This window comes from Impatiens glandulifera, chromosome 8 (assembly GCF_907164915.1).
Source record: "Impatiens glandulifera chromosome 8, dImpGla2.1, whole genome shotgun sequence".
NCBI lineage: Eukaryota > Viridiplantae > Streptophyta > Magnoliopsida > Ericales > Balsaminaceae > Impatiens > Impatiens glandulifera.
In genome coordinates, this window is record NC_061869.1 from 46,879,032 (window position 1) to 46,951,120 (window position 72,089).

General features: G+C 32.4%; 4 protein-coding genes across 8 annotated transcripts; 2 read left to right on the plus strand and 2 right to left on the minus strand.

Moving 5' to 3' along the window:
- Nucleotides 1-12,807: 12,807 nt before the first annotated feature.
- LOC124913399 (auxin-responsive protein SAUR76-like) lies at nucleotides 12,808-13,221 on the plus strand. The gene has a single exon (XM_047453981.1). It carries the CDS (start codon nucleotides 12,808-12,810, stop codon nucleotides 13,219-13,221), a length of 414 nt encoding a protein of 137 aa, XP_047309937.1.
- Nucleotides 13,222-23,479: 10,258 nt separating this feature from the next.
- On the minus strand, nucleotides 23,480-27,385 carry LOC124912167 (alpha-ketoglutarate-dependent dioxygenase abh1-like). The gene is made up of 3 exons (XM_047452728.1): nucleotides 26,961-27,385; nucleotides 26,266-26,607; nucleotides 23,480-23,853 (listed from the first exon to the last, which is right to left on the minus strand). Exons 1-3 carry the CDS (start codon nucleotides 27,246-27,248, stop codon nucleotides 23,581-23,583), a joined length of 903 nt encoding a protein of 300 aa, XP_047308684.1. The 5' UTR covers nucleotides 27,249-27,385; the 3' UTR covers nucleotides 23,480-23,580.
- Nucleotides 27,386-42,574: 15,189 nt separating this feature from the next.
- On the minus strand, nucleotides 42,575-56,830 carry LOC124912500 (flap endonuclease 1-like). Of its 5 annotated transcripts, none has more exons than XM_047453134.1 (17): nucleotides 56,739-56,830; nucleotides 56,413-56,529; nucleotides 56,268-56,326; nucleotides 55,339-55,398; nucleotides 55,201-55,254; nucleotides 55,082-55,130; nucleotides 54,316-54,363; nucleotides 53,659-53,724; nucleotides 53,510-53,560; nucleotides 50,295-50,414; nucleotides 50,110-50,194; nucleotides 49,677-49,758; nucleotides 44,069-44,183; nucleotides 43,932-43,988; nucleotides 43,678-43,721; nucleotides 43,528-43,582; nucleotides 42,575-42,975 (listed from the first exon to the last, which is right to left on the minus strand). In XM_047453134.1, exons 1-17 carry the CDS (start codon nucleotides 56,748-56,750, stop codon nucleotides 42,820-42,822), a joined length of 1,230 nt encoding a protein of 409 aa, XP_047309090.1. In that variant the 5' UTR covers nucleotides 56,751-56,830; the 3' UTR covers nucleotides 42,575-42,819. The 5 variants fall into 5 exon arrangements, with proteins under 5 accessions (XP_047309090.1, XP_047309089.1, XP_047309091.1 ...); XM_047453133.1 differs by having other exon boundaries at nucleotides 43,528-43,585; XM_047453135.1 differs by having other exon boundaries at nucleotides 42,838-42,975; nucleotides 43,482-43,585.
- A 7,100-nt stretch (nucleotides 56,831-63,930) lies between these two features.
- Nucleotides 63,931-64,728, plus strand: LOC124913400 (agamous-like MADS-box protein AGL80). Its single transcript, XM_047453982.1, has one exon. It carries the CDS (start codon nucleotides 63,931-63,933, stop codon nucleotides 64,726-64,728), a length of 798 nt encoding a protein of 265 aa, XP_047309938.1.
- Nucleotides 64,729-72,089: the final 7,361 nt, after the last annotated feature.

Here is a 72,089-nt window from a genome sequence, read left to right on the forward strand (position 1 = left end):
CTTTCCCCTAGGGTCTAACAGTTCACAGGTTACTTTGAGCACTAGGTCACCTTCTTTTAGGCTTCTGGGTTTGACCATTCTATTAAAGGTATCGACCATTCGTTTCTGGTAAGCCTGGGTTTTGCTTAACATAACCAACCTATGGTCTTCCATCAATGTAAACTGGTCGTATGGAGCTTTTACCCAATCTTCTTCAACAACGTGAGATTCCAACAAGATTCTTAGTGTGGGGATTTCAATCTCGATGGGTTGTACGGCGTCCATGCTGTAAACTAGAGAATAGGGAGTCTCGTTTGTCGATGCTCGAGTAGTCGTACGATATCCACATAAGGCGAATGGCAGTTTTTCATGCCAATCCTTTTATGTGTTGGTCATCTTCTTGAAAATCCTAATGACATTCTTGTTTGCCGCTTTGACTCCACCATTGGTTTGGGGTCGATAGGGTGAAGATTTGTGATGTTCGATCTTGAATTCTTTGAGAAGGGATAAAACCTTTCCTTGGAAGTGTCTTCCATTATCCGAGATAATAGCATGAGGTACTCTGTACCTAGCTATGATGTTAACACGGAAGAATTTTACTACTTGAGTAGACTTGAGGATCTTATAAGACGATGTCTCGACCCATTTAGAGAAATAGTCGATGTTTACGAGTATGAACTCATGTCCATTGGAAGCATGGGGATAGATTTTCCCAATGACATCAATGCACAAATAGTCTTCTCGTTGGATTTGGATTGAAAACTTCATTCCAGCTGATCATGTTAACCGGTTGATCAGTTCAACCGGACAGTTTCCGGTTTTGGATCTGTCACTTGCTTCTTCTGGCCGGTTTGATTACTTGACCGCTTGTAGTTCTTGACCGTTCCTGCACAATAAGTTTATTTTGTTAAGTTCTTATTAACCGGTCAGTTTTATCTAACAAACAATATTAATGTATGGACTATGAAGAGATATGTACTTTTGTGTCAAAACTTACTAATATTTGTGTAATTCTTTCTTTAGACAACATCTCATCACATCTTTCTTTTGGTAATATCTCATCACTCTTTGAATCTTCTTTTTAATATTAAAAAAACCTGATATTAACATTCTTTCAAACTCTACAAGAGAAAATCTAAATGGCACCACCATTCGGTTTGGTCCATCTAGACATTCTTAATCGTGTATGCAAACTTCACAAGGCAATTTATGATCTTAATTAATAGTCTCATCACATACTTAGTAGGCCACTTTTTAGAATCTCTTGGTTTCACATAATTGAAATCTCATACGACTCTCTTCAAATATCATGTGCCTCAAATACCGAATGATTTTAATATTCTCACAATCCAAGTATGTGGATGATATTCGTGTTGATATGCTCCAAAAAAAGTCATTACACACCTCCGCAAATACTACTTTTTCTTTTTCTAAACATAACCACGATCCTTTGCATGATTTGTTACTCTATCGAAGTTTATGCGAGCTCTACAACATTTCACACTTATTTAACTTTGTTAGTATTTAATGTCATCTGAGCTTGTTAATTAATGCAAAATTCCACCACCTCTCAATGGGGGAACAATTAAACGTATTTTTTAATATCTTCATCATATCTCTCGTCCTGAGATCTTCCTCCATCCAACTTCTTAATTATTTTCGTTGCATACTCTAAGTATTGACTAAGTAGGATGTACTCATGATCGTCGCTTAACATTTAGATTCTTTATTTTTCTAGGTGACAAACTATTTTTTGGAACTCTAGAACAACAAATAGTTGCTCTATTACTGAATCTAAATTTTATAGTTTTGCATATTCAATGATTGATCTTTAATGGATTCAATCTTCACTTAGTGAGCTTTGAGTTTCTCTTTCTCTCTTTAGTGTGATAGTATTAGTGTTGTATTTTATCAGTCAATATAATATTTTATGTTCGTCAAAACATAAGAAAATCAACATTATCAAAGTTTATGCGAGCTCTACAATATTTCACACTCATTTAATTTTGTTAGTATTTAATGTCAATAGAGCTTGTCAATTAATGCAAAACTCCCACTACCTCTCATTGGGGAACAATTAAATGTATTTTTCAATATCTTCGTCATATCTCTCGTCCTGAGATCTTCCTCCATCCAAATTCTTAGTTATTTCGTTGCATACTCTAAGTATTGACTAGGAAGGATGCCCTCATGATCGTCGCTTAACATTTAGATTCTTTATTTTTCTAGGTGACAAACTATTTTTTGGAACTCTAAAACAACAAATAGTTGATCGCTCTATTACTGAATCTAAATTTTATAGTTTTGCATATTCAATGGTTGATCTTTAATGGATTCAATCTTCACTTAGTGAGCTTTGAGTTTTGCTTTCTCTCTTTAGTGTGATAATATTAGTGTCGTATTTTATCAGTCAATCTAATATTTCATGTTCGTCAAAAAATAAGAAAATCAACATTCACTTTATTTAAAAAAATTGTTCGAAAACAACTACTAACTTCGTACATTTTACTAAGATGAAATACTTAATATCTGTTGGGAAAAACCACTTAATAACAATTGTGGAATAATTATTTTTCCTTGTTTGTATGTCACAATGCGATAATCAAGAAACCAAACCAAATAACAAGCAATAAAATCAAACACATATAGACACATAAATTTAGTGTGGAAAATCCAATAAAGATAAAAAAACACGAGACCTTTAGGTCTAAAGGTCTCTTAAAAACATCTTCACTATATTGTAGTGAGTTGCACCAAAATATTCTCTAGCATCCAAAAGGTTAATGAATACAAAGTCTTCACCGTTAATGGTGGATTACAGGAAAAAGAAGAATAACAAGAAAATATCTCAATGAAGTGGAATACTCAAACAAGTATCTGAGAGAAGTCCAAACAAAGATCTAGACTATTCAGATTGTAGAGAACACCGCGATGATTCACCACTTTTAATTCGAGCCAAAATCGATATCGTTAAGCTGCCCGATCGTCTCACCAAAACTCTTAATATCTAACCATTATTTTTGTTTATGTTATCTCTATTTCTCTCTCTTTTATTATATCTTCTTTACTTTATTATTCTTTAAGCAAAGAGTTACTTAAAAAAAATTACTTTGGACTTTCAACCCATATTGTCCAAGCCTATCACATTAGTTGTACCTAACAAACACTTTTTTAGATCACTGAGTGTGTTCTAACCAGTCCGCTCTTCACCGATAAGTTTCAAACTTCTCATTTGATAAATATTTGGTCATCATACCCTATTCATTCTCATTGGTATAAACTTTCTCTAAGTTCAATTACTTTGTCTCGAGCACATCTCGAATCTAGTGTTATCTCACTTAAATATGTTTTGATCTCGAATGGAATGTGGAGTTTTTGGAGAGATGAATAACGTTATAACTATCACTATACACGATATACTTTTCTTGTTTCAGACCCAAGTCTTGTAAGAACTTTCTCATCCACAACATTTCATTACAACCCTTAGTGATTGCGATATACTCTATCTCCGTAGTAGACAGATTAACACACTTATGCAATTTAGAGTTTCAAGAGATAACTCCTCCTATGAAGGTCATCAAAAACCATGAAACGAACTTTTTGGAATCAACGTCACCGACCATATCTGAGGTAGTGTACCCAATTAGAAAATGCTTGTAAACGCAAAATCATAAGCATACCTTTGCAGTGTCTTTTAGATAATTCAATGTCCACTTGACTGCTTCATAATGCTCTTTTTCTAGATTTGAGAGAAATCTACTAACAATGACAACTACATAAGCGATGTTTGTCCTGGTGTAGACTATAACATACATTAAGCCCCAACTACAGATGCGTATGAAACGTTCCTAATCTCCGCCACGTCTTTTTCACTTGTCAGTCATTGCTCTGTAGATAACTTGAAGTGACCCGCAAGTAGAGAGTTTATTGCTCTCACTTTACTCATGTTAAACCATTCAAGAACCTTCTCGATGTAACTTTCTTGAGATATCCATAACTTCCCATTTTTCTATCACGCGAGATCTCCATTCAACATATCTTCTTCGCTGACCCTAAGTCTTTTATTGCACAATACTTTCATAACTCTACTTTTAGTTTGTAAATCTTGGAAACATCACGACCAATGATCAACATATCGTCGACGTACAACAAAGAATGATGAAGTTGTCATCTAAGTACTTTTTAATTAATACAAAATGATCTAATTTAGTCCTACTATATACATGACTCATCATTAACAAGGAAAATTTCTAGTGTCACTGTCTTAGAGCTTGTTTGAGTCTATACAAACTCTTTTTCAACTTACACACAAGTTGCTCCTTACCTCTGACTTTGAATCCCTTGGGTTGCTCCATATAAAACTTGTATTCTAATTCACCATGAATAAAAATAGTTTTCACGTCAAGTTGTTCCACCTCTAGGTTCAGGCGTGCATCCAACCCTATTGCAACTCGGATTGAACAATTTTTTTTATCACTAGAGAATATTTCTTCAAAGTTGACCTCTTTTTTTTTTACCAAAATCCTTCACAACTATCTAAGGCTTATAGTTAAGTTGTGAGTTCTTATTTTTGGTCTTCAACATGTAAACTCACTTATTCTTGTGTGCTTTCTTTCCTTTAAATAGCTTTACCAAGCCATACGTGTGGTTATCATGTAAAAATTACATTTCTTCTTGCAAGGCTTTCAACCACTTGTTTTTATCATCAACTTCGACTGCTCATTGGTAAGTTTGTAGTTCTTCTCCATCCGTGAGCAATAGATACTAATTGGAAGGATATCTAATAGAGGGTTGATATAGGGACATATCTTTAGCCCACCCAAAAAAAATAATCATGGTAGAAATGTGACATCACCCCCATAGTTTCTTAAAAAATGTCAATATAATTCACTGTTCGTTTATATAATTATTAAAAAAAATAGTAAAATTTATTTTTATCCAAAATTTTCTCGTTATTTTTTTAAGCCCGTCGCAAATTTTTTCAAGCCCACCCTAACTCGAAATTTTGGATTCGTCCCTGGGTTGATGCTCTCTATTAGATATTCTCAAGGGTTGTTCCACTAGTGTCGGTATGGGTGTAAATAAGCTAAGTTAGTCATGAGCCGCTCGGTAAAGTTCGAGTCGAGCTTGAGCTCATATAATATTTGTTCGATGACTTGTCAAGTTTTTTTCAGGTTGATAATACATAATATATTTTTATTTTTTAGATTAAAACCTAAAATTTAAAACAAATATTTTTTATTCTCTCTATTTAAAGTCAACGTGTCAGGCCACGTTATTATATCATATTGGCCTAAAAAGTAGAAACCCTAATTCTCTAATTCGTCATCGTTAGTTAGAATATATTATATTATATTATTGTTATAATATAATATATATTCGGTAGATATATTTTCGTAGATATATTTCACAAATATATTTACAGAATATATTATAATATAACAAATAATATATTTTAACAATCATATGACATATTTTTATGTATTCTTTTTTTTTCCACAATTTCTCTCACTTATTCACAAGTATACTTTCATTTTTAAATTTTCTCTCACTTATTCATAAGTATTTTTTTATTATCATAATTTCTCTTACTTATTCACAAACACTCTTCTATCTTTATCATTTCTCTCACTTATTCATAAACATTCTTCCTTATTTCGTTGTTTCATTTTTTTCATATTATTTCATTCGAGAATTAGTAAACTCAAGTTACTCAACAATTTTTTCGTCAAATAAGTATGGAAGTTTTAATATTTTAATATTGAATAAAAAATTGGGTTGATATCGAATTTGAAAATTTAATTTTAGTTCAAGATTTTCGAGTCGATCTGAGCTTGTAGGTAAATAGTCAAGCTTTTAGTTCGAACTCAAATTTATAAATTCGTTCGAGCTCGATCCGAGCTAATAAATACTTAATTGAGTCAAATTCGAGCTCAAGCTAGTTTGAGATCGACTCGGATCATTTGCAGCCCTAAGTGTCGGTGTAGTTTCTTTCTCAATGTGTTCAATTGGCTCATCACCGTTAACACCGTCACATTCACCTTCATTAGTATCCCCCATGATCAAAACTCATGGCAGATGGAGTTGCATCCAAACAAACATGAATTTTAGTAGAGGAACTAGCTTCTTCAATCTTATCACTATTACATATAACTTGGTCGTCAAGAAACACAACATTTCTACTTATCACGATTTTCTCCGTCATTGGATCCCATAACTTGTTCTAAAATATTTGTGATCGTACCCCATGAAGACACATGGTTTCCCATGATTGTCAAGTTTCGATATTTCATCTTCGGAATATGAACGAACGACCTACAACCAAATACTCGTAAATGCTTGTAAGAGACATCTTTTCCAATTCAAATCCTGTTCTAACATGTCTTTTCAACGTTTTTACATGATAAAGGTTTATCAAGTCAATTACGGTTCTCGCTACCTCCCCTTAAAAGGACTTGGGTAACTTTAAATGAGACAACATACACCGCAATTTTTCTTCAATTGGTCGGTTCATTCTTTCAGTCATACTATTGTGTTGATGTGTCTTTAAAATTGTTTTCTCCAATCGCATGTCGTGATCTTTACATTATAGTTCAAATGGCCCCTATATTTATTGTCGTTGTTTGACTTCACGAATCACAATTTCCTACATGTTTCTTTCTTAATTCTAGTATGAAGATCTTTAAAGACCTTTATAACATAATATTTAGTTTTTAGAGTATAAAACAAAATCTTTCTAGAGTGATTATCAATAAAGGTTGCGAAATAATATACTTTATCTAGAGATTTTTCTTACATAGAACAAATTAAATCAAGAACATTTGGTTTTCTATGTAGAGGAGTGTATGAAATTCAACCCTATGTGTTTCTCTAACTAAGCAAACATCACAGGTTCTTAAAGACATACATTGCAATCCGGGAAGGAATTATTTCCTAACGAGAGTTTGAAGTCCCTTCTCACTAACATGGTGGAGCCTCTTGTACAAAAAATCAATATCCACATCTTTTCGTATTAAATTAATCTCTCATTTGTACAATTGGCTTACATTACATATAACGGGCCCGTCTTTATTTCTCTAGCCATTACGAGTGAACCATTAGAGAACTTCCACTTACCTTCACCAAAATAATTCCCAAACCCCTCATCATCGAGTTCTAAAATAATATTTGGAACTTGCCTCACATCTTTGGGTATCAATTTGTAGAAGACGGTAGTCTCTAATAAAATGTCGATGATACCCACTATCTTTGATGAACCACTATTACTCATTTGAAGATTGCCAAAATCTCCTCGAAAATATGTAGAGAAAAAATCACCATGAGAAATAACCTGAAAAGAAGCACCGTAATCATTCACTCAGTCACCACATTGACTTATGAGGTTAACGCAATCATCCTTGCACACGACGATATCGTCGCCCTCTATAACCACATTGGTTTCTTTTTCAACCTACTGCCCTTTATTTATTCTCTCGTTTTCATATTCATAATTCTTTTTTTCACGTGTTCCTAATTTGTTACTGTGATATTATGTATGACCACCAAGAGATTTTGATCTTCTTTAATTTGAATCATTATTTTCCTTTCTTCCATGTAGAGATCTGTTCTATTTTCTTCCACACGACCTTGAATTTTCACCTACTAGAGTTTTTGGAGTTGATTCACTTTTTTCTCGTCTTTTAGCATATTCGTTGAAAACACTATCTTTAACCATGTCCATAGTTTGAACATCATATGTTACTGAAGTGCTTTAAAAATCACCAATATTTCACATTTGTTCGGTAACGAGCTAAGAAACAATAGAGCATATAGCTCATCAATGGGAGTAGTCTACACTGATGTCATATGATTCAACAAGCCAATGAACTTACTAGTGTGCTCTATCATACTACTATTGTCTTTGTACTTTAAGTTCACAAGTCGTCGAATTATCATCGCCTTGTTTGAAGAACCCTTCTCGAACATCCACTCCAACTTCTTCCAAAGTGATTGCGCGTCGTTCTCTTCTAGAATGTGGTGGAAAATATTTTGATCAACCCCACTGTTTGATCGTAGAAGTTTCTTTATAATTCAGAATTTTCTAATTTTAATTGATCATCGTGTCTAGCTTTGTCATGCCTTGTATAGGACTAAAAAAATCTCTAAAAATTAGCAAATCAAGCATATTGCGATTTCAGACCGAAAAGTTTTTGATGTTAGCTTAATCATTCTGATCGAATTTTACTCCTCCATTTGACACACAAGAAATTTAATTAGTTCAACCAAATGCTCTGATATTACTTGTTGGAAAAAAACATTTAATAACAATTACAGAATAATTGTTCTTCTCTCTTTGTATGTCTTAATAAGATAATTAAGAAAACTAAACCAAATAGAAACAAAATAAAATCAAGCACACAAATATACATTAATTTTAGCGTATAAAATTTAACAAGGATAAAAAATAACAGCATAGGCCTCTTAAAACATTTTCATTATATTGTAGTGAGTTACACCAAAGTCTTCTCTAGTACCCTAGATGTTCACTAATACAAAGTTTTCACCGTTAATGTTGGACAAGAACAAGAACAATAACAATAACAAAAAAAAAAGATTTCACCAAAGTGAAATACTCAAACGAGTATCTAAGAGAAGTCTAAACCAATATCTAGACTGGTCAGATTGTAAATTACACTACGAAGATTCACCACATGTGATTCAAGCCAAAATTGATATTGTTCGATTTTCCAATCATTTCGCCAAATATTTGAATATTTATCCTTTATTTTTGTTTATGTTATCTCCTATTTTATAATTATTATAGTTTCAACTCTCATGAATCACTCCCCTCGGTAGCTTAGCATGTGTCGTGGACACGTGGCAATATGAGAGAATATTGCGGAGTGACTCGAAGTTCGATGCGTTTTAACCTTAGTTTGCGTGTAAAACTTCTTTTAAAAGAAACATTATTATAAAATATTTTTAGAATAATGCCTGGGAACTTTGGAAATTAATTATGTAAAAATAATTAAGTTTATTCAAATTTTTAATAATCTAGGGGCCAAATAATAATTTGATTGAACCCAGTTTAAATTAATTAAACATAACTTAATTTAAAAGATTATTTATTTGAAATCAGAGTCGATAAGTGATTTTATGAAAATCAATAAAATGATACGTGTAAAAACGTATTTATACCAGAATTTCTGTAAGTGGTTCGTTTTTTATTACGCTCAGAAAAGGTCTTTCATGCAATGTCCTTCACGCCCGACAAATGACGGTTTTAAAATTTTAAAATAAACAAAGTCGGACTATTTAAAATTATTTATAACATTTATTTTATTTAAGTAGTAGTCCGAGGGTCCTAAACAATGATAAGTTTAGATTGCGTAAATAATTGTACAAAATTATTTAAATGGGCATACTCGCGATTGCGTTGATATAATACTAAGTAATAATCCTAAAAAATATCAAAAAAGTGTTAGAATTTACAAATAAATTCCAAATAGAGCGGAAATATCCTGAAAATATTAAAATATCATTTTCTTACTTTCGGGATTATTTGAAAATGGATTCAGGTTCCAAAATTATGAAAATAATTTTGGATTTTGAAAAGTGGAACCAAACAGGCTTTAAGACTAGAGTCCAAAGGTTTAGATTCGGTTTTAGGGATCTGGGCTCGGACAGGCTCGGTCTAAACAGGGGTGGTCTGGACTAAGGCTCAGGATCATGGGTCCATGGATCCGGAGGGCTCGATCCTGGGTTCGGGAGGCTCAGTCCCGAACTCGAACTACTCAGTCCTAGGCCTATAAGGCTTGGTCCTAGGCTTGGGAGGCTCAGTCCTAGGTCAATTTCATCCGTCTAGGTCCTCGATCCTAGGGTTAGGTATTTCTCTGTCCTAGGTCTTGGGTATCGATCTTGGGTCTTGGTCCTTCCTCAAGAATATCGGTCCTAATCATCGGTCCTATTCAAGAACACCGGTCCTCGGTCTCAGTCCTAACTCAAGAACGCCGATTCTTGGTCTCAATCCAAACCAAAGATTCTCGGTCAAGTTTCTCAGTCCAGATCCTACAGAACTCAGTCCTAGGATTAGGTGTTCTTCATATGGTATGAAGAAATTGTAGGTCTCATAACTTTTGATACAAATCATGAAATCATGATCGGTAAGTTACAATTTGTCCATATGATTAGAAAGAATAAAAGCCCTAATATAAATCACGATTATTGGTTCTTTACAAAGATCAATATCTAAAAATCATTTTTATGTCAAAATTTGGGATATTTTAAATTAGGTCATTTCAAGGCCTGATTTTTGTTCCATTAGCTTTGAAGTGATGCATATAGTTGAACACAATCAAAACAAGAACATCATTCATCATTATAATGATTTTTGAAGATGAAACTTAAACTCAAAAATTTCAAAAACACGATTAGATCAAACATGATGAAAATGATGTTGCAATGATTGAGAACTCATTCCAACATGTTTAGCAGCTATTTGAATAAAAAAATCATGAATAAAACTCAAGAACATGAAATTTTAAAAATCCAAATTTCAAACTGATTTTTAGAAATCTTTGATTTAGTTTGATTTGATTCGATTTCTTTCAACAAGAAGTTCAAACATGATATATGGAATTATTCTAAACAAAGAAATCACATAATCAAGCCCTAAAATAAATCAAACTGATTAAACTTGAAATTTTTTAAAAAAATTCAAATCTTCAATCACAAATTGAATTACATAAGTTCTGGATTCACACCAACAACTAGGGAACACTCCTTAGATGTGTTGGAAGCTTTCTAAAAGCCTAGATCAGAATTGTAATGGCTGAAGAAAGTTTTTACAAAAAATTGTTTTTGGTCAGAATTTGAATTCCTTTATTCAGTCTGTAATTTGATGTGATTGTTTGATGATCTTGTAGAGAAACCCTTAGAGACTATTTATAGTGGCTTTAGGTCGGTTGAGGAGGTCAATTCAAGTCCAATTTGATCTTCGGCAAGCTCATCCCTAAATTTATCCAAAACGTGGCAGCCTAGTTCTAGGTCGAGGTGTTCAACCTAGCTATAGGGCTATTTTAGGCGATGATAAGGGCGAATGAATCATCGGATAAGGTGGAGAAATGACCATGCTAGCCCTTCTGTAAGAATCGCCGATGAGCGTCGTGATTTCGGCGAGCGGCCTGCATCGGCGAAGAAGATGACTTCAAACAATGTCGTTTCGTGACGTCGTTAGGCGTTACGTCTGCTCCATCAGCGTTTGGGCTAACGGGATTAGCCTGTCTCGTTAGTTGATTTAATCTTAGTGGGCGCACGCTTGCTCCATTATAGTGGGTTGTGTGGGGCGCTCTTAGGCGTTGGATGATGCCCGGGTGCTCATCTGATGGCCACGAATGCTGCTCAAAAAAATTAAACATAATTCTTGTTGCACTAGATTATCAAATTTATTTTTTATAAAAGGGGTTATTTGAAATCGATTTTTATTCCCTTTTTGAGTTTTTCTTCACCAAAAACTTCTTAAAAAATATTTCTAGAAATATAATAAAAATTATGTTCATATTTTAATTTTGGGTATTTATTTAATTGTTTTAAAACATAAATTAAACATAATTTATATTTTAAATCCTAATTAAATAATTTTAACCCCTTCTTGGGTTTAGTTTAGGTAAAACAAATTCAATATTTTAACCTCAAATTATTTTTAGATTTTTATTTAATTTTTGTAATTAGGGTTTAATTAATTAGACAATAATTAATCCTAACTTTGGTTTTAATTCTTTCTTTGGGTTATTTTGAATTTAAAAATTCAAAATATTATTTTAATATTATTAAATATAATAATATTTATATAAAATAGGGTAGGTCAAATTTTTATGTGTACAACTGTACTCTCGTCTAAGCAAAGAGTTACTTAAAAAGACCTATAATTAATTTTGAATTATGAACTCATTTCTCATTAAATGAGCTTATGACGTACACATATTAAAGGATCTGAGTTGAAGTGAATTTGAAAAAAAAATAGAGTGGACTTTAGATAAATAACGATAACATTATGAATAAAATGTGTAAATAATTGTAAATTTTGTCATTTTTTAAGAATTATATAAATAAATAGTGAATTAAATTAAAAATATTTTAAAAATTATGAAATAATGTCACATTCTACCATAAAGAATTATTAATAAAATTATAATTTTTAATATTTTATTATTATCTTAAAGTAAAATAATTAAGTTAAAAAATTAAATATACTTAATAATCACACATTTTATAAGGTATTAAAATCGCAATCGCTAGTTTAAAATGTGTTATCTCAAAAAAAACATACTCTATTTAAAATAAAAATACGTTAATAATGGTAGACCATACATAAAGTTACGTTGTTTCAAAATTATGTGAAAATTAAATACAAAATTTAGCTTTTTTTTAATTTTTTCAAATCTTTTATGAGATTCACACGTGTTTTACCATGTAAACCACCTCAACAAATTAGAAAAAATAAATGATTAATTTTAAATAAATACATCCAAAACTTATATAAATACTATTCATTTAGAAAATGACAAATTAATTAAAAAAATCAAAAATAAATTAAAATTAGAAGACAATATATTTTTGTCTACTAAAATTGTGATAATTGAAATTTAAAATTCAATTTTGAAATATAAATTGATCAATAATAATTATTTGGTATTCTTGTGCAAGTTTAATACTATTATATAAATAAAATTTAAAATTCTATATATGAGAAAAATATAAATAGGCACTTCCCTTTATATCCCCTCTCTTTGTAATTCCCTAAAAGGAAAGATATATATTAATCTCTCCTCACTCTCTCTCTATAGAAAAATGAAAAAAGGAAAGTTAAGAAAACTCCTTAAGAATTGGTCATTCTTGAGCAAAAGAATCTCCAAGGAAAGGAGACCAAATGCTACCGGCGCTGACGTCACGCCTGTCGGAAATGTTGATGATGATGCTGCGGTCAACATCGTTTTCTCCTCCTCCGGCACTGAAAATCTTCAAGCTGTCTATGTAGGAAGGTCTCGTCGACAGTATTTCGTGACCTCCGAGGTTATAAACCAGCCGTTGTTTCAAGCCCTGGTCGATAAATCCGAGGTCTCCGGCGAGGCGTCGTCGACCATCGTCGTCTCATGTGAAGTGGTTCTGTTTGAACATTTCTTGTGGATGTTGAAGAATACTGATTCATCAACTTATTTCGATTCAAACTCCATGGATGAGCTTGTTGAATTCTACACTTGCTAATTAATTCATGGAATCTCTCTCTATATATCTCTCTCTAATAAGAATAATAATCTAAGGTATATATATATATATATATATATATATATATATATATATATATATATATATATATATATATATATATGTTTGAAGATCTCAGTTGGGCTTGTTGAAGTGGTGAAAAAATGTCATCTTCAATTAAGTGCTTGTTTTCAAAAAATGGTATGTGGTTATTGTCTTACATTTCAATTGAGGTGATAGATATGTTAATATAACTCTTTATTAGTTCAAGTTTCTTATCATATAAGCTATGGTAACAATTTAATTTGGTAGGATTCATGTCTAAACGATCGCATTCGACTCGGACAAGTCGTGTTACACTCTTAATCATGTCGTGTCTAAATTTTATGCGTTTCGTATCGTGTCTTGACCCACTTAAAATATTATGATCAATGAGCTCTTTAGTTACGTATTAAATCGTGTCCACGAGTTTAATTTGTCGTGCTAATTATTGTTTAAATTTGTGTTTAATGTTATTCCGACTAGAGTTTTGACCCAATCGTATCGTGACGTCGATGATCGTTTTCATGTATGTAATGTTGTATTTTGACATACTCATATTAATTAATTATTTATTTATATATTGAATTATATTTTAGTAAAATTATAAAATATAATTATTAATTTATTTATTTTAATTTATAAAATTTAAATTAATTTAATAACTTAAATTTGTTATTTAAAAAATTTATTAATATGTTAAATAGGTAAGACGTGTAGATATAAAATTTAACATATAATTTCATAAATAATAATTCGAATGTCAATTATTTAAAATATGTTTTAAAACTTAAAAATAATTATTCAAATAAATTTAGTTGAATGTAAATAAATTTAATTTGAGAATGTTAATGTAAATGTGGGTAGATTAGAAAAAAAATGAAAAATGTGTTGATAGTTTGGAGAAGGAAATGTGAAATATGGGTAGAAATTTTATGAATTTGTAGTTAACATATTTATAAATATATATTATTATAGTATATAATTTAATAGAGATGTGAGTAGAAATTATAAATATATTATTATATTATTAAAATTAAATTATTATAATATATTTATTATTGAATGTATTAATAATAATTAAAATAATAAAATAATTTTAAATTTTAAAAATAAATAAATAAATTAATTAATAAAAGTATTATTTGGAGACACATATTTCTATACATATAATTCATTTTTTATATTTATATTTTATTTTAATTTATATTATTTAAGTTAATATTTTATTTTAAATATTTTAATTTAATATGTTTAGTTTTAATTATAAATATTATATTTATAAAATTAAATAATTTATTAATTGAATAAGAATATAAATAAATTTAGAGAAAATGTTAATGTAAAGTTGAGTAGCTTAGTCAGAGTCGGCCCCGAAGTTTGAACTCCTAACCAAATGAAAATTCTAAGTTTCTAACATGAACCACTAAGCTACATCATGGTACATTGAAAAAACTCATAAAGTTATTTAAATATCTTATATATTTTATTAAATGGGCTGTCCTGGGGAGTGGGCTTCCCTAGCCCGGGGACTTGTCGGGCTTACCCCAAGGCCGGCCCTGAGCTTAGTCATGTGACTAATTGTGTTTATATTGTTTCGTGTGTATACTCGTGTTGTGTCTGTGTTAAATCATGATCGTGTTACAATCGTATAAACTCATAATCGTGTCGTCTCGAGCTTGTGTCGTGTCCAACCCACGATCCATGTGAGATAATATTGTATCGTGTCGTTTCGTATTAATATCATGTAATTGTATCATTTCGATTTGTGTTGATCTAACCCATTTCTCAACTCTAGTGTTTTCTACCGATCGGTAGAACCGAGCAAAATAAGAAGATTAATTCATGCTCAAGATGATCTTCATGTTTTCTTTCATTGAATATTCTACTATTTGATGAAATTGGATCCTAATTATGCACCTTCATTCGACAACAAAAGGACTATTTGAGTGTATTCCAAGATTTCTAGTATAGAGAGGTGTTGAGATCGATAATTGTATCGAGGATTCGGTTAAGACATATATATTTTTTATTTAGACGATTCTCTCATAGTGAAATGAGTGTAAAAGTAAATCACAACGTCTTGCTATATATAACGATTTGAAATTCCTGTGAATAGGGGCATGTTTGATTTAGCGTTTATAAACTGAGTATGGGCGTTTGCATAATAAGCTCACGCAAAAAATTATAATCAAACACACTTTTGCGTTTAAACTCAATTTTCTCTCTATCTCCATCCTCAACGTTTAAGATTATAATCTCAGCGTTTAATATTATAATCTCAACGTTTTTCTCTTTCATCAATTTTAAATATTTTTTTATTCATTCTCTCTCATCTATTTTATTCATTTTTAATAATTTTATTCATTATCTCTCATTAATTTAATCTCTCTAGTCATTTTTATTCATTCTCTCTCATCTATTCCATATATTTATAATATTTTTATATATTTATATAAAATTATTATAATAAAAAACATAAATTTAAATATATTATTATTTTAATATATGTATCTTAATATATAAAATAGTTAAGCAAAATATATTTTTTTTTATTTATAATTATAATTTATAAATTAAACTAGCCTTAAATATTTAAAATTATCGAATTACAATTAAAATGAATGATAATACGAAATTACGAATAAAGTGAGAGCGCAAAAATAAATGAAAAAGATTAGATCAAAGAGGTCGAGTGTGAAAATGTGAAAAATATATAAAATAATAATAAATTATTTTTTTATTCATATCATTTATTTTAGAATATATTATTTTTTTAATTTAAGTCATTTATTAATATTTAAAATTATATATTAAAAATAATTTATAAAAATAATATATTAATATAATTTATATTGAAATATATATTATTTTTTAATTTAAATCATTTATTAATATTTAAAATTAAATTAATAAATATATATAACATTATATATATATATATATATATATATATATATAATATTAATTATTAAATAATATTATAAATATAAAAAAATAAATAAGCTTAGCTTATAAGCTGAATCAAACATACTCAAATACCCAAGCTTAACAATTAAATAAGATAAAATCATATAACAATAAAGCTGACTCAAACTAGCCCTATATTACATCTTCTAGAGCTAATGAACAAGGACTACGTTTAGTACTATTGCCCATTAATCATATCTCACAAATAAAAATACACTAAAATATTTGAAAATAAACAAGAATAATTTGCTTCCATCCAATAATAGCATGGATTGAATAAGAATAAGAATATTAAGATTAATTATTATGTTTTAATAATTATTTGAATAACTTACAAATTAATACAATTTATAATCATTATTATTATTTTTTAAATAGTTTTAAACTTCCAATTAAAATTTATGTTGGATCCAGCTTTCTTAGTCAATTGATTCTTCTCTTTATTTTAATAATAATAAAAAAGTATAGTATCCAAATCTAATATAATTCAATTTTAGAATTATTATTATTTTCTACTCACATCATAATAAAGTTTTGTATGTGCATTTATTGCTGCACTTTTTAAAGAATATCTTTCTAATATTATTATATGAAAATGTGACTTATAATTAAGTGGTGGGGGAATGGGGGCAAAGATAATAAGCTAGGTTAATTAGATAGGATGACCAGCTCATTGATTAAATATACTTTTTTTCCTTATTTGATAAGTATGCCCCCTCACCAATATTAACTAGCATGCAAAAAAAAGCTCATTTCCAATTACTTAATAATTAATAATTAATAATTAATAATTAATAATAATAATAATATAACAAATTATAACAATAATAATGTCACTGGACTGCGTATGTCTTAAGTAGTCTCATTAATTATCAATCAACTACTCCCATCATTAGTCGACATTTTTGCATCAATTCATCATCTTACTTTAAATTGTGAGTTTATTCAAATCAATCATTTTTATTTTTATTATACAAATGGAGTCCTCAAATTGTGAGAGATGATTTCAAGACCCAATTTGTTCTTGGGCTATTTAAATTTCTTATTATTTTTTTATATATATAATTTGTTTGATAAAAGAAAGAAAAAAAAGTAGGTTAAAGTTTTAATTAATTGAATTATTATAATATTTTTATATTTAAATTTATAAAAACAATATACGAATTAAATGATTGAAATAAATAAAACGTGATGTACAAAGTTTAGTATAATTTTTTTTTAAAAAATCAAGCATCAAACCAGCTCAATTTTAAATAAGAATGTATTAAACAAACATTATAATGTAAATATTAGAACATAAATTTATAATAAAAATGGCAAAAGAAAAACAGTAGATGATTATGTTCTCATTTAAACTGCGTTTCTTAAGAGCTAATTGAGATTCAAATTATCTGATAATTAACATAAACAAAATGGTTAATTTAAACATCTCGCAATCAAAAGTATGGCTTTCTATTATATTGTTTTTTAGTGTAAAATTTTGTATAATAGTCATCCTACAACTTCTATTCATAAAAATAATATTGGATACTAAAAATAATTATGATGGTTTATATTTATCAATTAAAAAAATCTAAGTTCTTCTTATCCAAAATAAATACAAATTTACAGGGAAAAAGGTAAAAAGGTGGAATTGTAAATGGTGTTAAATAAAAGAGAGATTAATTAGGACAAATGCATATAACCACCGCTAAAGGCCGGTAAACCCTCGAGTTAGGGCAGCCCACCCCCGGAAGATATTTAAATAAGTTTATGAGTTTTTAAACATGACATGTTTAGCTTAGTCGTTCAAGGTTATGAGTTCAAACTTTATCAAAAAAAAATATATATATATATATATATATATATATATATATATATATATATATATATATATCTTTTTATCAATTTTTAATACTAGACCTAGAGAAATAATAAAAATTAAACTTTTATTTTCATCGGGGACTAGGGCAATCCAAAACTCGGGGTCGGCTCTAAGAATGACGGTAATCAATTATTGTGGTAACATTTTCTAAGGGCTATTTCAGCCACACAAAAACTGGTTTGGACACACTAAACAAAATTAAAATAAAATAGAAAAGAAGTCGAATAATCTTTAACAAATATGTTGATAAATAACACGTGATTAGAACCATTTTTGTGACAAAAAGTATAGGAGACTATGATGTTAGAGATCGTTACGTTAGCCATGATAATAATACAAAATTTCAAATAAAATTATGAATATACATTGATAAGTTTAATGAGTTAATTAAAAAATGAGTGGGACTATTTGAATTATTTGGTTTCTCACTTTCTAATAACGTTAAACAACATTAATTTAACACATTTGATATCCTTAAAACATTTCCCAATCCATATGATCAAACATTACACAAATACATAGGATAATACTACATAAACATTCATATACACTTCTCTATATGATCAAATACATTCATGAACATTTTAACATTAAACACAATATAAATTTTTAAAATAAAACACACACTTGATAATATTAGTTAGGAGTCTAGATTGAAAGTAGAAAACCAATTAATTTAACAAATTGTGAACTAGTAATTCCGAGAGTATATAGTAAAACTTTCGGTTTTTATATGTATTTCCGAAAGTTTTACTCTTAACTCTCGGAATTACCATTTCACAAATTGTTAAATTAATTGATTATTAATCTTCTAATGACCTTGAACAAAATTAATTTAACACATTTGATAACCTTAAAACATTACATAATCCATATGATCAAACTTCATACACATTCATGTGATCATCAAACACAAACATATATATACACTTCTTTATATAATCAAACACAATCATAAACATTTTAACATTAAACACAATCTTAATTTTTAAAAAATAACACACACTTGATTAGATTATTTTGGAGTCCAGATTAGTAGGTGAAAAACCAATTAATTTTTCAAATTATGAAGTGGTAACACCGAAAGTTAATAGTAGTACTTTCGATTTTGATGGGTTTCCCCGAAAGTTTTAAATAAACCACTCGGTCCTAACCTTAAACAGAATGTTTTTGGGAAGGGTAAAACCCGAAGGTTCATTTGAAAACCTTCGGTTTTGACCCTTCCCAACATTTAGAAAATTTTCTGTTTTTTTAAACAAGGGTCAAAACCGAAGGTTTTCAAATAAACCTTCGGTCTTGACCCTTCCCAACACTTAGAAAATTCTCTGTTTTTTTAATAAGGGTAAAAAACTGAAGGTTTTCAAATAAACCTTCGGTTTTGTCCCTTCCCAACACTTAGAAAATTTTCTGTTTTTTTAACAAAGGTAAAAATCGAAGGTTTTCAAATAAACTTTCGGTTTTGTCCCTTCCCAACACTTAGAAAACTTTCTGTTTTTTGAACAAAGGTAAAAACCGAAGGTTTTCAAATAAACCTTCGGTTTTGTCCTTCCCAATACTTAGAAAATTTTCTGTTTTTTTAACAAATGTAAAAACCGAAAGTTTTCAAATACACCTTCGGTTTTGTCCCTTCCTAACACTTAGAAAATTATCTGTTTTTTTTAAACAAGGGTCAAAACCGAAGGTTTTCAAATAAACCTTCGGTTTTGTCCCTTCCCAACAATTAGAAAATTCTCTGTTTTTTTTAAACAAGGGTCAAAACCGAAGGTTTTCAAATAAACCTTCGGTTTTGTCCCTTCCCAACACTTAAAAAATTCTCTGTTTTTTTAAACAAGGGTCAAAACCGCAGGTTTTCAAATAAATATTCGGTTTTGTCCCTTCCCAACACTTAAAAAACTCTATGTTTTTTTTAACAAAGGTAAAAACCGAACGTTTTCAAATAAACCTTCGGTTTTGTCCCTTCCCAACACTTAGAAAATTCTCTGTTTTTTTAAACAAGGGTCAAAACCGAAGGTTTTCAAATAAACCTTCGGTTTTGTCCCTTTCCAACACTTAAAAAATTCTCTTTTTTTTAAACAAGGGTCAAAACCGAAGGTTTTCAAATAAACCTTCGGTTTTGTCCCTTCCTAACACTTAGAAAATTCTCTGTTTTTTTAAATAAGGGTCAAACCGAAGGTTTTCAAATAAATCTTCGGTTTTGTCACTTCCCAACACTTAGAAAAATTCTCTATTTTTTTAAACAAGGGTCAAAACCGAAGGTTTTCAAATAAACCTTCGGTTTTCAAATTCTCTAGTTTTTCCGGTGTACGCCGAAGACTATGCCATGACTCACCCATCCTAAATGCATTTCATATATATATATATATATATTAATCAAACAAAATAACCGTAACCTAAATCTAATATAACTTAAATCAAACACATACAATAACAAATCTAACAAAATCATATATATTTAACAAACTAACCTAAATCTAATCTAAACAATAACAAATCTAAATCAAACTACCAAACAAATAATCTAAACTAGCCTAAATCTAGATAATATAAACTACATGATAAGAAATCTAAATCTAATAATAAACAACAAAAAAAACAAATCAATCTAACCTTAACGCAAGAAGACAAAGAAGAGATCCGGCGATGGAGGAGGCGGCTGCGGCGCGGAAGAGAGAGAAAGGAGAGAGTCGAATGAAAAAGAGAAGGTTAGTGTTTGTATTTATAGAGGTAGTTATCGAAGGTTTTCATATTACTTTCGGTTTTGATATTAGTCAAAACCGAAGGTTTATTAAAAACCCTTCGGAAATAACCATCACCAAACTTAGAATTATTTTTAATTGTTTTGGGATGAGTCAAAACCGAAGGTTTATTGAAAAACCTTCGCAAACAAGAATTTCACAAAAGGTAAAACCGAAGGATTTTTTCAAACCTTCGCAATTAACCCACATCCAACACTTAGAATTATTTTTGATTTTTTGGGATGGCAAAAACCGAAAGTTTAGTAAAACCGAAGGTTATACACTCCTCTCGGAATCTATTTTCAATACCGAAAGATTTGTTCCTCTCGGAAGTATTTAGGAGAATTTTATAAAACCTTCGATAAAGGTCGATTTTATTAGTGATATTACAATTATGATTTTATGACGTGGTTGAATTCAAATAATGGAGAAGAAGTTACTTTTATTTAATCATATAACTTGATGAGTTCAATCTTATCATAATTATTAAAATTAAAAGTGATAAAAAAATATATTATTATTATATTTAGTTTGAGAGTGTGCGTGACAGACGTGAGGAAAAAAATGATACTTTAATTTTTATTTAAAAATAATAATATCAAAAGACAGATCCTACAGCATAGTGCTTAAATAAATAGCACCTAATGAATTTATTTGGGAATAGTTTATTAAAATCCACTTATAAAATTAATTTATAAACAATTAATTTCATTGGACTTCTTAACGATGAACAAATAAATATTCTATAAGAATTAGGATTTGTTTTATTTGGGTTATTTAAAAAATTCATGCAAAATGATTTTTCAATCAATCACTTCTTACCAATAAAATTACTCATATCATTAACCAAAATATAAAAATACCCTTTATTTTAAATTATTATTTTTTATTTTATTTATATATATCAATAACTTTTAAATCTTTTTAACAAAACTAATCATTACTTTCTCAAAATCATCACCCATTATCCAATCTTTCTCTCTCTTGATTTTTTAAAAAACTCACAACCGAACAAGGCCTATGTTATCATGAATATGGAAGCATTGGCCCTCTTACTAATATTTTAACTTAAAATTAACTCTCCGTGATGGGAATGGTCAAAGAACTCCTACTTCACCGGAGTCTATCTTTGTTCTCCACCATGCTTATTATATTTTGTGCTATAATTAGCACTCCAAAAAGAAGAGTCATCATTTTGTCTATCTATTAATGTATTTTAGTTATTATAATTTTTATCTATTTTAAAGTGTTTCAAACATTACACTTTAAATTAATTAATAAAGTTAAATAAAAAAGTATGTTAAAAGAAAAGAGAGATTTTTTTTTGACAATTAAATTGTCATTCCTCTAAAATTCCCTTGCTCTATCATTTTCATTTTCATTTAAAGATTCATATATATATATATATATATATATATATATATATATATATATATATATATATATAGAAATAAATAAATAATAGGACTAATTTGTTAATTTGTATATAAGAACAACTCTTCATTTTTACAAGTAAAGGCCATGTATATCTAACAATTGATATTTAATTCCTAACATTATAATAATAATTTTGTTCATCTCAATCTAAATTCTTCAATCTCCCACACTCAAATTTCACAGGTATCTTTCATCCAACATGGGATTACATTTGAAAGATGAATTAGTGAGACATATATTTATAAACTTATTTCTCATCTCTATCCGGAACTAAATACAAAAACATAAATTTCTCCAAATAGGTCTAGCGAGATGATTGGGAAAATGGAAATGAAGTTGAAAGATTTAATAATAATAGAGAGAAACAAAGATGGCAATGCATATTGGACCATAGTCCCATTTGGGGTTGTCTTCCCCTACTGTTGAACAACACGGGGCATGGTGGGGTTCTCTTTTGCCTAAATAACTTCCTTAATTAAAGAAAAAAACATATACTGATTGTCACCTCCCTCATTGTCCACAATTCCGTAAATCATCTTTTGTTTGCTTTTGTGGTGGTGGTTGGCCAATCAGATGAGACCGACCTCACACATCTTTTCTTGCAAGTGTCCATTTCCAAAGGCTAATCTCGATTCGATCTTCAAGGACCCTCCAAATGGACCAGATCTCGACCCGTGGATACTGCCTTTGCTTAAATGTCGTGGTGTCATTAAGGCAACAAACATCATCATCAGTTGAAAAACACTTTTTTCCAAATACAATACTGTGGCTCATTTGGAATTACTTTTTTTTTTTTCTATCAGATGTACAAGAAGAGATGGGAAAGTAATGGCCTAAGTCTTAGATGAGAAGTTTGGAAAAAACATCCATAACCGATAGTTGCCTTTCAGATTACAAATTCAACATAAGAATCTAACATAGTAAGACTAGGTCATATCACGTTTAGAAACAGAACTTAGCAAGACTAAAAACTTTATTGGCAATTTCTCATGGTTCCGGATTCAGGTTGCTCCAACACAATTTGAGCCAACTCGCATTCTCGACTTTTCGGGTAGAAATCAAAAGTTCAAGGGACAAAATTCAATGAGAAATGAAATTGAAAGAAAGTTGGGGGCTTTGTCAAACCTCATTCTTGAAGTTATATATTTCCAAAGAAGTAAAAAAAATAAGACACATCAATAAAGATAGCTAGATGGGTGTTGACACTTTTAGAAACACAAAAGTCAATTTCCATGTTTACACACCTTAAGATCTATGGATTACTCAAAGCATATAACTCACATACCTGGATGTATTACATACAAACAGTTGTCACTAGAACTTCCTAAAAGTGAGGTTGATACGTCCAGGTCGCAAATTAGTTTCTTCAAGCAAGGCCTTGGAAGTAGAATCGGAGATGATGCTTGAAACACCATGAAACACCTTACGAGATTTTCCACCAAATATCAGGACATCTCCTGATTTAAGCTCTACTTTGTCTGGATTGTTGTCAGGATAGTCACTGTATAGGAACTCAGCCGAGTCACCTATAGAAAAGGAGACTACAGGTAGTCCTCGATTAATACTTTCTAAGCATTCATCTTTATCCTGCAACAAACCGAAACATGTCACTCAAAGTACGATAAGTTTCCACACAGTAAAAACTTTGCTAAGAAATTGACACTTGATTATAATTGAAGACATATCTTATCTAAACACTTGGTTAGTGTTAAGATCGGAGAACAAGGAGCCATATAGAAATATCAAGACCCATTTGGAAACAATTATTGTTTCTGTATCTGGATCCGTTTCCAGATACGAAAACATAAATAAATTATGAATCTGTTTCTGACTAAATTTATTTTCCAAATGTTTGAGTATCTGAAATCGGATCCGGAGAAACAAAAACAATTAGTGTTTCCAAATAGGGATATAACACAAGTAAATACAAGAAAAAAATGCAGGTAATCTTCTTAGTATGATTTAGATCAAGATAGATGTGCCTTCGTCTAGGTTAGCTTGTGATAGTTGTTATAATTCCTAGATGTGACAAGGATATCGTTGATGGGTTGGTGCATGATGATCTTGATGAACTTGCCACATCCGAGTTTGTTCTTAAGGGCGGACATTCATTCATTGCCATGCATTAAAGGAAGTCTTAGTGTTCAAGAAAGTTTGTTTGCGGGTAGGGGCAGTTCTAAATGGAAACGAAAAAGAGGGATTGAAAGCGTCCATAGAATCTTTTGCCGATTTGCGAAAAAAGATTCAAATGTGGAAAATCTTATCAAAGTTGGATAGAGAACATAGAAGAATAGAGTGTCATGTTAACTATGATTCCAGGAAAATGGGGTAGATCAGTGACAAGGCTATTGAGATCAGTGTGGGTGATGATGAGAATGTGAATAGTGCACTACAACAAAAATGACTTTCGGCGACGCTTAAAAAGACTTATGCCAACCTTTAAAAGCGTCGCAAAAAACATTACCGACACTTATTCTTGCGTCGCCAGAAGCAGGGTGGGCGCAAGTTTTTACCACGCTTATTTAAGCGTCGGTACAAGCGTTGCTGAAAGGCGAAAGTTTTAACGACACTTATTTAAGCGTTGTCAAAATTAAAAACGTCGCTAAAAGTCTATTTTATTTTTAAAATTTGTTTTTTTCTATTTTCATTTTAGATGTTATTTTTTTTATCTCTACTATTATCACATTTCCCTTCATCTCTCAAGTACCTGATGAACATAACCCTAAACCCTTAGGGTGAACCCATATTCCAGCACATTATAATCTTAAAAACACTTCAGAAACTAATGAACTCTCTCATATTTTACTTTTAATTAAATTTAAATAATAATTAAATAAAAGACATATATTAATAATACTATAAAAAGTTTAAAAATTATGTTACAAAAAATATTAATTAAATTTTAATGTTAACAAAATTTTAAGTCAAATTTAATTTTAAAAAAATTAAAAAAAAATATTTACAAAATTTAAAAATAAAACATAAAAATTATTAAAATTTAGAATATTTAAATTATAAGGTTTTAACAAAGTTACAAAGTTGGTATATAAAAAAAAATAAAGGTGGTGGTATAGATATAAAGGTTGGCAAAAGTTTTTTTCTTTAAATTTTTACTCATGCTTAATATGGGTTGGCATATAAGGGTCGCTGAAAGTATGTTTTGTTGTAGTGGCGCCTCATGGAAGGATTCGACTAATAATGGTTCTTCTCGTATGCATGATCTTGTTTTGTGGGGGGATTTGATGGATCATTGTGTTGCAGTGTGATTTCTTTAGTTGCTCTTTTGTCTTTTGATTGTATCATATCCTTTTTGTTAATGGCCTATGTTCAAACCTTCCTCCCTTCTCCTCATCTCTTTACTCCCCCTCCTCTTGTGTATTTTTTTATTTGTTTCTTTACTCCCCCTCCTCTTGTGTATTTTTTTATTTGTTACTTCAATTTCGTTTGTATTATATTGTATGAAGAAGCAATTCGTGAAAAATATACTTCTTACAAACTACATTTTCAAAAACATAATAATGAAATAAGATAAACCAAGCATTTTGAAAAGAAATAAATCTGTGTAGCACCAAGCTTTCTTTCTATGAAACACCTAGGCTTGTTTGATGTGGTTTAATACAAAATAAACTTTTATCCCATCCCATCCCATCCCATCATATAATCACGTATTCCAGGAAATTATAAACAAAATACTAAAATATCTTTATCTTATTCTTTGTAACATTTTAAAATATAAAATAGGATATTTAGATATTAACCAAATAATAAACCACTTTTTACACGAAGCAATTTCATTTTTGGAATAAATAGTTTTTTTGGAAAAATAGAAAGAAAAGTAAAAACAATATCAAACATGCTCCTACAAGATGAGCAAATTTCAGACACTCCAAAATCATAATCATAGAGAAACAAGAAGCAGCACACCAAAACTATAATATCAATATTCAAAAGAGGGAAAAAAAGAAAAATCCTTTACCAAAAGGAAAATATTCTACATACCTGATGGAGACCAAGCCGACCAGTTTTCGTATAAAAATTGACAATACAAATGTCTGGCGACATCAGTGGAAGTTCCTGGGAGGCGTTGTGTACTTTGTGGAACTCTTTCAAAAAGGTGTGACTTTTAAGTAGCACATATTCCACCAGTTTCTTAAGTTCAATAGGAATTGGAGGTGGTCTAGCTCCATCACATCGTACTTCCCCATACTTGCTTGTCTCGGGGTCCCAGTTCTTACCAAGACACATCATTTTCAAATGTAACTTTGATCCATCTTTGTAACCTGGTTGGTAGAAACCTCCATGACCCAACCCCAGATCCCGGCATAACTTCACTATCCTAATCTGCACATGACATTGAGTTTTTTTATTTCATTTGAAGGTTCAAATTGAAAGCATTAAAGTATGAAAGAACACATAAGAGAGCATATTTTATGTTTTAGCTACAAAGAAATAATGAAATTGATAGGAAACATGAATATTGAGACAATTAATGGAATCAATGTCCAATGGACTTCAAAAACATTTGAATGGAGAATCTCAATAAGAACAAAAAAAAATGTTATTTCAAATTGAATCTCATAGAAAGGGGTTGATATTGTTTTGGATAGAGAGTTGTTATAAGTGCTGTCTTTTAGCCTTCGATGAGAGATAAAAAAGCTGTAAAATCTAAAGAAGATAAACCACAAGTTGAGCACCTGATCACTGAAACTTAGGAATCCTTTAAGAAGAAGCATCCCAGGCCTCAAATAGCTTGTGCTCTGACCTTCTGCAGACAGTTTGTCTTCTTTTCGCTTCATTCTGTTCTTTTCAATCAAAGCAGGTTTCAAATTGATGCCCGCCTTAACAGGGCAAATATCAAATGGATCATCAGAAGACACGCGAACAACATTTTCAGTAGCGCCAAAGCTTGGCATTAACTTATCATTTATTTTCTTGTCATCGAATTCCTCTTTGGAAAGCGCAGTTTGTGTTTTTCCTTCCATAATGAGAGCACGCTCATCAGGTTTCAAATCACATTTAGCAGATGATCACGACGACGATGTAGATACCTCGTTCTTTAGACCTGGTTCAGAGTTAGAAAACAAATTCTCTTCTTTAGAACTTTTAATTCCTTCTTCGGGAGATGGTGGTTCGTTGTCTGTTTACGCTCGCCTAAGGACGGTTTTCAAAATCCTTCTAAAATAGACAAAGTCTGGTTTCTATAAATCTAATTATAACATTCCTTATCTTTAATTAGTAGTCCAGGGGTCCTAAATGATGACAGGCTTTAAATAATTGTACAAAATTATTTAAAGAAGGCGTGTACTTGTTGCGTTGACGTTCAGATTTAACAAAACCTGGAAATATCATAAAAAGATATTAGAGAGTATAATCAAACAAGACCTTAGCAAAATATTTGCTTTGAGAAATATACTAGAGAATCTTGAGAGTTACTTTTTGACCTTGAGAATATCATTTTTAGAAAATGGGGGCTTGGTTCCAGAATAGTTTTGGATTTTTGAAAATTGGAACCAAACGGGCCTCAGGATTAAACCCTAGGTTCGAGTCCGATCTTGTCAATTTGGGCTTAGTAAGGTTGAAGAGGTTCAATTTTGAGTGAGAGTTCGGACTTAGGCCTAGAGCTATAACGGTTTTAGGTTAAATGGGGGTTTGATCCTAGGCTAGGGCTAGGGTTTGGCCTAGGCTAAGATGTGGCTAGGCTTAATTGTTGGTCCTAGGTTAGGTGTCAAGGTCAATCCTAGGTCAAATGGAAAGGTTTGTCCTAGGTTAATTTGGTCTAGGCTAGTTTTGTCGGCCCTTAGACAACTCTCTCGGTCGGGTGGCACGATCCTGGGCGGTTTCCTCGGTCGCGCGGCTCGGTCCTGGCATGTTTTTCTCGGTCCTAAGACAAAATTTCAGGGCCTGGTGTTCTTGTTATGGTCCGAAACTTCAGAAGGCCATAACTTTTTATTGGATGTCCAAATCACAATCCGTAAGTTTCAGTAGGTTCATATGATCATGAAGAATAAAAGCCCTAACATAAATCACGATTTTGAAAATCATAAAATGATCAATTTTAAAACACCATTTCTAGGTCAAATTTTAGGATCTTTTAAATTAGGTCATTTCAAGGCCTGATTTTTGTTTCATTAGCTTTGAAATGATGAATATAGTTAATCCATACCAAAATAAGAACATCATTACATCATTAAAATGTTTTTGAAGATTGAATCAAAATCTAACTTTTTTTCAAAAACCAAATTTGATCAAACATGATCAAAAGGTGAAATAGTTACTTGGAATTCATCCATACATGTTAAGAATCATGTATAGCTACTAATTGAATCAACAAATCCAACTTAGAATCAAGAACATGAAATTTCAAAAATCAAGATTTTTAACCTCATGAACATTATTACAGTTACTTAGAAATCATCCAATTATGTATACAAACATGTAATACGACTAATTGAACCAACAAAATCATATTAAAAACAAGAACACGAAGTTTTAAAATTCAAATTTTCAAGCTTTTTTCTCAAATTTCAATTTTGATCAAACATGATCAAAACTTGATTACAGTTGTATGAAAATGATTCAAACATGTTTATAAACATATATAACAACAATCTGGATCAACAAATTCAGATTTAAACCAAGAACACAACATTTCAAAAAATCCAATTTTTAAACTGATTTTGCAAAATTCTGTTCTAGGTTGATTTGATCGGTTTTCTTTCAACAAAAAGCTTACACGTGATATATATAATGATTCTCTACAAAGAAATCACACAATCAAACATAAGAACACGACCAAAGTGATCAAACAATAAATTTTGAAGAAATTCAAAATTTTCAATTACAAATCAAGATTCAAGGCTTTTGGAATCATACCAACAACTGGAAATCATTCCTGGGAGTTACTGGAAATGATCCAGAAGCCTGGATCGAAGCTTGGCTCGCTGGAGAAAGTTTTGAAAAAAACTGTTCTTTGCCAGAATCTGCAGGTCTTCAATCGGATTGAATTGATGTGTAATTCTTGATTATTGTTTGATGGATTGGTATTAGTATGGTAGGGGAGTATTTATAGGGTGGAAATGTCATTTGTAGAAGGCCAATTCGACTTGATTTTGATCGTCGGCATTCTTATCCCTAAAATGTTATCCGGTAGGTGGAAGCCTTATCCCGGGGAAGACAAGGCATCTAGATAAGGGGGATACGTAGGCGCTGACGAGGGGATCACGTGGGCGAAAAAATCAACGGATTTGATCGCCTGTAGCCGAAGTTAGAGCTTCTGGAAGGTTGGATGCTAGCGACGATCGCGAATCCGGCGACCCCTGCATCCCAGCGAAGAAGATGAACAAAACGGCGTCGTTTTGAGTAACGGAACGCCGAGTTCCATCTGGTTCCGTCAGCGGTCAGCTTGGTTGACTAATAGGGTCAGTCTGTCCTGTTAGTTGATCCGGTGCGGGCGCGCGTGTGTGGTTCCGCTACAGCTGGATTTCTAGCGTGCTCTGGGCTATAGGATGAGATCTGGGCGCTCATCTGATGGTCCAGGATCGTGCTGCAAAGTTTAAACATAAAATCAGCCACACAGGATTATGCAATTTTAATTTTATTTAAAATGTTATTAAAAATCGAATTTAATTCCTTTTAAATAAAATTTTTCACCAAAAATTTCACAAAATTATTTCCAGATTTATTATAACAATTATGATCATATTTTATTTTTTGGGATTTTTTGGGAATTTTGGGGTATTTTATTTAATTGGTTTAAGTCATAAATTAAACATAAATCATGAATAAATCCTAATTAAATATTTTTAACCCCTTCCTTGGTCTAATTTTAATAAAATATATATAAATATTTTATTCTCAAATTATTTTTGGAATTTTGGAAAGTTTCCTTAATTAATACATAGTTGTTCCAACTTCAGCCATAACCCAACATCACTCGTCTCGTTCATAACATCTTGTATAATATTATTCGATCAATGTAGATGTATATGAGATAATGTCTTATGATCCTTTCTCTTTTTCTCTTCTACTGTCCTTGAACTGGGCATCTTATCAAACCCAAGTAGAGTTTCATCCAAATTCATCTGAGTGAGAAAACCTCGCATCTTTATCTAGTATAAAAAAAATCTGGTGTTGTGATCCAATAATGGAATGTCGTACTTCTTACCTACCTGACATCTCCAAAAATAGATATAGTCTTAGAATTAAAAAAAGCTCAAGGCTTTGATACCAATTATTGAAAAACAAGATATGAATCTGAGACTAATAAGATAAAGAAGAGATGAAATATCAACCAAGAAAGAACAATAAATAACACAAAATTTACGTGAAAACTAAGACAGAAAAAACCAAGGGCAGATGAGGAAAAATTCACTATGGTTAAAGTAGAAGATTAAAACTTACAAAGAGAAAAGAATAATTATGGCAAATATTTTGTGTGAATACTGTAAATAAAACTCTAACTAAAACCATATATTTATAGTCACATAATTGTGTCTGGTGGGCCCTATATCAGACTATTAAGATTTTATTTTATATTATTTTATTATATCGCGGGCCTAGGCCCAAACCCCGATCAAAACCCATCTGGGTCACCATAATATGACATCGACTTTTGTCTTGATAGCTAAAAGAAAGAACTCAAGTGTACCGATTATATGAGATGCATTCATAGTTTAATAAAGCCCTTCCTCAAAACCAAAAAGTTATAAACCATTCTCTAAAAAAATGAAGATGAGGTAAACTTTAAAAAAACGTGACATGAAGTGGAAACTTAAGATGAAACATCGAAGTTTTGATGCTTGATGAAACTCTTTGAGAGATTATAAATTCAAAATAATTGCACAACTCCTAAATTAAAAAACCGAAAGAAAAATAGTAATAAAATTCCTAGTCAATACAAAGTGTTAAGCAAATCCTAGGATTTTAGTTGGAAAACTACATCGCCATTAAAATAAAATTCCTACATCAATTCTTAGGGAATTTAAAAAATATTTAAAAATGCTACAAATGATCAACCATAAAATAGAAACAAAAAAATAGGAAAAGAAAAAAGAAAAAAAGAGATGATGTTAACGAAAACCATTTCTAGCAAACTCGATAGTTTGAAAACTAATTGAGAATCGGACTATGAGTCCAAATATTTGTCTTAAGGGATGACAAAGTTTGCATGACCAACTACATTGACAAATACAGAATCTTGAGATGTACCCTCTAAAATTTGAAAAAGGCAAGGACGTAAAGGGAGTGATTGAGTACTAGATAAATCAATTATGAAAAAAAAATTATGAGGTGTAAGACATCTATCTTTAATACCACATTACAATCTTTCTAAAAAATAATAAATAAACTTAATTATCAATATAAGATGTCTATCTACAATAAGGCAATGCAAAATTAAACCCAAGATGGACTAAAATGTTATAAAAAAGATAACATTGCTTGCACGACTAACTCTTAATCTTCAGGTGGAGCCCTCACACTACAAAAAAGATAAAAATCAACAAGGAGTATTTATCTTTTAGATACAAATTACTTCAAACTCAACAAAAGAAAAGATATTAAGAACTAAAAGTCTGCTAACTTCGGATTGTTTTTTAGGGCGATAAGTCAATAGTCAGATTACACAACTCTTAAGATGATAATTTTTTTTGGACTTTCAGTCGACAATCAATGGATTACGCAATGTTGATGCCAAAGACATATTTGTTTGAGTGATAAGTCGACTATCCTCGGATTACGCAACTCCTAAGATGAGACAAATGTTGTTTGGAGTTTGAGTCTAGAATCTACAAATACGTAACTTTGACGCCAAAGAGAGATCTTTTTGAGTGATAAGTCTATTATCTTCAGATTACGCAACTTCTAAGACGAGAAAAAATGATGTTTGAAATTTGAGTCGACAATCTACAGATTACACAACTTCAATGCCTCATAGAGTTATTATGGGAGTGAGAAGTCGACAATCTTCAGATTATGCAACTCATAAAATTGGAGAAATTTTGTTTGGAGTTTGATTCAATAATATATAGATTACGCAATTTCAACGCCACAGAGAGGTCTTATTGGGTGATAAGTCAACTATCTTCGGATTATGCAACTCCTAAGACGAGAGAAAGTTTGATTGGAGTTTGAGTCGAGAATCTACGGATTACACAACTTCAATGCCAAAAAGAGATCTTATGTAGTATGAGTCAAATATCTTCGGATTAAACAACTCTTACGATGAGAGAAATGATGTTTGGAGTTTGAGTCGACAATCTACGGATTACGCAACTTCACCTTTTGATGTGCATTAGTTTTATTCATGGGCACATATCTTATTGTCTTGAGATAATATACGATGTATGTTCTGCAACGTCATTTATACACCTATTGATATAAATATTGGGATCGATCAAGGAGGAATGATGATCAATTCTCAAATGAGCGATGTTATAAGAGTTTGAACTAAGAGCATTATGATCGATATTTTCCATCGCTAGTGAGCTTTCTTTAAAAGAGAGGATCATGAATGCAGTAGAGAGAAATTCTTGATTAAGATGATAATCCCTTATGATAGTGGTTGAAATGGCTTGTCGGCGATATGATTCTCTCTTACCCATGGAACCCTACAGATACAACACCCAAATTTTATTCCCATGACTTATTGATTGTCATGCCAAAATAATAGAACCACATCAAAAGTTTTTTTATAACTATAAATACTTGTATGCACTATAATGAAAGTGAACACCTCATAGTACCTTTTGATTTAAAAAAAGAGTGTGTATGTTTGTTGGTCATTGATGTTTATTTTAAAGGAATGTCTAGGCAAAACATAGTTTATGGGTAAACCATCGTGAGAAAATACACTCTTTCACGTCATACACTTCATGTCAACTTCATTACGTGGACCACCTTTCAGACTTCGTCATTGAGAATTCCACAATTACGACATTATGTCAACTTCACGCCATACACAAACATGACATTCTCAATTACAATGTGTGAAAGATCAAACATGTAATGTCGTGAGCGCAATATTCTCAATGACGATGTTTGAAGGATCGTTCATGTAATGTCACCAACGTGACATTTTCCTGTACGATGTATAAAAGAGTGTACACATACCATCATATGCATGAAAATCTCAATAACGATATTAAAAGATCGTACACGTAATGTAGTAAGTGTGACATTCTCAATGATGATATCTGAAAGGTTGTACAAGTACCATCATAGGAATGAAAATCATGATAACGATGTTGAAATATCTTACATGTAATGTCGTAAGTCCGAAATTCTCAATGAATGTGAAGGATCGTCCACGTAATGTCACATGCAAGAAACTCTCAATGACGAAATCCGAAGGATCGTCGACTTAGTAACATAAATATGACACTCTCAATAAAGATGTATAAAGAATCGTACATGTAATGTGTCGCGGGCTCAGTCTTTTCACTAACGATCTGTGCGGCACTAGTTACGATCTTCGCAAGAACGAGTAACTAGTCAGCCTTACTCAATATAACACTCGACGTTTAATAGAATTGACACAAGAATTCTAGAGAGAGTGTAACTTTTACAAAGAATAGTATTATATTACTCAAATACTTGGTGATTTACAATGTAATACCTCAAAGGTATTTATAGGACTAATTTTAGCTATTACATTAATGACACACTAATTTAGGACATTCCTTATAAGTGTCAATCAGTGATGCACTAATTTAGGGATTCCTTCTAATTGCCAATCAGTGATGGACTAATCAAGAACATTCCTTTTAAATATCAATTAGTGATGCGCTGATCAAGGACATGCCTTTCAACTCTCAATTAGTGATGCGTCAATCAAGCACCTGCCTTCCAGCTAGAATATTCCTTGCGTTGGGCTTAAGCGGGCTTAAGCCTCCTCCTCTTCTTGGGCCAAGAATATTGGGTCGTGACATTCTCCTTAAGCCTCTTCTTCCTGGGCCAGGAAGATTGGGCTGTGACATTCTTCCCCACTCAATCTGGCGACGTCCTCGTCGCTTCCTCCTTGTAGGCCTGGATGATGTATCCACACAAGATAAGAGTTTTGAGCGACATTCTGGCTTTCTAACCCGTTTCTTCTCTAAGAAAGGGCCTTCGTATTGCCTCACAATCCCCTTATAAACTTTGGAAAATTGTCTCTCTTGATGGAGGAGAAGTTTTACTATCACTCGATTTCCTCTGAACTCCAAGTGTCTTCTCTTCTTGTCCTCCCATTTCTTCATTCTTTTGGCGGTCTTGGCTATTTCGCACTTCTCTTTCTTGAATAGAAACTCCTCCGATTGCCTCTTCAATTCCTCCAATTTGGGAGGTTTAATGCGATAAAGAACCGCCGCCGATGGTTTAGTGCATTTGACTAACTCTTCTTTGTGATCCACCTCTCTCTTATGGTGGAGTTTCTCTGATAATCCAGCGGGCATTACATCGTGACCTTTCTCTAGGACAATTGTAACTTCTGGAGGTATCTTCTCTTTAGACGCATTTTTCTCATCTTCTTTCACATTGACAAAAGATGATGGGTAGGTCTTCTCCGCACCTTTTGAGAGTTGCATGGCAGATAGATACCTTGTTTCTCTTTTGCCTTCTCTTGTTAAAGGTAATGTGCGAGTATTACCTTGCTCTATAATGTACATCATATTGGAAGAAGGGAGTAGGATGACATTTACCTTGTCTAGGAACTCTATGCCTAGAACCATTTTGTAGTCGTCCATGTCAATAATGGAGAAATCCAGAAGGCCAGTCCACTCCCCCAAGTTGATCTTTACATTACGAGCAACTCCATAAGTTGCACTTGGTGCCGAGTTGACTACTTTAAGCCACCCTTTCTCCTTAGTGTACCTGATCCCCAGTCTTATTGCCTCCTTTACCTCTAGAAAATTATTGTTGGCTCTCGTATCCAACAAAACTTTAAACATGTGGTTTCTTACTTTAGTTTCCACAAATAGTCGTCATTTCTTCGCGAACTTTGCCTCATTAAAATTTGCGGTAACGACACTAAGTATGTTTAACGACCCCAATCGAGATTCATCGTGAACGCGTTCTTGCTCTTCCATCAATGTTGATAGTTTATTCTTCATAGGGCACTCTCTTGCTTTGTGCGGCCCTTCACAAAAGAAACACTTTTTCCGGGATCTCTCTACATGTTTCTCCTCCCGATCTTCTCTACCATTGGGTTTGGTAGACTTAATTGGGTCTTCATTATTGTAGATATGATTTCCACCATTTTCCCCCTTGTCATTCCTCTCATAGGTCGACTTTGGTATCTCTTGCCTTCTCATTTCGAAAAGTGATTCAGCCACGGCAATAGCGGTGCTTAGATCTTGGACACCACGCCGTTCCAACTCCAGCTTCGCCCACATTTGTAGACCATCAGTGAAAGCGAACAAGGCTTCGTCGTCTGAGTAGTTAGGGATTTCAAGGAGAGTAGCGATGAACTCCTTGACATACTCCTTAATACTCCCTCTGTGTGAGAGCTGCCGCAACTTGGCCCTTGCTTCTCGAATGGCGTTTTCAGGATATAATTGTCTCTTAAGTTCCTCCTTGAATTCACCCCATGTATTGATAGAACACGTACCTCTTTCAATGTCGCTACTCCTTCACCTCCACCACAGCATTGCGGTGTCTTCTAGGTATGTCGTGGCAGTATCTATCTTCCTCGCCTCTTCTACTAGGCCGAGTGCTTTGAAATACTGGTCCATACTCCATAAGAAGTTGTCGATCTCTTTCGCATTCCTCTCGCCTAAATACGCTTTAGGCCTTGGAATGTCTATCCTTATCGGATTGGGGACTCCTACAGGCACGCGTCCGCACTCTTGCGCAACCGCCTTCTTGAGTAACGCTACATCCTCTTCGGTAGCTTGTAACTTAGAAATCATTACCTCGAGTTTCTCAGTCAAGGTCCTGATTTCACCAAAGAGGGTCTGCTCCACGATCCGAGCTTGCTCTTGATATTTGGACAAGCCTTCGTTCAGGGCACCTTGCATTCCTCCTCGGAGCTCGTCTCTCTCCTTCTTAAACTCGACAATGCGTTCCTCTAGGTCCCCGTCATTATCTTGTCCGTACGCCACGGTGAGTTCTACCTTCTCCAACTTGGCGATAATGTCAACGATAGCATCTCTTGATCTTTCTCTTTCTTTGGTAGCTTTGGATCCTCCCGCATGAACTTTGCGAGAGTTCCTACCATCTTCTCCGGTCCCGTGGGGAAGATTCTCTACTTCGTCCACGACATTTGAACTTTCATCCGATCTCTTCGTCATTTCAGCTCTGATACAAATTGTCACGGGCTTAGTCTTTTCACTGACGATCCGTGCGGCACTAGTTACGATCTTCGCAAGAACGAGTAACTAGTTAGCCTTACTCAACATAACACTCGACGTTTAATAGAATTGACACAAGAATTCTAGAGAAAGAGTAACTTTTACAAAGAATAGTATTATATTACTCGAATACTTGGTGATTTACAATGTAATACCTCAAAGGTATTTATAGGACTAATTTTAGCTATTACATTAATGACACACTAATTTAGGACATTCTTTATAAGTTTCAATTAGTGATGCACTAATTTAGGGATTCCTTCTAATTGCCAATCAATGATGGACTAATCAAGGACATTCTTTTTAAGTATCAATTAGTGATGCGCTAATCAAGGGAATGCCTTTCAACTCTCAATTAGTGATGCGTCAATCAAGCACCTGCCTTCCAGCTATAATATTTCTTGCGTTGGACTTAAGCGGGCTTAACCCTCCTCCTCTTCTTGGGCCAGGAATATTGGGTCGTGACATTCTCCTTAAGCCTCCTCTTCCTGGGCCAGGAAGATTGGGCTGTGACAAATGTCATAGGTGGGACACTCTCAATAACGATGTCTAAAAGTTCGAACACATAATGTCATGAATGTGATATTCTCAATAACGATGTTGAAAGACAGTACATGTAATGTTGTAAGTGTGACAATCTCAATGACGATGTCAGAAGGATAATACAAGTAAAATCATGAGAGAGACATTCTCAATAACGATGTGGAAGGATTGTAAACGTAATGTCGTAAGTGCAACATGCTTATTGACAATGTTTAAAGGATCATAAAAGTAATGTCACGGGCGCGGCATTCTCAATGACGATGTCAAAGGATCGTATAGTTATCGTCATAAGAATGACCATGTCGATAATGATATGAAAGATCATCCAAGCAACATCATAAGCATTAAAATCTTGATAATGACACGTAAATATCATACACGTAATGTTGTAAGTGTGGCATTCTAAATGACGATATTTAAAGGACGTAATGTTGTAAGTGTGGCATTCTAAATGACGATATTTAAAGGATCGTACACGTGCTGTCTAATTGAGAATTTTCATTAATATTTCTGAAGGATCGTACATGTATTGTCGTTATTCTCAATGAAGATGTTTGAAGTATCGTCCACGTAAAGTCACAAATGTGACACTCTTAATGACGATGTCTGATGGTTCATCCACGTGTGTCGTCATAGTATGACAATTTGAATGATAATGTTTGAATAATTGAACACTAACCATCATAGGCTTGACAATCTTGATAATGATGTTTAAGGAATTTCATAAATGTAAAATTATCAATGAATATGTTTGATGGATGGTCCATGTAATGTAAGAAGCATGACATCCACAATGATGATGTTGAAAGATTGTATGCATAATATCGTAAATGTAAAAATCAAAATATTGGTCTTATGAAGCAGATATAACCGTTGAGCAGCAAATGTATTCGTTGATACTTTTGCCTACTTAAGAAGACAGAAGTCAATTTGCTTCAGCACCTTTTTGAACCGTTGTTAACTTTGAGAACAATTCATTTGCTTTCAAATCTTTCAAGCTTTAAAAGTTCTATAAGCCTCTAAGTATGTTAGAGTTCCAAAAGTGTATTACAATATTACCTATTTTGTGTGAGTGGTGAGCATTGTAAGTTGACAGGATTTGTTTTTGTTCAACAGAGTGAATGTATTGGAAGATCGAAAACAAGCAGTAACTAAGCCCTAGTTGTTCAACTGAGTTTGCATACGTGTTTGTTGGGTCAAATTATTTTGACTAAGGGTTGAAATAATTTAACCACTAATATTTTGATGATGAAATAACGTATGAGTTTTGATACAGGTGTATTGAAACAATATGTTATAAGAATTGGATCTAATGAGGATCATTAGACTGATTTTGGCCTTCGTTGCATTAAATTAGACGTAAGTCTAATAGAATTAGACGTACAGTCTAACTCATCGGAGTTAGACGTGTAGTCTAATAGACGTGTAAAGAATTAGACGGATGGTCTAATGAATACGCGGAATTAGACGTAAGTCTAATAGAATTAGACGTACAGTCTAACTCATCGGAGTTAGACGTGTAGTATAATAGATGTAAAGAATTAGACGGATGGTCTAATGAATACACAGAATTAGACGTAAGTCTAATAGAATTAGACGTACAGTCTAACCCATCGGAGTTAGACGTGTAGTCTAATAGATGTAAAGAATTAGACGGATGGTCTAATGAATACACGGAATTAGACGTAAGTCTAATAGAATTAGACGTATAGTCTAACTCATCGGAGTTAGACGTGTAGTCTAATACATATGTAATTAGACGGGTAGTCTAATTGATATTCGGAATTAGACGTACAGTCTAACTCATCGGAGTTAGACGTGTAGTCTAATAGAAAGTGAAAGTTAGACGTGCTTCTAACTCCTTCAGATAAGTCTGAGGTAGAACCGGAATTAGACGTGTCAGTCTAACTCAGTGGAGTTAGACGTGCCAGTCTAATGGTTATTGAATAATTAGACGTGTGGTCTAATTAATGAAAGTTAGACGTGCGTCTAACTCCTTCAGACAAGTCTGAGGTAGAACCGTAATTAGACGTGACAGTCTAACTCAGTGGAGTTAGACGTGCCAGTTTAATGGTTATTGAATAATTGGACGTGTGGTCTAATTAATGAAAGTTAGACGTGCGTCTAACTCCTTCAGACAAGTCTGAGGTAGAACCGGAATTAGACGTGTCAGTCTAACTCAGTGGAGTTAGACGTGCCAGTCTAATGGTTATTGTAATTAGACGTAAGTCTAATTCTATTAGACCAGGTGGTCTAATAGACGTTTTTCTATTAGAAGGAGATGACCTATTTCATTAGACTGATTTTCACAATCCGTCTAATTGAAATACGTCTAATGCTCAGTTTAAGCAGTACGCTTTAATCTAGCATTTCTCCTACCCACGTGCTATAGTTGTACCCTACTTCTGCTCCACTTTCTAGTGAAGATTAGTACAGCAGCTATATGCATTCAATCAAGGAATGCCACGTAAGAGAATTTTCCTCGCATTACCCGTTTTGCAGGTACATCCCTGATGGAATATTCGACGCACTACCAGTTCTGTACGGCCACGATCCTTGTGCTCAGAACCTGCTGTGTACAATGTAGGCTTTCCAATGGAAAAGTGCCATGTATCATTCTTGAAGATTCGACCGTTAGCTCCTGATCAGTATTTAATCAATCCTAAGGACAACGGACAAAGAACCTGACGAGTGACTTTGCCTTACACAATGAACAAACAATCCGATTTTACAGAGAGAGAAACTACTCAATCATTTTGCTTACTGAATTCAAACTGTGAAGCTTCTTTCTGATTGTACTGTGTGTGAATCGAGAGAGAGAGCTAGAATCAAAGCACCTTTAGTTGAGTGATATTCTTCATCTTGTAATTGAATAGAAAGTGTTCTGTTCAATAGTGAGCTAAGTGTGTGTAAACTGTATTTGATTCTAATCATCTTATAGTGAATCCTTCCGGTGGTTGGAAGAAGGGGTGACGTAGGAGAGTTTTTCCGAACATCCATAAACAAATTGTTGTGTTCTTCATTTTTGTCATCTATTCATATTTCATCTTGTGCTTCAAACCCAAGTAAACAATTCCGCCTTGAATCCGTTTCAAGTGTTTACACAAGTTTGCGTAGAATAGAAAACGAATTAAATCCCTAACATGATTTCTTTTAAACTATTTTTCATAAGCCTTCATCCTTAGCCAGACCCCCGTCTCTATCGATAAAGCCGATCCTATCAGTGTTGTAAACAAACTGAATATCTTATTGAATATCCTTCTCAAAGGTTTGAGAAGAAGGGGTGACGTAGGAGTTTATACTCTGAACATTCATAAATTTTATGCTTTGTATTGTGTGCCCTTCCTTATCTTATCATTCCTGTTAATCATTTGTTGCTTCAAGCCTAAACAAACAGTTTTGCACTTGACTTTGTCAAGAGTTTGTGACGGCTTGTGTAGAGTAGAAACGAGATAATCAATCTCTAACAAAGTTATTATCAAACGGTGTGTGTGTAAGCGTTCAACGTTGCGATACCCCGTCTCCTTCGGCGATCTTAATCCCATCATATATATATATATATCACTTACTTCTACCCAAAAAAAAATAATTATTGAAAATAAAATTGCATAAATGATGCGAAAAAGAGTAAAAAAATAATATAATATATATATATATATATATATATATATATATATTAAACATTAATTAAAAAAATAAAAATAAAGTAAAATAAATAAACTTATTAAATAATTAGATTAAAAAAATATTAAATTGGATTATCCAAACCATACTCAATCCAATCCAAAATTAATTTATATTAATCAAGTAAAGCAAATCTAACACAAGTGAAGGAGGTAAAAAAAACTCGCAAACATACATTATCATATGCAACAGTTCAATCACCAATAATAAAGTCTAGAGCCAAACATGTTAGAATGCGACGTGAATATAATCGCTGAGATTCGTGGAATGCATATTGAGATTTGAGGAATACAAATTGGGTTTATAAAACAGAGTACGAGTATTCAAAGAAAAACTCAAAATAAAATCAGAATTGTAAATCTGTAGGTCTGGTATGATTTGCTGTTTGTTTGTTTCCAATCAGATACTCTAAGATCGTTGTTTGTCATTTTTTAATTAAAGATATGGACTTTCTAGCTTTGATTTTGACAATTTCTCACATTTTTTGCTTTTTAATGAGATGACGCTAAATTATTTTTTTTTTAAAAAGTTTACGAATTTGATTGATATAATTTGAATTTAATATCGATTGAACAAAACGGATTGAATTTAATCATTTTCTCACATTAGGGGTTATATTTGTTTTAGACAAATAAAAATCTAATTCTTAGTTATCATGTTTTCATGTTCTTTTGCAATTCACAAGTTTTGTCTTGATCTTATTGTTTATAAGTTGATGGTGGGTTCAAACGTGTATTCTTTGGGATCTGTTTTCATTTTGGCATGCCACTAGAAATTTGGTCTTTTATGAATTGAACAACAGATCTCAATCTCTTGAATAGTCTTAGTTACCATTTGATGTTTTCTCAATCTTAATAGCTTTGTGTCAATTGTTTTTCCAATGAATTGAGTTGAAATTTGTCTCATACTATTTTTTTCTTTTGTATTATTTTACTCTATTAATAAAAGAATTTAAATATTTTATCAAACAAAAAAAATGCCTTAAATTTATGGTTTCAAGAGTAGGGTTGGTTAATAAGTAATAACTACTAGTAACCCCATATGTCTTGTGAAAAACACAACAAAAATAAATATGGTGAAAACAGTTCTCTCAAATATTGTAACCTATATTGTTTTAATAAGTATACATTCTAAACAAATTTGATTACAACGAATACACATTATTCTTATGTTTAATTATAAACAATGATTTGCAATAATTCTTGGAGGTGATACAAGAATTGTAAAGAATAACAAAATCTCCAAAATTGATGACAGGCATGACTCTCATACCTTGATTTTAGATTGAATATTTTATTTTTTTTAATTTAGTAAAAAATAAAAGTGTATTAATATATAATAATAAAATAAAAAATATTAATTTAAAATATAAATATTTTAATGATTTATTAATAAATTAAGTGATGTGATAAAATATAATATTAAGTGATGTGATAAAAAAAATTATGTTTATTAATTTTTGTTATTTTTAACTCAAACTCAACGAAGCCCAAACACCTCACCCATTCATAAATTTATTATAACACTTGAAATCACACATGTCAACATTTAATCTCTTAACATTTGATCTCTTAGGCATTATTCTTGTCATTTCAACTATTTTAGTGAATTACTAAAATTTCATAATCTTTTTTCCACGCAATATATTGACGTTAGTCTTCGGCGGTTGGTAACTTTTTTTCGCACAACATTCTACGTCATATCCATTTTTAGTTATTTTATCAAACACCTAAATTGAGGTAAGGCGTGGTGTGGGGTTATAGAAAAAGAAAACCATACATTGAAGATTCAACATATATAAATTGACAATAGTTTCTCGTAAACATATAGCTAAAACAAAGTTCTAAGATGAAGCATTATTTAAGGAATGACAACAAAGTTGTTTTGTGCTTCCATACAAGAAGTTTTTGAAAAATGTTTTTCTTGACTTTATTTGCATAGTAACACAAATTCAAGTACACAAATAGTTGACAAAAGAAATAAACAAATAAATGTTTTATGCTTACCAGCAAATGGGATTGAGGATCATGGGCTGAAGTAAAGCCTCGCGATTCGACATTCTTGTCGTGTGGAGAACATCAAGCTGCTTAGCTACATTCAGAAAAGGCACGCTAGGCTTTATAGTCAATTTGGGGGATCCAATAACACATCTAACTTCCTGTCAATCATTACCAAAACCAGGTTTTCATAAAGAACAGAACATTTAGCAACAAACAACCTAGAGGTCATAGATTCAAGTCTTCACTCCGGACCAATTGGGAAAAAAAAATGATAACACAAGATCATTAGTCTATTTATATACCTACCAGTAAAATATTTACAACAATGTCTTTTGTTTTCCTTTTAAATATTAAATTTTGTTTTAATAGAGCTACCAAAGATAAATTCAAACATACAACCAAAATGTTGTAGAAAACTTTTGAACACTTATCCTAACTCAACTATCAAGTCACACTTAACCTAACTCAACTATCAAGTCACGTTAAACTCGTAACAATTCCATCTACTTCTATATATTTAGATCTAACATTACCAATCATGTAGATAGTATGGTAGAATTTCTCATGCAACTTTGAGCCTGATGTTTTGCCTAATTACATCTATAAAACTCTTTACTTCCAGAAAATCTTTGGTAAAACTCAACAGTAACATTACATAAAATACCTTAATAATTCAATCTTGGATTCTAAGGATGTTGGACGAATCAAACCTTTTGTTTAACAGGTACCGATGAATTCATAGCTGGTTTAAAGAGCAACTTCGATCCGCTGGAAATGAAAGTTGACACATTACACACTGAAAACGAGAACATTATTAAGTAAACAAGTCAAGCATATTTCTTAGTGGAAATAGTTTTCACCTGTCTTGATTTGACTTGTTTGCCGCTGTAATTTTTTCTATGGACTGAGAAATGAGTTGAAGAAACATGTTAAGACACTATATAGGACCCATTTGGACACACTTTCTGTTTCTGGATCTGAATTCATATAAGAACCGTAATAAATTTGTGTCTGACTAATCCATATGAGAAATCTAACAGAAAATGTTTCGAAACGGGGATTATGAGACTTTAAAACACAAGTAAAAGTATTTTTGCTAATATTGCAAGCTTACCTTAGTAACTTTGTCATGGCTGAAGCTATTTTGACCAACAAGAAATTCCATCAAACCCTAACGTGAGAGAGATTAATGCCAATTTTTATGTAGTTCTTCTACAAGCTAAGGAAAATGAAGAAAACTAGTATTCCTACTTCTTTGTCCGGAGAAGTAGACTCGATATTAAGTTGGCTGCTATCAGTGTAGACTTCTGGTTCCTTAAAAAGTTTCCGTACAGCTTCATATCCCCAGTCCTCTGGTACTTTATACCTGCAATGGGTGAAGGATGACATATCAATAAAAAGGAAGAAGAATCTAAAGGATGTTCATTCACTTTTCCTATATTTCCATTAGTTTTGGGTTTGAAATTGGCTTCATTTGAAAACGCTATTATAAATCAATCTCTCATCTAGGTGTTGTGATTCCGGATGAGATTTTGTTTGGGCATATGAATTTAGTCCAGCCCATATTTAGATACACCTAAAAAAGGACTTTTGATATGTTTACTAAAAATCACGATGATCATAAAAACTGAATCTTGATTTTGAGATCCAGAAAATAATATGTGGATCAATTCAATATACCGGTAAGCTCATTGTATACGAACCTTGAGTACTATCATAAACTCACTATATCTGTAACAGATACAGATGATAGGTTTGATGTAATGGGTCGGGCTTAACCCACTAGTAGTTAGTTAGTTTATTAGGTATTAAATTATTAACTAAGACTTTATCATAAATAATAAAGTATAAATATTAAGTTATTAACTAAGACATCAACATCAGTGAAGCATGTTAACGATAGTTTAGAGCAAGAGAGACGAAAGTGGCAAGAATGGTAAGAAATGTTTTAAGGGAAGTAAGAAAAATGGGAGGCAGTACCAAAATTGAGAAAACAAGAAACAAAAATATTAGGTTAAGGGATTAAAATTATTTTACTATTCTCAAAATTTTATATATTTTTATTTTGATCCACAAATTTGAATTTTTTTTGAAAATTTCCTCAAAACGTATCTAAGCCGTATCAGATTGGTCAACCTTACGAAAAGTCAACGATACCCGTTTTTCTGTATCGAATCCATATCCGATACTCCAAAAAAAAATTAGAGTATCGGTGCTACATACATCGAGCCATGTTTAATATAGTTCGATTCTTCCTCTCAACTACTCCATTTTGTTGAGGGAATCTTGGAAATGTCAAGGGACGACGAATCCATGGTCGTCACAGTACTTATTGAACTCCTTTGATGTGAACTCTCCTCTACGATTAGATCTCATGGCCTTAATGGAAAGACCGCTTTCTTTCTTTACAAGAGCTTTGAACTTTTTGAAATTCTCGAACACCTCTGACCTCTCCTTCAAAAAGTACACCCACGTTTTCCTTGAAAAAACATCTAAAAAGAGGAGAAAGTATTTTTCTTAACGAAAGAACTCGGATTGATTGGTCCCCACACATCAGTGTATACGACTGACGGTATGAGTTCAAGTGGCTTTGTAGCTCTTTTTTTCTAATAAAAAATTTGAGAACGTTGAGTTCTACTTCTCATTCGGAGTGCGACTAATCCTCGCGGATAAGCATATATCTTGCAAACACACATAATCATTTAACTAGACGAGCAGAACTTGCCAGGGCTCAAACTCCTTTGGAAAATTCTTCCATAACTGTTTTCTAAGTAGGCATCATTCACACAGCTTGTCCGGATTGTGGATGGAAGGTAGGTCTTTCACCATTTTCTTATTCATTAGAAGTTCAAGACTGCCAAAGTTGAGATGCCCGAATTGTATATGTTCAAAAGAAACAATCTATTTTTTGACATAGGCACCTTAGCAATCAAGTTATTTCTATCATCTCTTATTATGTTTTTTCAAGTGGATGTCATAACATTTTTTCCAATAATTGTCCCAAACTAAGAATATTATTCTTCATGTTGGGCACATAGTAGACATTTGAGATGAATTGATGACTTCCATTCTTCAAGCGTATGAAAATTTTACATTTTTCCTTTATCGTTATCATTGACTAATCTCCAAAGGAACATTTCCAAATATTGACTCATTTAAACTCCATGAACATGCTCCAATCTCCACACAAGTGGTTGTTTGCACTAGTGTCTCTTTTTGTAGGACTTTTTCTTCTACACGATTTGCCCTTTCTTCTATCTTGGTCGGGTATCCATACACTCAGATGCATAATGACCAAACTTGTTGCAATTGTAGTGCACTTGACATTAGATTTTTCATACCTTGGCCATTAGTCTCTTCCACACCCTCTTGTAGCTTGTGAATATCGACATCATTCTCCATTGTTGAAGTTATTGTTGGGACTACCTCTTCCTTGTCCTCGAGCTTGGCCACGACCCCATCCTCTTTATCTTTCATGAACGTTATCTTCTTTTATATTTTGTTTAAGTAATTTCTCCATGGCCTCCTTTTGTTTTTGCTTCCTCGTTTGTTTTTCCTCATAGGCTTGTAGAGAGCCCATGAGTTGCTCAATAGCATAGTACTCAAATCCTTATTCTCTTCGATGTTGGTAACAATAAAATCGAAGCTTGGATTTAAAGTACGAAGAATTTTCTCCATGACTTTGACTTCACCAACATACTCACCATTTCTTTTTAATTGATTAACCACTACCAATACTCTAGAGAAGTGATTAGAAATTGTTTCGGATTCCTCCATAAACAACAATTCAAACGTACCTCTAAGAGTTTGAAGATGAATCTTTTTAACTTGCTTGACTCCTTTGTTGCAAATTTGAAGTTTATCTCATTCTTCCTTAGTTGTAGTTGTATTTGAAATTTCTTAAATGCATCTTCATCTACCGATTGATAGATGAGAAAGAGAGCTTTCTTGTCTCTCTATATTGACTCCTTCAATATCTGAATTTGAGATTGACTTAGTGTGGTTTCATCATGCTCTTCGAAGCCTTTCTCGACAACGTCTCATGCATCTTGAGCTCCTAGTAACGCCTTCCTCTTTATGCTCCAATTGTGGTAGTTGGTCTTAGTGAGCATCGGAATTTGAAAGGGGAATCCTCTATTTTCCATCTTTGAGTAGGAGCTTCTAGCTCTGATACCACTTTGTTAGAAATTTGATTTAGGGAGAGAAGTTTTAAAGATGGATTCATATTTAAAAGGAAACTCTTTCTTATATTATTTTCTCTATACTCTTAGAATAGTGGGATTACATTCCTATTTATACTCATACTCCTAGTTTCTAAAACTCTCTTTAAGGTTCCATATCTATTTATAATATTTAGAACTTTCTAAAACTCAATGGAATCTTCTAAAGTGTTCCAGATAAGATTTCTCTAAAATCTTCTAGAAACTATATATATTATGATATTTGGGTTATATAATACTTATGAGCCCAAACTAATACTAACACTAAACATCAAAATTCAAATCAAGTTTATATTTTAACACTGTCCCTCATTACCAACGGATTATTATGGATTTAGAGTTTCATTTAATCAAGTTGGTTGTTGATGCGTTAACACCAGGAAGAAGTTTCAGGTGAGGTGGTTTTTTTCCGTTGTCGGAAGAAGTTCCAGATGAGACAACGAAGAACTTAATGGACTAAACAAAAAGTTCTATACTAAACATTGTACCTCAGCTTTCATTGTCCAAACCGCTAAATCTAATTTTTTATAAAATGAAATCAAGAATAGTAAGAAGATAGATTTAGCTAAGTACCAAATATTCATCCGATCTCGTTGCACTTTCCCTTTTTGAAAGTAATCAATTTAGAAAACTATGTGTGGGGTAAGAATCAACTCATTCTGTATTGGCGAAATCGCGAGATGATGTTGAAAAGTATTATTTGAATCTCAAAGTTTCAGTTTCAACATTACAATATCTTCAGAAAAAGGGTTATTCAAGGGATGATAATCAAACAATCTTGATGTTGCCGATATAGGAAAAAATGATGATTATAAGCAAGGTAGAAAAGTATCAGCAATGTATGGTTGGGTTAGAGCCATGCCTATGTAATAAAGCACTTGTTGAAACCTATTCGATATTTTGCGAGAAGGGGATCAAGAAAGCACATGAAATGAGAACTCCCTCCAAACCCCCTTATTCGACTCAAGTTTTACAAAAGTCATTGAAGAAGTCTATCATATCCATATGAATATCTTCTAAGTTAAGCATCGTCACAAGATGAAATTGATATTAACATAAGACCAACATCAAACAAGTTTCGGTTTAATCATATTATAAAGCAAATGTCCAACAGATTGGAAGTTGTATGGTGTGCTCAACTTCAAAAGTAAAAAGAATATGGAAAGTCTAATTCTATGTTGTTAGCCTATGTGACTCTTCTGCTCCAAATACTTGACTGACCGAAAAGAGTGACAAAGAAACTTTGGCCAACAAGGTTAATTTTTTATGACTTTATTTCAAAAATTAAAGCTATTAAGTTGCAGGGAAAAGAAGAAACAAGATAAGAGACTCAAGGAAGAATACGTGAAGAAAAGAAGGAGAAAAAGAGAGACTTGTTATATTTTTATTTGGTAGAAGTTGTCTCAGTTGAAGAGAGAAAAAGAGTTGCTCACTTGAAATGGAGAAAAATATTTCGGACTGCTCAACCAAAAAACAGCAGGGCGGCAAAACTCTTATGTCTCTTAGAAGCTAGGTTAAAAGATTGGAGGAGATGACTAATGGACTGTAGATTAATTGTCTTATTGGGTTGTAAAGTAAAAAATTGATTACTTATTGGTATGGATTGTAAGGAGGTGACATAAATAAAAGAAGGAAATAAGAAGGAGAAACATAGTGGGTTACGGAAGCGTGGTGGACCTCTGATGAAATATTTGCTCAACAAATAGGCAACAACTGATATTACATTTCATGGTTGACACTTGAGATTTTCAAATGGAACAAATGGAGTGTTGAACTTGGTGGACTACTATGATGCCATTCCACTTCTTCCAGGTCAAAGGAGTCCTGATGGGGGGATAGTGTAACAGAAACAGAGGATTGGTCCGATGTTGGGTCGGGCTTAGCCTATTAGTAGTTAGTTATTTATAACTGCTTTATTATAAATGGATTAATAGTTAGGGTTTATGATAGAGGATGTTTAATTTTCGAAGACAGAGATTGTTTCTCATTTCTTGCTTAGGAAATTCAATTATCAATTATCGTCTATAAACCTTAAATCTGTTACATTGGTATCAAAGCCATATATTATCTTGTTTCTTCATATTATTCTCTATAAACCCTAGATATGTTACAATATCTCTCCATTTTATAGAGAAAAATAAAAAAAAAAAGTTGCATATTAAAATTCAATAAATAGATAAATCACATAGGAAATGCAAAAATATCTAGTTTATTTGAAAAGGTAAAATTTATCTGGCAAGAGCTTCTCAAACATAACATAAGCATTAAATTTACTACCTAGCTAACCTTCTATAAAGCTAGAGCCCTTGCAAGTATTAGGCCTGGATTGATGTGGAGTTTTTGAGATTATTTTCAAATAACTCACAATGAAACTACATAGCATCGTTCAAATCATCAACCAAATACCAAATTACCTTCATTTTATTTTTATACTATATTTTAAATATTAATATTTATGATATTTTGGTCATTTTACCAAATAACTCATTCCTTACATCAAACAAGTTTTTTTTTCAAATAACCCAGATCAAACAAGGCCTTAGATTATTTAATATTAGACTAACAAATATCACACATCTTCGAGTTCCTCAAAATCAATATATAGTCAAGTGAAAATTCAAATATTAAATAATTAGCACCTTTCTCTGTTGATATTTTCCAATATCTTCTCTATTGAACCATGTAGCCGGATGAGTTTCAAGGAAGTCTTCCCTCCAACACCTGAAAGAACATATAATCTTCAGGAAATAGCACAATTTAATCTTCAAACCGATTTATGGGCATAATATAGAATAAGAACACTGGACACAGAGTTCTATCATCGAAATAAGTTAAGAGGATTGTCAATTTGAAGCTGACGATAGTCAAATGAAAACAAAACCCAGTTTTTATCTTGTAGTCAAATTGCTTTCACTGTAATGTATAAGGAATTTTCTGATGAAATCAGCTCAAGAAGAGAATGACCTCATTTGATTACAATTGTGTATCTGTATCTAGATTCCAAATAGTGTTCCAAATGAAACGAGCATTTAAATAATTCAGAGATTCTGATCATGAAAAAAATAAGCATACCATAGATGGTGTCACAGTAATCACAACCACAAAGAATGCAAAGATCTATGAACTGATCCATAGTTAAATTCAACTCCTCCAAAGCCTGAAAACATAAATAGAACAGGATATCACAAATCAAATATCCAGTGAAGAATGATAAAGATTAGTGCATTTAGCTCTATCCTTTTCCCCATTTTAAGCACCTTTGAAACTACAAATTCCATCACAGGGACTTTTTTTGTGATAGCATCTGTGAAATGCCTAAGCAACCTAGGTGCTCCAAAAGCTAGTGAATCCATGTCTTCTGATGCCATGGCATAGACCTGGAATAAAATAAGCAAATTTGAACAATTCTAAATCAAAGCTTTCATCATTTGACAACATAAATTCATTCTGCAAAACTTTTTCACAAATTAAAAAGTAAAAGAAAATAAATAGAAAACGAAAAGCTATCCAATAGTAGCTAAAATAAAATCGAACAACCAAAGTAACTGTAATATAGCCAACTTTATTTAGTTTTTTAAAGGAAAACTTTTATATCAAGAAAGAAGCTCACTAGTTCCAGAAATTGCACCAAAAACTCTTTTTGTTCCTCAACTTGCGGTAGACTCGTTTTGCTTTCGTAACTTTAAAAAGTGGCTCAAAATAGTTAATGTCGTCATTTTATGGTTAACTTCATTGATGTCTTGATACACACTTTAGAAAAATAAAAATAATATTTTAGCCAAAGATTAAGAAGGTGCAAAATTGTGTATATAAGATTTCAAAACTTATTGTAGTTAACAAAGAAAAAAGAACGCCGGGAAGTAATTTGAGCCCTAGTTAAAAGTGAAAAATGAGCTCGACACAAGCTGAGAGGAAGTAAAATGAGCCATTGATGCAAGTTGGGAAAAAATGAGCTTTTATCCTTTATAGTGTGAACACAATAAAGCAAGCTAACAGAAAGAAAATAAAATATTAAGTGAAAAAGACCAAAGGAATTATAACCCAACTCACTCCCATTCATTGCAGGTTCCTACTTGCGGCGGTCTCTTTCACAAATAAATCACCCCTGATTGGCACGGTCCCGGAAAGTAAAACTCCTTTTTGTTTCCTTCTTGTTGCTAGATCCCTCTGACTTGGTTGCCTCTGTTTCATAAGATTTAGTCTTCCCCATGTCTCTTTGAGTGTGCTTCTTAGCATCAGGATTTTCACCCCTAATTACTTTAAAATCCACCAATCGAACAGCCGCAGCAATGGCAAGTTCTTCATGTCCTACTTCCTTAGTTCGGTTTCCGCACACGGTTGCAAACCAGATAAAAAGTAGAACAATTTATCTTCTTCGAACATGTTTTTCACATCCAACATTAGGGAGCTAAAATCCCTCACATAATCCCTGATCGAACATGTATGTTTCAAGTTCCGAATGGATTCTCTTGCCTTCCATGACGAGTTGCGAGGCAAAAACTACTCATTCAGTTCACGCTTTATGATCTCCCACGAGTCAATCTTCTCCCGATTCGCACTCGCATCATCAGATAATCGCGCTCTCCACCACAGCTTCGCATCCCCCGCAAGGTACATGCTTGTGATCGAGACTCTTTCCTCTTCAGGGATCTTCGCTGCTGCGAAATAAGTTTCCATATCCACAGAAAATTCTCTAACTCTTTGTCACTTCTCACGCCGCCAAAGGGTTTTGGTTTCGGTACTTCGAATCGAGATAAAGAAATCTTCTCACGCCGCCAAAGGGTTTTGGTTCCGGTACTTTGAATCGAGATGAAGAAATCTGTTTCTTTATCTCGATTCGAAGTACCGAAACCAAAACCCTTTGGTGGCGTGAGAAGTGACAAAGAGTTAGAGAATTTTCTGTGGATATGGAAACTTATTTAGCAGCAGCGAAGATCCCTGAAGAGGAAAGAGTCTCGATCACAAGCATGTACCTTGCGGGGGATGCGAAGCTGTGGTGGAGAGCGCGATTATCATATGATGCGAGTACGAATCGGGAGAAGATTGACTCGTGTGAGATCATAAAGCGTGAACTGAAGGAGCAGTTTTTGCCTCGTAACTTGTCATGGAGGGCAAGAGAATCCTTTCGGAACTTGAAACATGCAGGTTCGACCAGGGATTATGTGAGGGACTTTAGCTCCCTAATGTTGGATGTGAAGGACATGTCCGAAGAAGATAAATTGTTCAACTTTTTATCTGGTTTGCAACCGTGGGCGCAAACCGAACTAAGGAGACAGGAATTGAAGAACTTGCCATCGACCATTGGTCCATTGCTGCGGCTAATCGATTGGTGGACTTTAAAGCAATCGAGGGTGAGAATCATGATGCTAAAAAGCACACTCAAAGGGACAAGGGGAATGCTAAATCTTATTAAACAGAGACAGCCAAGTCCGAGGGATCTAGCAACAAGAAGGAAACAAAAGGGAGTTTTGCTTTCCGGGACCGTATCAATCAGGGGTGCTTTATTTGTGAAGGAGACCACCGCATTAAGGACTGTCCAAAGCGTGCAAAAGTAGCAGCACTCTTGGCCGAGAAAGATAAGGAGTCTAGCGAAGAAGTTCCTGCAAGGGTGAATCCGATGCAGCTATTGAGTGCCTTGCATGTGGAGAAATCATTTCCAGGAATGTGATTGATGTTTGTGAAAGTCTGCATCAATGAAAAAGAAGTGATAGCGTTGGTTGATTCGGGGGGTCACACATAATTTTGTTGCAGACCGAGAAATTCAGAAGCTGGATTGGTGATGTCCCCACACAAGGGCCGATTGAAGGCCGTGAATTCTGAAGCCACGCAAAATAAAGGCATCGCCAAAGCCGTCCTCCAGGTGGGAAGTTGGCAGGGGCAGGTCGAGTTGATGGTTGTTCCTCTAGATGATTATGAAGTCATTCTAGGACTTGAGTTTCTGGTCCAAGCGAAGATGGTTGTGATGCCTCACTTGGAAAGGATTTTCATTGGTGATCCCAAGAGCCCCTCATTCATTGGGATTTTCATTTATAGTCTTCTTTGTAATTGTTATTTTTGAGCGAAATAAAATTATAAAGTTGGCGTGACCCGTAATTCTGTGTGTTTTCTACTTTCCTACATACTTATTGATTGTTGTGAGTTCGTTGTTTATTTTTTGCGAGAAATAAACCTCGGTGTTGAGTTTGGATGATTGTTTTGGTGCGCAAAACAAGCCGCACAAGGGCGAAAAAGTTAGTAAAAATTTGCTGCGTAAGTTGCCCTGTGAAGGCACGAGAGTTTTTAGGTCAACTTTTGTATCATAAACCCTAAACGAACAAGCATAAAGACCAAAGGTGTGAACACGAACAAGCCAAGGAAAGAAACCAAAAGAATTAGAATCCAATCCACTCCAGGAAATCCCATTGTGAGCAAGTTCCCTACTTTGTTTAATCGTGAAGAAAATCGCCAAATGTGATGAAAAAGAAACCAATACCTCTCTAGACTTGCAAAGCATAGAACATTGGGCTTCTGCTTCTGATGGAGCCTGAAATAGATGGGAAGTATATCAACGACGGATCAATCTAAGACAACCTAGTAGCTAGAAGACAAGCAAATAACATGTCTTTTTGACTATTCCATCACCTGAATACCAGGCAACCCCATAAGTCTTACAAGTTTCTTGCAGTCTTCCTTGTGCTTCTCTGTTACCTTCCAAACCAAAAACATTTTAGTTACTCATAGTCATACAAGCAGAGATCAAGGGCTTGTTGATCTAGAACTTTTTTTATAAAAATAAATCTTGATCAGTTAAAAAATGGATTATTTGGATTAAATGACCAAAATATCCTTTGTATTTGATATTTTATATTTTTATAAAGAATTCAAATAAGTGTTTTTGTATGTAGTCAGTGATTTGAATAACTTGATAAAAAAAGAAGGGATTAATAAAAGTCCACATCAAACAAGGCCCCAATATATCCAAGGAATAAGCTTAGTGCAATCAGATCATATGTGGCTTTGACAGCATAGTAGCATACATTGAGAAAGTGAGAGGAGTCTTAATATGCAAGGCATTATATGTGACAAATTCAACTTTCCTTGATGAATGGATTCAATGAACTACATTTACACAACCTGTAACGTTTTTAAGATTTGGTATAGACATTGTTTGTATTATTAGAATTCTTATTCACGACAACTCTTTTAATACAAATTTTAATTTCAAAAAAGTGAGATGAGTCGTAAGGCAGTAAGAAGAACAGAGATAATGGGAGAAAATCCAAATGTATCAGAACCCACCTTTACTGTTTGTCTACTGAATTTCTTGATATCATCCTCATTTCCATGCTATAACATTTACCAAAAAAATGAATTATCAAGAAAGAAGATGATGGAAAACACAACAACATCTAACCTATGTTGCACAGATACAAATAGGGTATCGTATCAAATACGATACGGATACGGCGATACAACAAATTTTGAAAATATAGAATACGATACGTTTAGGATACGTAAATTATTAAATATATATATATATATATATATATAAAAAATAAATTTAGTATTAACATAAATAAAGATAGAAACTCGGAGACTGTCAAGCGCGGACAGTGCCTGTCGAGCTTGGGAAGTTGGGAAAAAGGCAGTAAAAAATAGATGGTAAAGCAGTAAGAAAGAAAAAGAAGGCAAAGAGGAAGGAGTAAGAGATATAATTAAGTATTAGGTCAAAGAAGGGTTTAATTTGTTTAATTTTAGTTTACTCTAAAATTTTAATAATTCCAGTTTGATTTTAAAACTTTTATTTTTTGAAAAATACACCAAAACGTATCAAAAAACGTGTACAAGCCTTATCCAGACCGTATCGGATTGATCAACCCTACAAAAAGTCAACGATACATATTTTGTCGGATCCGATACCCGTTTTTCCGTATCGGATCGACAAAATAAGAATATGCAAAATGTACTTCTATCCTAATAATAATAAAAGAGATGAGCAACACCAAATAAGAATATTAGGCCTATTAGCTTATGTAAAGCCTGGTATTAACCATGATTTTCTTACAATGAGGGCCTCATTCAATCCATCCACAGCGTCTGCTCTCCGCGAGTTACTGCATGAAAGAACTTTTCATAGGAAAATACAAACAAACTGGAAATGTAACCAGCTAGATCAAGAAATACCGTTTCATAAGCTCATGCTTTTTCAAATCTGGAGGCTTTCCATCAAACACATATCTAGTTAATGTCAAAACTCATTTAGTCACTATTAATTCACATGGATTCATTTCAAAAGAAAATGGAGATAGCATGATAACCTACATTGGTTTTAATCCAGCTTCTAGAATCGTAATTGTCCGGGATAACATTCCTTGCAGATGACTAGAATCCATAAGAACACAACTTATAAGCAACAATCATAATTTCATATTGGCCCCATTTTGAAACACTTTTAATTTTGTTTTAGTATATGAATCTAAATCCAGATACATAAATATTTGGAAACAAAACATGGTCCGAGGCTGATTAAAAAAACTGTAGGTTGTGTCGCATCTAGATCATAAACAAAGTTGTATGTAAAACATCCCACTATCCTTTCCTGGGTTGTGGCTGCTCTACCACTATATCTACAATTCAAAAGTTCGAGGATGGTAGAGACTAGAGAGTGTGGGCACTGAGCAGAGTCATAGAATGGACCATCGTGGAAGCCAAGTTTAAGAGTTTGTACTCAATCATCATGAAATGTTCATTTTCGTCTAATACCGACAGAAATGAAGGAATGTTCAGAAGGTCAAGAAAATCAGAAGAACAATGCCTTATTTGATTATTTGGATTATATCCACATAAACCAATGTATCATCATCAATCACAACTTCTCTCCAATTATTTAAATCATCAACTAAATATGAAAACACATAGTTTTACTCTTTATAACATTTTAAACATTAAAATATTAAATAGTAGTAGCCATTTCACTGAAAAAAAAACTGAGGAAAACACTTTTTCATCAAACAATATATTTTAATTGGAATAAACCCATATCAAACAAGTTTCAAATATGAAAATCGATTGTAACAAATAAACTATGATCATACCAACTGACTTTTGTGCAAAGAATGGGGGTATGGATAATAACTCAAAACTCATCACCCCAACATAATCTCAATTCCCAAGATTAAGTATGCTGAAAAGGGAATACCTAAAAAATGAATTATTAAGCAAACAACCAGAAAGAAATAGTTCTAACTTGCCTAGTTACTTCACCAGCATCGTTAGTAAGCAATCCATTACCATTTCGATTCACCACAGTCTGCATAATTGAGAAAGCCCCAATTCATAATCAAAAGTTTTGATTTGAAAGAGAGAAATTTAAGAAAACATGCCAGCACTACCCACCAGAAACTGATATATACTTATATTAGCATCGATTGCTATTTGGCGCCCAGAATAGCTCTCCAACTTCTGGAGTTTGATAGAAGTTGGAGCATTTTCAGTCAATAATTTTGTTAAACCCTGAACAGACAGGAAACTTTGTTAAACCCTGAACAGGTATGAAACTTCGTTAAACCCTGAACAGGCATGAAACTTTGTTAAACCCTGAACAGGCATGAAACTTTGTTAAACCCTGAACAGGTATGAAACTTTGTTAAACCCTGAACAGGCATGAAACTTTGTTAAACCCTGAGTCGGAAAGATATAAAGGGCATTTCTGAAGTACCTACCTTTACACCCATCGGTCGGTGACTGATAACTTCGAGCTTTATCCTCTTCGGGGGAGTTTGTCTATAGCCGTCGTCTGCACTGTGAATCGCGTTAAATTAGAGTCGTAGGTCGCGTTAAATTCGTGAGTGATTCGCATTTTGATTTATTTATTTTTAATTTGTTATTTACTAATTAATTAGTTTTTATTAATTCAAATAAAAACTTCATATATAAAATTAATTTATAAATAATAAATATTAATATTAAAAATAAATTAAAATAGTTAAATAGAAATTTATAAGTTAAATAGTAAAACAAATTTCTAAAATTTAAAATTTTAATAAATAAAAATAATTAACAAAAAGCAATATCTTTATTTACTAAAATAAATTTATTTAAGTTCATAATAATGAGTGGCACAATATTTTGACGCCCTAATAGCATAATTTATTTTTAATTTTTTATATTTGATGTTAGGTTAAAAATATATAATAATTTATGTATTATAATTGTAATCCTAGAAATCTCTTTTCTTAGAAAAGTTTGAGGTCCAAGAAATTTTAACATTGGTTTGCGTGTTGAGAATTTTTTAATAAACATCTTGTGACTCACATTTTTTCATATGTATATATATCGCTCGACAAACCACTCATTAATCTTAGTCAACTTCTCTTTTACTCTCACTTCAACAAATCAACAACCAATCTCAATTGATCACATACCACTTATCCAACGTCAAATCAACCACTAATCACCACCCGACATCCATCTCGTGACCTCACACTTTCAAATGCTCGTCAAACCAACCATTAATTCTCAACCTCACACTCGAAAAACCATCCACCACTCAACCTTCATCTCGTGACCTCACACTTTTAAATGATCGTCAAACCAACCACTAATTCCGACTTCACATTCGACAAACCACCTACCATCCGACCTTCACCTCGTAACCTCACACATTCAAATAATCGTCATACCAACCACTAATTATTATATATATATATATTATAGTGTTATTATATATATAATTATTGATAATGATTCAAACATTGATTTTAAGAATGAAATGTGAACATTTTAATCGTTTAAGATTTTTGAATTTTTTTAAATATTTTGTGTTTGTATTGTATTAGTTAATTTTTATATTAATCAAAAATTATTTATATTCATAAAAAAAAAAATATTATATATATATTTGATGAGAGAAAAAATGTATGATAAAAGCTAAAATGTATTTATATAAATTTAATGATGAAAAATAATATAATATATATAAGGTAACTACATTAAATATATATAGAGTAATGATACATACAACACTCTTATACAACACATTCGCATAGCACCTACCTCATTTGGAAAGAAAAAAAAAATATTTCTTAAAAAAATACAAGAAAAATATTTTCTCTTTCTTTCCAAATAAGATAAGTGTTATAAGAAGGTGCTATATAAGGGTGTTGTATATATCATTACTCATATATATAATATATATATATAATAAATATATAATATTATATATAAATATAAAATTATGAAGGTATATGCATTTATAACAAACAAAAAAAAAATATTTACATATATAAATAAAATAAATATGTAATATATGAAGGAAAGTGCCTTTATAACAAAAAAAAATTGTTTATATATATATAAATAAAATAAATATAAAAATGACGAAGTTAGGTGTATTTATAAAAAAACAATTATTTATATATATATAAATAAAATAAATATAAAAATTATGAATTATATGCATTTATAATAAAAAAAATTGTTTATATCTTGAATTAAAAAAATTATATATGTTAAGGGGAAAAATTAATTTAGAAAGAGAGTGGAGAGAAAAAATATGTTAGAAAAATTAAGTAATTAATTTTTAAACCGGCCAACACTTACAAGTTTTGAATATTTAATCTAAATAATCAAAAATTGAGAAATTATTAGAAAAATTAAAGTAAGTTAAGTTTAAACCGGCTAAAATACTTAATCAACTTCAAATTCCCTTGTGCAGGTACAACTCAAGTCGCAACGGATCGGTTGAAACCTTCTATTTAACCATCCAGACATAATCAAGTAAACCGGATTGACTTCAAGTAAACCAGTTTGACTCCCCTCACCGAATCGGCTGAAATATAAACCATATGAAGCATCACTCCCGACTGAAGATCTTAAGGCCAACGGGAAAATTATTCAAAGTGATGAAATCTGTGAAGATGACGTAATGAGAATTTCTTGGAAATGCACAAAAGAAAGATCCGATATAAAGCATGAGACAAATCTAATCATTACAGATCTTAACCAAATGCACAAGCAACCCTCACGGTACAAACGGCTACCTTCGTGCATGACTGCCACATGTACAAAAAGTAAGGCTACTTACTCTACCCGGTTCGGCTGACCAATCAACAGATGAGAGAGAAATATGATCGTTGTCACATTCTCTATATAAAAGAAGCCAAGAGCAGTAAAGTAAACAAACAACGCGCACGAGCTAAAAAAGAACTTTTTTTCACATAATCAATCCTGAAAGACATTCTGAGTTCATACAACCCTCTTGATTCAAAGTGAAACCGTTGTAACTGTTAAGAAATTTGTGTATTTTACCTTGTGTAAAAGTATTACATCATTGTGTGAGTGGTGTAACCGACGAGCAGTAAATAAGACTCGATCGGAGTGTATTTGTGGAATATTCTAGTTAGTGAATATCCTTCTCACTATTTGAGAAGAAGGGGTGACGTAGGAGATTCAACTCCGAACATCCATAAAAATTATGTTTTGTGTTCTTTATTTTACATTCCGACTCACTTACTCTAACCAAACCGAAACACTATTCACTTAAACCGAACCGGTTTTCTCTCCACCTTAACCGACTTCTCCTAATACCTTCCAAACCGAATCGTGTACGTTGCTTTAGATTGAAACAGACATTTTCGCACTTGAACTCGGTTCAAGAGTCTGTGACAATCTGTGTAGTGTTAAGAGAGGTTCTAGTCTTTAACCAAATTAGTTCTAATTGTTGTGTGTTGTGTTGTGTAAGCGATCTACCTTTAGCCGAACCCCGGCCCCCTATCGACGATCCCGATCCTAACAAGTGGTATCAGAGCAAGAATCTTAACACTCAAGCAACCGAAAGAAGATGGGAAGCATGACCCACATCGATATGCCACCTATGTTAAACAGCGAGGCGTTTAGCGGTTGAAAAGTTCAGATGTATTTACATCTGATTACTTTGGATGATGAAATGAGCATCATCATAAAGGAAAGACCGATAAAGATTGAAAAGGAGAAAGGAGTATGGACGGCTAAAGATAGGAGAAGAAGTAACCTGGATAATCATTGAATGAGACACATCTTCAAAGTTGTGGACGATAACATGTTCAACAAAATCAGAGATTGTTAAAGTACAAAGGAAGCATGGGAAACTATCATTCAGATCCATGAAGGAAACGAAAGAACTAAGGAGAATAAAATCTTGGTGGCAACTCAAAAGTATGAGAACATCAAGATGAAGCCGGGAGAGAACATGAAGGAGTTCAACGATCGGTTCACCAACGTGGTCAACGAGTTGTACACACTCGACAAAAGATATGAAAACCGGGAGATCATTGTAAAAGAATTGAGATCTTTACCAAGTGCATGGGACATAAAAACCATGGTGATGAGAGAATCAAGCAACATCGGGCAGATGAAGTTGCACGACGTGTTTGAGGACTTAAAAGCTTATGAATTCGAGATGAAATCTCGGATCGAAGATGAAGCAGCAACATCAACCGCAACCAGAGCTCTGGTGATGTCGGTGGAACCAGCGGTTTCTGTATCATCCGTTCCGGTTCTTGTCAAAAGTGCAGATCAGATCAGTGAAGACGTGATGGCCATGCTAGCACAAAAATTCGTAAGATTCATGAAGAAGAATCAACCATCTAACAATAACTACAACTATAATTATGCCAAAAAAATCCAATGTAAGATGTTTTAACTGTGACGGTTTTGGTCATTACAGGTCGGAATGCAGAAGACCAAGACGTGACGACCGAAAATCGGCAAGCAACTACTAGAGAAACGACAACCAGAGAAATGAATATCAAAGAAATGACATGCAGCGAACCGATGCTAGTGAAGGAAAAGAGATCCAGAAGGCACTCATAGCATCTGACGGTGGAAGCGATTGGGCATACTCCGACACCGAAAATGATGAAGAAAGAGTCACCTGCCTCATGGCAAATTAAGAAGAGGTATTCGACTTTTCCTCTAAAGAATTTATTAAAGAACACTTAGTTACTGCACTCAACGACATGGTCGCTGAGTTCAGAAACTTATTTGCTCTTATACCGACTCAGTTAAAATACGAAACCGGAGAGTCAAGTGGTACCGCTGGTGAGTCAAGCGAAACAACGGTATATGAACCGGTTGAACTACCCTTAGAGAATGAGAAACTCAAGGAGAAAGTTCAATCCTTAACCGAAGAAAACGAGAGAACCAAATATGTCACGGCTGCATGGAAAAGATCTAGTGAAGCGGTGAGCCAAATGTCTAATTATCAACGACATCCCAAATGCAAATTTGGTCTTTATAATAAAAAAAATAAAAAAAATTGTTTATATAAATATAAATAAAATAAATATATATATATATATATATTTATAACAAAAAAAAATAATAAAAAAAATTATTTATATCTTGAATTAATATTAGTATAAATAATTTTAAAAGATATATATATATATATGAAAAATAAAATTTAATTAAGAAAGACAACAAGAAAAAATATTAGATGGTGTAAATTATACAGGTGTACTGATTAAGGCATAATGTGATTAATGTGATGACTAGTTACTTTAAAAATTATTTTATATATATATATATATATATATATATATATATATATATATATATATATATATATATATATATATATATATATATAATATAAATTATAGTTTTAGTTAAAAATTCATTAAATAAATATTTATTAAAAACATACCACCACCACCCGTACGTGGTTGGTGATTTCTAATTTTTGCTATTCATATTTATTTTATTTTATTTTACATATTTATTTGTGTGTTTTAATATAAAATAAATATATAAAAAACATAGAGATAATTCAACGAAAACATGTGAAACATATAACTTGAAAAAAAAAAACTAATTGACAACTTTCTACTTTACTCACTCCTTTGGATGAAACATAATTCATTGTCCACTAGGTTAACTTGACTTTGTCACACTTTGTTCTCTCTTTAGAGTCAATCATAACTCATATTGAACTCTCCTAACTATAAGTAAATGTGGAGAGTGATTATACCGAGAAAGTGGAACAAGAGATTACTTATGAACCAAGATTTAATTACTGATCACATCTTGTCTCATCTTGCCTCGTGTTTATAAAATATTATATAAACAAATTTAGGTGTGGTTGGTTTTGACGATTTTTTTTATTTCCGTTGAACTTTTAAATTTTGTATATAATTTGAATTATTTTGAATAAGGAGTGAGGTGAATTTCTAAATTAAATATGTATTTGTTGAGAGTTTAAATATTAAATATTTATTTGATTAAAATTGGTGTTTTATATATCGCAATTTCAAATATTATAAAAGGTAGGATCAATATAATGTTTAAATTAACTTTAAAAATATTATAAAAGGTGAAATCAATATAATGTTTAAATTAACTCTAATAAGATATATAATATAAAGTGTCAATAGTGTAATGGTATTTAGACTAAATGTCATGATTTCGATTATAATTTCGTTTTAAATAAAAGTGTAAGTAATTAGTATAATCATTCTAATTTTTTATATTAAAAAAAAAAGAATGTTAAAATTAATATATATTCATTAAATTAAATTTTTGTTCATTCGAGTTTAAAGGTCAAATATTTATTAGGTTTCAAATTATATATTAAAAATTACTTTAAAATAAACAATGTCTACGCTGTACAATTTGTATAGCGTAGACATTGTTTATTTTAAAGTAATTTTTAATACAAATGCTATAGAATGTGTGATGACTTCCATCATTAAATTTTATTATATATATATATATATATTTAAAATAAAAATGAACATTTTATTTCATAAATGCTAATATATTATACATATATTTTCATATTTTCTTCATAAATAAATAAGTATAATGTTATAATTAATTATATAATTATTGATATAATTTAAGACATGGTGACTATATATATGATGAAATACAAAAAAAATCAATCTAAAGTTAACCGTTTCCAAAATGAGTGATTCACCTTTGCAATTAATATATAAATAGTGTGGATCCTTAACTTAAAATGGAGCCTAAATAAAGATTGTAAGGAGCAAAATAATTTTGTATTAATTAGAATTTTCACAAAATCAAGAGTTATGTATCTAACCTATCATCTAAGATTTAATTAATTATTGAAAATCACATTCTTCAACAATGGATTATTGAAAAAACAATATTTTAAATAGATGCATAATTGTGACTATTTTTAAGTTATAAATAACCCAAAAAATTATATATTATATAAAAGAAATAAAACAAAATTATCAATACAATGAGTCTTAATATATAATTGAGTTGTACAATAAACAGTGATCATGTCTTTGTGTGGAAGACATCAATTCTATTAGTACAAACATTAAAGTTAAGAAACAATGAAATTTTTTGTTTTCAAACTGCCCATATCATTTCATATTTAATTCTATATTACCAACTTATCCTAAATATCTCTATACCAAGATATAGTAATATCTCCAGATTCACAATTTTTGCAAAGTTCATAAATGCAACAAAATTAACATTTTTTTATTAAAAGTAATCCTCTGCCCTTCTAAGGAAAAAATAAATAATATTCATATGAACTTTGAAACCAGGAGTTTAGATATGAACTCATAATGCATTTTCATCCTTATTCAATGAAATTAAATTTGTGACAATCAAAATTAGTTATTATAAACTATGATTGTGTGTTGTTGTCATTGTTCAATGAATTTGCAGGATTTATTTCTAATTTGGGTTTTGCCAAAACTGTCAATATCAGGACTATATCCAACAAGTTCACACAAATACAGAATCTTGTACATTAATTTTGGTAATCTCCTTAAGTATATATATCCATTAGCCATGTCGACAAAATTCCTCAAAACATCACATTGTACCCCTTTTGCATAGGGGTTTCTTCTCTTAAGCCAACTTCTTGATCTCTTCTCTTGATCGACCATGACTAGAAAGAAGGTGAAGCTAGCATACATCACAAACGACTCGGCAAGAAAAGCAACATTCAAGAAAAGGAAGAAAGGATTGATGAAGAAAGTAAGTGAGCTTAGCACTCTCTGTGGGATCGATGCGTGTGCTATCATATACAGTCCTTACGAGCCCCAACCCGATGTTTGGCCCAATGGGCCTGGTGTGCATCGTGTCCTGTCCCAATTCAAAAGGATGCCAGAGATGGAACAGAGCAAGAAGATGGTTAATCAGGAGGGATTCATCAGACAGAGGATTATGAAGGCCAATGAGCAATTGAAGAAACAACATAGAGACAACCGAGAAAAAGAGATGACTGAGGTAATGTATCAATGTCTTTCGGGTAGTGATATGCAAAATTTGGGCTTAGGGGATCTACATGATTTGGGTTGGATAATTGATCAAAATCTCAAGGAGATCTACAAGAGGATCGAAGATATCAAGAAGACAACCAATTACTCGTCCCCTCCTTTGGCTCAGGCACCCGGTCCAATGGCCCCAACAAAGGCGAGTGATCTAGATCTCTCGAGAATGATGGGATTTGATCAGGGTGTTGGTCATGTGGAGGATCAGAAGCCCGCGAATGACTATATGGGCATGGATCCGATACAAAGCCGACCATTGTGGTTTACTGAGTGGATGAGCAATCCAAATGATCAGTCCATGAGGTTTGGATCAGCAGCAGCTGAAGAGCATGCTGCTGAAGAGCAAATGATGTTACCATTTGGGGACACTCATAATCCCATCATGTGGTCTAATTCTTTATTTCATTGATAGAGATCCTACATATGATTTTATTTTCCTCCAAGTTTATTTTTTTAACAAATAATCATAGAATTCTTTGAGCAAGCTATAAAAAAACACAACATTATTTCCCTTTTAAGTTTACTTTGCAATGAGTTCAAATGTTTATGAATTTAAGTCATTAATAATTATGGTTTTTTTTTAATCTTTCGTTTGAATATCTATATATGTTAATATTAATGATGGGCTCCACATGAAATATTACAAAATTAGTAGAATCTATACAATTTAAAGAAAGAGTCAACAAATCATGTGTTCTTGTATTGTTTTTTATATGAGTTCTTGTATTGATTATATATACCTTGATTTTTATTTTTATTTTTATTTTGTTGGAAATTTGACATTTTTATTTATAATAGCAATGAAAGTTACTAGACTACACTATTGTCATAAGAAACACAACTACCAAAACCAAAAACTATTGATATATGGGTTAAAGTAACTCAAGTTCTTGTGATAAATGAAACCTTAGATGGTGTTTTTCTAATAAGAAGACTATTTTCAAAGTCACAAAATCTGAATAAAAAGTGTAAACATAAATTAAGTGAAACAATTAAAAAGAATTTAAGAAAAAAGGAAAGAAAAATAAAAATAAGTCAACAAAACACTGTAAAGGACAATAATAAAGATAAATTTAGAAGCATTTGGGTGACCATATGTGAAAAGAAGATTTTCATGATTATCATTTTGATTGTCATGAATTTAGATGCAAAATCAAATTTTTTTTTAGATTAAAGTGAAAGAAAGTTAGATTACAAGTTTGAGTTATCTTAGTCTATATTGATATTCACGATCTTATTTCATTGTTTTTTTTAATTTTATTTAGTTATTTTTAAGTTTATCTTTTTTCTGGGGTGGGGAAAAACAGTTTAGCGGTATTTCATTAAAAATCTCAAAAGTGGAAGAGTGTCAAAATTAAAGTTAGACAATCTCTATCTTTGATTAAAGGATGATAAACAACAATCCTAGTGTTGGGAATAAAGCGGAATAATCACCAAACTTGTGATAATAAACTATTACCCACTCGATTGGATCTTTAGGAGCGAGAAACAACAGACATAAAAAAGAAATATAAATAAAACAAGAACACAAAGAATTTAACGTGGAAAACCTCCTCAAATCAAGGAGTAAAACCACGAGACTTTTGTCCAAAAGAAGCTTCACTATAATCAAATGTTAAACACGAAACAAATGAAGATAATAGCTAAACAAAGAAGAGATCTCACTATCTCTCTACAAGTGTATACTAAATGACTTTCAGATATCTTTTGATTAGCCACTTCCTCAACCATTTATAGTAGAACATGTACAGCTCAAAAGTCATTTTCCAATAAGACAACCCTGCCCTATTTAATACAAAATGACTCTTGTGCTTCTGAACTTCTGGGTTTCTGAACTTCTGGGCTTCTAGCTTCTGGACTTCTTAAACGTACTGGGCTTTTTATTTCATAGTTGGGAGTCCAATCAAAATAACCCAAGAAACTCCCCCATCACAACTATGGAAGGGTTGTTGTCAAACCTGCAATTGAATAACAAAACTCGAACTTGCCTTTTAGTAGTGCTTTGGTCAGCATATCAGCACCATTATCATCTGTATGCACTTTCTCTAAAACCAACAACTTTTCATCTAGAACATCACGTATCCAATGATCACTAGTGGAAAATGAGGTTTTGGTAACGAAAGTTAGTAACGACGCTATAGTGCTCTTACTGAAAGTTTTTATCAGTAACGGTTTAATATATCCGTTACTGATATTAAGATATCAGTAACGGCCATTTAAAATCGTTACTAATAAAAACTTTCAGTAACGGTCATAAGGAATAGCCGTTATAGACACTAGTATTTTTATTCTTCTTTTTCGAAATGCAAATATCAGTAACGGTTTTAAGGATAACCGTTACTGATATGCATTCATTTATAAAATTTTACAAGAGGTATCAGTAACGGTTTTCGAAAACCCTTACTGATATACATTTGTAACGGTTATACTAAAACTGTTACTAATATATAAGGGGTATCAGTAACGGTTATCCTTAAAACCGTTACTGATATAATGTATCAATAACGGTTTTCGAAAACCCTTACTGATATATACATTTGTAACGGTTATACTAAAACCGTTACTAATATCTAAGGGTATCAGTAACGGTTATCCTTAAAATCGTTACTAATATGCATTCATTTATAAAATTTCACAAGAGGTATCAGTAACAGTTTTCAAAAACCCTTTCTAATATATACATTTGTAACGGTTATACTAAAACCGTTACTAATATATAAGGGGTATCAGTAACGATTTTAAGGATAACTGTTACTGATATTCATTCAGTTAAAAAATTTCACAAGAGGTATTAGTAACGGTTTTCGAAAACCCTTACTGATACATACATTTGTAACGGATTTAATATAACCGTTACAGATACCCTAATAAAACCTAATTACACCGTTTTTTTTCTTTTTTCTTCTTTCTTCTTTCTCCTCTCTTCTTTTTTCTCCGCTCCCGTTCCGCTCTCCATCGCCGTTCTCTTTCACCGTTGAAGTTGCCGCAGTTCCTAATATCGGACTACGCTATTTCCAGCCGCCCATATGAGAAGAACTACTCCACAGTTTCTTTCGCCTATGTGACCGACCCGCCGTCTGATCCGCTTACAGAGCAACCCGATTCGGAAGTTAAGATTTCCATGTTGAAAGACACTGAAGATCTGTCTAATCCATTAAGTTGGCGACTGTTGTAGAATTCAAGAAAACCCGGGATTGATGATATCTTGCGCAAATTTAGGTCTCAATTTGGCACAAATGGAATTCAACGAGTAATTTGAATATCTTATGCAAGCTGAGAGGTGAAAATGTGTTTCTTCCTGCTCATTATCTTACTATATTTTAGTAGATATCAACATTATTTTGAAAGATTTGATTATAAGTTGTGACCAGTAGTTATCTTTCCTCCCTAAATTTTTACCTTTCTAAATGGATATGTGTGTTTACCAATGACAAGTTGTGTTTGTCTGACGTTATTAATGTCTACTTATTATTTTCAGGAAAGTTCTTTGAGGTACTCATAGGCAATGGTGACAAGGTCATATGGAACAGGTTAGTTATAGATTAGTCTCCAATTTTTTGCTTTGAAGAATCTGAATCCACTTTTCTTGTTTGTATATGCTTTTGTGGTGCGATTTATACGTATTTCTTTGATACAATTGGAGACTTCCACAAATCAAGAATTAAATCAGAGAATTCCTTTATTTGATCCTCCATCTAAAATTCTTTGTACTGTTTCTCACATTAAGATTATGGTAAGCTTTTTTATATTGTTTCTGTTCAAATTTTAGGGAATTTGTAATTTTTGCCATTGTTGGATACTTTTTAGGAGATCATTGGTGAATGATTCTTTTATCCTTCTTTATTTGAAGTGTAGGTCGAGCAAGACTCTGATGAAGTTTATGCTCAAGTTACTTTAATGTCGGAGCAAGATGTAAGACCTAAACAGCTAGTTCCTTGATCTATCTAATGTTGACAGCGTTTAACTGAAGTGTACACTACTTTATGTTGTTTAAACAATTTTATTTAATGATGAATTGTGGATTTATGATTGTGATTTGTGGATGATTGAGATTTTTGGATTCTGATTGTGGTCTTTAGATTGATGATTGTGGTTTTGGAATTTATTAACGGTTTTGCAAAATGGATAATTATTATTGTTTATATAGGTACAAATATGAAATATTAAGAAAAAACAAAAAAAAATTATATTTTTTAGTAACGGTATTAAACATAAGAAAATCGTTACTAGTAATATATCAGTAACGATTTTATAAATAAGTAAACCATTACTAGTAATATATCATTAACAATTTTATAAATAAGAAAACCGTTACTAGTAATGTTTTATCTGTAACGGTTTAACCTTGGCTAAAACCGTTACTAATTCTTTATCTGTAATGGTTTAACCTTGGCTAAAACTGTTACTGTTGTTAGAGGAGTATCAGTAACAACTTTCGAAAGCCATTACTGATACTAGAAGAGTATTAGTAATGCTCGTTTCTGTAACGAATGGTAACAGTTCTATTCGCTGTTAAAAAATGTTATTAGTAACGGCTTTTGAGGCTTTCAGTAACGGTTTTCGCCCTTACTGATACCCCCTTTTCTACTAGTGGATACCTCACATCAATGTGCTTTGATCTAGAGTGAAATGTTGAGTTTTTAGCAAGGTAAATCGCACTTTGACTATCACAATAAAACACGTATTTATCCTGCACAAAACCAAGTTCAGATAATAATTTCTTAACCCAAATTAATTCTTTACAAACTTCAGTTGCTGTAATAAGTTCAGCTTCAGCGGTTGACAACGCATCACATTTTTGAAGTCTGGATTGCCAGGCAACAGTTACCCCTACAAAATTAATCAAATAACCAGAAGTAGATTTTCTCGAATCAACATCACCTACCATATTAGAGTCGGTATAACCAACTAAATTCGGACTCTCATTCTCAAGGCAAAGTCTCAAACTTGATGTACCTCAAAGATATCTCAATATCCATTTGACAGCTTCCCAATGTTCTTTTCCTAGATTGGAAAGGAACCTACTCACAGTGCCAACAACATGAGTAATATCTGGTCTTGTGCTAACCATGGCATACATAAGACTTCCAACAGCAGAACCATAAGGAATATTCTTCATATCTTCTTTCTCATCATCGTTAGAAGGACAAAGTTCTAAACTCAATTTAAAATGTGCTGCAAGAGGTGTGGAAAGACTATTGGCCTTCTCCATATTGAATCTCTGCAGCACTTTTTCAATATATCGTTCTTGAGACAACCATAATTTCTTTGTCTTTCTATCACGACTGATTCAAATTCCAAGAATCTGGTTTGCTGGTCCAAGATCCTTCATCGCAAAGGACTCCCCTAAGTCTTATTTCAACCTATTAATTCTCACAATACTTTGACCAACAATAATCATATCATCAACATAAAGTAAGAGAATAATAAATTTATTAGGAGAGAATTTTTGCACAAACACACAATCGTCGGAAGTAGTCTTCTTATAGCCGTGTTCCTTCATGAACAACTCAAACTTCTTCTACCATTGTCGAGGAGCTTGTTTCAAGCCATACAAGCTTTTCTTTAATCTGCAAACATAATTCTCTTTACCTTTGACCTTAAACCCATCAGGTTGATTCATGTAAATCTCTTCTTCTAATTCACCGTGAAGAAAAGTCGTCTTCATGTCCATTTGTTCAACTTCCAAATCAAGACTAGCTGCCAAACTCAAGATAACTCTTATTGAAGTCATTTTAACAACAGAAGAAAAATTTCCATCAAAGTCAATACCCTTTATTTGACTAAATCCTTTGACAACCAAACGAGCTTTGTGTCGTGGAGCTGAAGTATGCTCATCTTGCTTCAATCTATACACCAACCTATTTTTCAAAGCTTTCTTTCCTTTTGGTAACCCTACCAACTCAAATGTATGATTGTCATGTAAGGATTTCATCTCATCTTTCATAGCATCAACCCATTCTTTGCTATCTTTAGCCTCTTCATATGACTCTGGCTCCCCCCCATCCGTCACCAACGTATATTCATCAGGAGAATATCTCGTTGAAGGCTGTCGATCTCTCATTGATCGTTTAAGTGGAATTGTAGGTAATTCACCTTGCTCGCTACTATCATTCTCCATGTGAACGTCATGTTCACCCTCAACATCATCCTCTTGCACCCGATTTTCTGTTGAAATAGGTGAATTAGATAAATGAACTTTATCTAAATTTATCGACTCACATTTTCCCTTCAACTCATCTTCTTTAGTCTGATAACTTTTCTCAGTAGTCTCATCTTCAAAGAAGATAACGTCACGACTTTTGACAAGCTTCTTTACAACTGGATCATACATTCTGTAGAGGAACTCATCTTGGCCATAACCTAAGAAGATGCACTCACGACTTTTCACATCCAACTTTGATCTTTCATCCTTTGGAATGTGAACAAAGAACCTGCATCCAAATACTCATAGGTGATCATAAGAAACATGTTTATTTGTCCATACCTTATTTGGAACTTCACCGTCCAAAGCGACTGTAGGACTCAAATTAATAACAAGTACCACCGTGTGCAATGCTTCACCCCAAAATATTGGGAGCAACTTTGTTTCTGAAAGAAAGTACATAATCCTCTCAACAATTATCCTGTTCATCCTTTCTGCAAGGCCATTCAATTCAGGAGTCTTTGGAGGTGTCTTCTGATGTCTGATCCCATATTGTTTGCAGTATGCATCAAATGGATCACAATACTCACCACCATTATCAATACGAATGCACTTGATCTTCTTTCTAGTCTCTCTTTCAACAAGAGCATGAAATTCCTTAAACTTGTTTAAAACTTCATCTTTAGTTTTAAAAATATAGATCCAAAGCTTCCTGGAATGATCATCAATAAATGTTACAAAGTAAAGAGCAACACTATTAGTTCGTACCTGTAAAGGTCCACAAACGTCTGAAAACACCAACTCTAAGAGATCTGATTTTCTTGAGGGAGGATTATGCTTGAACGATACTCGAGTTTGCTTTCCCACAAGAGAATGAGAACAATTCTACTAATTTGTCTCACTCAAACCCGGAATAGCATTTTGCTTAACTAGCAAATTCAATCCCTTTTCACTAATGTAACCAAGTCTCTAGTGCATAACTTTGAAGCTTCTTTACTTCGTACAACATTCACATTATCTTTATTTATTAAAGATTTCAATAAATATAAATTTGAAAACTTATCTCCTCGAGCTACAACGAGGTTACCTTTCGAAAGTTTCCATTTTCCAGAACCAAAAGAGTTTGAAAAACCATCATCATCAAGCTTTCTATTTGATATCAAATTCAACCTCATGTCTGGAGCATGTCGAACATCTTTAAGCAACAATTTTGACCCATTGCTAGATTATAGGCAAATATCTCCAATACCAAAACCTTACTTACAGAATTATTACCCATCTTCAATACTCCAAAATTACCAGAAGTATAAGATTTAAAGTAATCTTTCTTTGGCGTAACATGTATGACAGCTCCTGTGTCAAACACCCAAGTTGACTCATCGCATACAAGGTTAATTGTATTCTCGTCGTGAATAATGAAGAGATCATAAGTAGTTGTTGAGACGTGATCTTCAGAATCATATTTCTTTTGCTAAGATCCGTTCGCTTCATATTTGAGCTTATAACAGTTCTTGTTCATGTGTCCACTTTTGCCACAATGGTAACATTCAATTGACTTGTATTTTGACTTAGACTTGTTCGACTCTTATGTCTCGACTTATCTTTCTCGCCTCTACTATCCTGTC

What these genes read in the sequence shown, in the direction of transcription:
- LOC124913399 (XM_047453981.1), top strand. Translation starts at nt 12,808, where the DNA reads ATGAAAAAAGGAAAGTTAAGAAAACTCCTTAAGAATTGGTCATTCTTG.
- LOC124912167 (XM_047452728.1), bottom strand. Translation starts at nt 27,248, where the DNA reads ATGGAAGGAAAAACACAAACTGCGCTTTCCAAAGAGGAATTCGATGAC. An exon ending in TCCTAAGTTTCAGTGATCAG is followed by an intron (nt 26,608 to 26,960) that starts GTGCTCAACTTG and finishes TGTCATGTGCAG; the next exon opens with ATTAGGATAGTGAAGTTATG. An exon ending in GTCGGCTTGGTCTCCATCAG is followed by an intron (nt 23,854 to 26,265) that starts GTATGTAGAATA and finishes GGTTTGTTGCAG; the next exon opens with GATAAAGATGAATGCTTAGA.
- LOC124912500 (XM_047453133.1), bottom strand. An exon ending in GAAGCTGGATTAAAACCAAT is followed by an intron (nt 55,255 to 55,338) that starts GTAGGTTATCAT and finishes GACATTAACTAG; the next exon opens with ATATGTGTTTGATGGAAAGC. An exon ending in AACAAGTCAAATCAAGACAG is followed by an intron (nt 43,586 to 43,677) that starts GTGAAAACTATT and finishes TTTCATTTCCAG; the next exon opens with CGGATCGAAGTTGCTCTTTA.
- LOC124913400 (XM_047453982.1), top strand. Translation starts at nt 63,931, where the DNA reads ATGACTAGAAAGAAGGTGAAGCTAGCATACATCACAAACGACTCGGCA.